The sequence below is a fragment of the Rattus norvegicus genome, chromosome 4 (assembly GCF_036323735.1).
Source record: "Rattus norvegicus strain BN/NHsdMcwi chromosome 4, GRCr8, whole genome shotgun sequence".
In the NCBI taxonomy this organism is placed as follows: domain Eukaryota; kingdom Metazoa; phylum Chordata; class Mammalia; order Rodentia; family Muridae; genus Rattus; species Rattus norvegicus.
Genome location: NC_086022.1, coordinates 181,928,929 through 182,001,017, shown reverse-complemented (window position 1 = coordinate 182,001,017; position 72,089 = coordinate 181,928,929). Strand labels below are relative to the sequence as shown.

General features: G+C 44.7%; 1 protein-coding gene and 1 long non-coding RNA gene across 2 annotated transcripts in view; both read left to right on the top strand.

Moving 5' to 3' along the window:
• The first annotated feature begins 47,553 nt into the window (after nucleotides 1-47,553).
• On the top strand, nucleotides 47,554-58,920 carry LOC108350879 (uncharacterized). The gene is made up of 5 exons (XR_001837833.3): nucleotides 47,554-50,315; nucleotides 52,594-52,658; nucleotides 55,931-56,033; nucleotides 58,480-58,633; nucleotides 58,709-58,920. It is a non-coding gene; the product is annotated as an uncharacterized LOC108350879 (long non-coding RNA).
• Nucleotides 58,921-70,563: 11,643 nt separating this feature from the next.
• The window catches only part of Pthlh (parathyroid hormone-like hormone), an 11,055-nt gene continuing 9,529 nt past the window's right edge, over nucleotides 70,564-72,089 (top strand). Inside the window, 2 exon segments of the mRNA NM_012636.1 lie at nucleotides 70,564-70,612; nucleotides 70,807-70,932. Coding sequence (NP_036768.1) covers nucleotides 70,832-70,932 — 101 coding nt within the window. The 5' untranslated portion in view covers nucleotides 70,564-70,612; nucleotides 70,807-70,831.

The following is a 72,089-nucleotide window of genomic DNA, read 5'->3' as shown; positions in this document are numbered from 1 at the left end:
GGTGTGTAGGTGTATGTGGGGGCTCTTAGCTGAGCAGAAGTTGGGGGAATAAGCTACTGCCCCCAAGATTTCTGCTTCAGTTCCTGCCCTGGTTTCCCTCAACGATGGATTTTGAGCTTAAGTACAATACAAACCCTTTCCTCCCTTATTTGCTGCTGGTCAGTGTTTTAACCACACACAGAAAAAGCAAACAGGAATAGCTGCCATTTGTAAATGGCTGATAGATAAATAAATGAATAAATGAATAAATAAATCACAAGACTGTAATTCTGTGCAATGTTTCTACTAGCAAACCAAGCCCAGACTCCTCTAGGCTGGATCTGACCATGTACGAGTTCGAGAGAGCCTGGTAGCACAAACAGTATTCACTGACCTTCGCTTGATTTATCTATCTAACCCGATTTGAGCCCTGGCAAAAAGAGGTTAAATAAAAATGTTTATGAGAGACAGACATATACATCGAGCAGTGGTGGCAATCAATCATCCTGTTCTCTGTTGCTAAGAATGCCCCAGAGGCCAGCTCAGTTAATGATAGATAGGAGGTTCTACTCTTGGCTCCATAGGAAGGCATATGTGGGATGGTGGGATGCACTCATTTTTCAAATTCAACAAATATTGACCGAATACCAGTTATGTGCTGGGGCTGTCAAGTTTCATAGATGCTGGGGAGTTAGCAGTGAGCAGAGCACATAGAGCCCAGCTTGAGAAGGAAAATAGAATAAGCAATGTGTTCTGAAAGCCAAAGTCCTTATGCCTAATCATCTCGAAGGGACTCCTAGCTATCTGTACTTCGTAGATTTACATCAAGACCAGAGAGACAGCCACCCTGTCCTGATCTGCTTCAGGTAATGATCAGTGAAACCCTGTGTTAAGGAGCTTGACCTTACAGAGGAGGCAGGATTGAACTGGAATGACACCCAGGTAGAGAGCTGCATGTCGGCAGGGCCTTTAAGCCCTCTGACCCAAGGACATGGATCGGTGAGCAGGATAGCCTCTTATCCACTTATGTTCCAGGATCTGGAAGAGAGCTGTCCCCTTGAACAGGAATCTCAGAACGCGTGGTTTTTCTCTCACCAGTCTTAGGGAATACTACACCTAGAAACGCATGATCCTTCTTGATGTTTTTGCTCCCGTGTGGGTGTCTCGAATCGTGTTTTAAGCTGAATTCTGGGTGTAGCACTTTTCTACCATCTTTGTTAATACAACACGCCCAAATTGCCACACAGAGCTACTGACATCAAAACATTGGGTGGCCTTTTAAAAGATTCCCATGCTCTGGAATTCAAGAGTCACTGCCTCTTCTTCATTTCCCATGAGTGGCCAACAAAGGCAAGTTATCAAACTTTAACCTGGGAAAAACACTCTACTAGGTCATTTGAACGTGACATTCTGGTTCTTTGTCCATCCATCTCCCATTGTTTTGTTTGATTCTGAGTCTGTTTGGTCTTCTCTGGGCCTACCCTGGTTGCTAAGTGAATCAGGCTGAAAGGTAGGATGCTCAGTGATGGAGCTTTGGAACGCTGTGGTTTTCCAGGCGTCTGCTTTCTTCAGCACATTTCCAAATGCTCTCCAAGGACAGAGGCAATCTTGCCTTCTGACTGACTGCCCATGCCTGAGTGACTGAACTGCCGTTGTTGGACAATGGAGGATTCTGTGGACATAGAGACACAACTTCCTTTTTTGCCCTTCCTTTCCTTGGGCAACAAGGATAAACATTCAACCAAAACCTGAATTTCTTTTTTTCTTCTCTATTTTTCTTTTATTAAAGATGGATTTTTTTCATACACAATATTCTGGTTATGGTTTCCCCTCCTCCGAGCCCCTCCCCACTTCTGCTTCCATTCCAACGTGCACCCTTTCTACGTCTCCTTAGGAAACAGACAACTAAGGAATACTAATATAACGATATAAAAAAACAAACGAAGCAGAACAAAACAAAACAAACAAACAAACAAGAAAATGGGCCAAAGAAAAAGGATAAGAAATGCATATAGACACAGAGACACACATTCATACAAACAGGAAACCATAAAACCACAAAACTGGGAGCCATAATGTACGAAAAGGACCCATAAGGTTAAAAGAATTACATGTCCTGACAAAACATTGTGAGACATAGACTCTTCAAAGATACCATTGGTCTTGTGTTGGCCACCCACTGCTGGGCATAGGGCCTGCCCTTAACGTAAGTTTGTATCTCAAGTGAGATTCCATTGGATAGAACTAATTTTTTATTTATGAGTGGCAAAAATCCAATTTCTAATTCCATGAAATTTAGAATACTGGGTAGGACCTCCCAATGGTGTTATACACAAAAGATAATTTTGTAATAGAAATAGATATAAGCACATACCCATTTGCAGCAACAGTATAAATACACACACACACACACACACACACACACCATATGCAGCAACAGTGTAAACACATGCCTACCTGCAGCAACAGTGTAAACACACACCCATTTCAGCAACAGTGTGAACACACACCCATTTCAGCAACAGTGTAAACACACACCCATTTCAGCAACAGTGTGAACACACACCCTAATGCAGCAACAGTGTGAACACACACCCATTTCAGCAACAGTGTGAACACACCCATTTCAGCAACAGTGTGAACACACACCCATATGCAGCAACAGGGTAAGCACATACATATGCAGTAATGGTGTAAACAAGTAACCCATATGCAGCAACAGTATGAACACACACCCATTTGCAGCAATGGTGTGAACACACACCCTAATGCAGCAACAGTGTGAACACACACCCATTTGCAGCAATGGTGTGAATACACACCCTAATGCAGCAACAGTGTGAACACACACCCATTTCAGCAACAGTGTGAACACACACCCATATGCAGCAACAGGGTAAGCACATACATATGCAGCAACAGGGTAAGCACATATATATGCAGTAATGGTGTAAACAAGTAACCCATATGCATCAACAGTGTGAACACACACCCTAATGCAGCAAAGTGTAAACACACACCCATTTCAGCAACAGTGTAAACACACACCCATTTCAGCAACAGTGTGAACACACACCCATTTCAGCAACAGTGTGAACACACACCCTAATGCAGCAACAGTGTGAACACACACCCTAATGCAGCAACAGGGTAAGCACATACATATGCAGTAATGGTGTAAACAAGTAACCCATATGCATCAACAGTGTGAACACACACCCATTTGCAGCAATGGTGTGAACACACACCATATGCAGCAACAGTGTGAACACACAACCATTTCAGCAACAGTGTGAACACATACCCTAATGCAGCAACAGTGTGAACACACACCCTAATGCAGCAACAGTGTGAACACACACCCTAATGCAGCAACAGTGTGAACACACACCCTAATGCAGCAACAGTGTGAACGCACACCCATTTCAGCAACAGTGTGAACACACACCCATTTCAGCAACAGTGTGAACACACACCCATTTCAGCAACAGTGTGAACACACACCCATATGCAGCAACAGGGTAAGCACATACATATGCAGTAATGGTGTAAACAAGTAACCCATATGCAGCAACAGTGTGAATACTAGTCAGTAAATGTACAAATTTCAGATGATACTTTGTTTAATCATGCCTTTCGATGAATTTATAACTTGTCTGCATGTGTGTACATGTTCATGTGTTCATGTGTGTACATGTATGTGTAGAGGCCAGAGGTCAATGTTGAATGTCTTACTCAGTAGTTCTCTACCTTATTTTTGTAGTCATGAACAAGAGGTGAACCAAGAGCTCATTTACTGGCTAGATGGGCTAGCCATCAAGTCCCAGGAATCCCCTTGCTTGTCATTGGGATTGCAGGTACATATTGCCACACCTGGATTTTTTTTATGTTGGGGATGAAAATCTGAGTTGGATCCTCATGATTGCACAGCAAACACTACCAGCTGAGTTGTCTCACTATATTTTATTTTATTGGCATTTACTCATTGTACACAGTTCTGGATTTCATAAGGACATTTTCATAAAAGAATATAACGCATTTTGACCACAGTGAATAAAAAGGGATATCTGTAAACATTCTGGAAATAACAACACATACATGTAGACGACACTGTAGGCATTCTCAGTACATCTCCAGACTTAAAGATTCCTCAGAATAACACTGGATAAGTGGGTCAGAGGCTTGGATCAGCTCATAAGTTGAAAAGTTCAGAGTGGAAAAGAAACACTGCACTTGACTTGGGTTGTGTCTGAGCCAGGACAGGCATCCAAATGCAGCAGATCTCACTGTATCTGTACCTCACAGCCACATGAACCTGGGCATGCATTTCATCTCCCCGGGGTGATTATGTCTCTCCCATGAGACTTCTTCATCATCTCTAAGTGGTGATGATCTGACCCAATGATGATCGTGGGTTCTCAAGGCAGACTGTCGATGTGAAGACAAAAAGGGCAAAGCCCTGAGACCCAAGCTTCTCTCTGTCCTCTGTGTCTCCTGCACCTAGTACAACACCACGGCATTCATACATGCTTGTCTTCCAAGGCCTGAAGTGGCAGACATCACCAAAAGACTCAAGCCATATGGGTATGACATTTGTCTACCACCAGCTGTGCTGGATTTAAACTGATGACCTTCTCATAGAGCCCTAATGTCTGCTTTCCAATTCACCAAGTCATTTCCCAAACAGAAGTTCTGCCAGTCACTGCCTCCTGATATGACTCAGTGCTGCTCTCAAGAGTGCTGGCCTTCCTATTGATTCTGATTGTACAAAGAACTTTGGAGAACAAACTCACAGCGGAGATGAGCTAATAAAGTGCCATTTTGGTAGAGGAGATGATACCAGCAACATTCTGAGTCCATAAATAGCACCCTTATATAATCCGGTATTCTCAGTGAGGACCCATGAGTTTGAATCTATTTAACTCCTATTTTTTATGTCATCTGGAAAGATTTAGCTATAACTGTATGTAGCTGCAGGCCAAATAACTATTTTTCTCAGTCCAGGTTTATACTGCGCTACCACAGAGGGTGACTATATCTTTTTCAAGTATGAGTCCCATGCTAAATAAGAGTGGGCCAGGCAGCCCTGGAGCAGGTAGCATCCCAGAGATCATTCCTCAGGGAGCCACAGCTGCTCAGCCCTCACCCCCAAGGGCAGTCAGAACATGGAGATCAAAGGGAGTTCAGAGAGAATGAAAGCACACTCCTAATTCAATACAGGAAAATTGCCATGACTGGAGTGCTTAGTTCAATCTTCTAAGAAAACAACAACAGAGGGCAGGAAAAAAAGACCAAAATTTTTTTTTACTAAGATCAGGTTCTGGCATCATGAATTGGCTTGCCAAGGAGGAAGGCATACCCGGTGGGGAAGGCAGCTTGTTCTCCCAGATTAATCAGAGAGTTCTGAGCCGACTCCGAGGTCCAAGTGTCCCATTGCCAAGATACAACATAAGCCACTTAATTCCTCCCCACAATCTAGAATCGCTAGCTGCATCCAAGCCAAATACTTTTGATAAAACCCAAGGAGACATGAAACTCATCAAGGGGGAGGAGGCAGTTACACCAGCATGGATGATCAGAGCTCAGGGTAGACAGGGACCCCACCTCGTGAAGAACCTAACGTGGCCATCCTGGGGTAAAGCAATTATCTTTGCCTCTTGTCGGGTTCCAAATCTGTCACTTGGGGATGGACAGCGAGGCAAGGGGCAATCTTTACTGCAAGAATGGAGAACTATGGGCAAAGTCTCTCTGTGGGTATAAAAGAGACAGAAAACAAAAGGGACAATCACACTTTCCATTGTTACAGTTCCTTCGCAAAGGGGGCAGGGACTTCTGATTTGGAAGCCTCTGAGGCGAAATACCTTCCCATAGTGGTGGATGCTGAGCACCCCACCCCAGTGAGTCACTCTTTGGGGTTGAGAGTTCCCAGGAGGCACAAGCATGGCCTGGGAGAGTAGCAAATGAGTATCCAGGATCATGTCAGGTTGCTTAGTGAAGGATCAAAGCATTAAGCCTTGAGGAAGAAGCATGAAGCCTGTGAGGTCTACTAACCAGGGTCCTTCTGCGGGGTTCTTGAGAGGACTCTTCCTGGAAGAGCTGCTTCCTGCCCAGGGCAGCATGAGGGTAGCAGGTCACAAAGAGACAAAGAGGACTTAAAGATCTGGACAGGAAGATACCAAGTCCACCGTTTATTCCCAAGCAGGGATCCCAGAGCCAGTCCTGGGCTTAGACCTCAGATTAGCAGTTGTCAGGGCTTTCAGGATGACCCTGATGGGTTTGATCCCAGATACGGCAATTCGGTAGCTCATCTGAAAGCATTCCATGATGAACAACGGCAGTCACAGCCTGCAGGAGGCTGAAGCAAGGGAGTCTTGAGTTCGAGGCCATATAGCACTACACAGCAAGACCTTGCTAACAAATACATAATTTAAAAATTATAATAATATTAGCCAAAAAGATAAAAACTGCACTGCTAGACCTTCCTTTAACATATCACTTCAGACCAAGAAGAAACATGTCATGATTACTTCAAGACAGCTTCATAGCATGTACAAAGTCCTGGTTACTTACCACATACACTAACAGAATTAAAGAATGTAAAGTAGAAGTGGGGTGAAGACCTTTGAAAGGCTGCACAAATATATTTCTACTTTCACAGACACTTACCTCTTGATCCAAACTATAAAACAAAACTAAGTTAGTAAGAAGTTAACACGTACTGTCTGGGGCAAAATAATTCATCTGTATTTATTCAACCTGTCTTTGTCTTTTGTTTGCCTTTTCTGCTGGGGAAGAGTCCACAATTTTCCAGTGAACACATTCACCATATTTGTCAGGGTGCTTTTCTCCCCACAGCAAGGAGGCTTTAACCACATGGCTACATTTCTCTTATGTCCATGGAGGATTGTGCATGTCAGCTCTCCCTATGAACAATCACCCTCCGACCCTCCTCTACTAAAGAGTTAACAGAGAGAAGAGTGATGCAGTGTGTGTCCAGTGCAAGGCAAATGCCTATGATGTCATTCATACACACACACACACACACACACACACACACACACAAGCATATATATATATATATATATATATATATATATATATATATATAATGTAATTTTAGATGAGAGTCTCACTGTGTAGCTTAGGCTGGCCTAGAACTCACCATGGAGTTTAGGCTGGCCCTGAAATTGTGATCTATCTTCCCACCTCGCCACTCAACTGCTGGGTTCACTGACCCAGTTGCTTATTTGTACTAACACTAAATAGAGTAGGAGGGGCACATTCTGAGAATTTTGCTACCCGTGTTTATTGTTAGTTGGAATAACAGGGAAGATGAGGTGAAGTTCAGAGAGGAGTTGGAGCTGCTCTCAGCCACTGATGCTTCATCCTCAAAACTTCTGGGCTCTACACAGATGAGGCACAATAGGCTTAAAAGTATGGTGCAATAAGCCCATTGCTCAATCCTATCTGGGAACCCTCAGCCAGGGCTCCTGAGGCTAAATCATCAATCTCTGTGTCGATATCACTCTGCTCCCTGGTAACTAAAAAAAATATATATATATATACTAGCCAATGTTACCACCCAGATACATCACACAAAGGCATCCTTTCTGCTAGTTTGCATAAAGCAAACCTCTTCTGGAACACAGCAATCACTCTATCTCTCGGGACTCATACTTAAATAAGGCCAGCACCATTCAATGAGCTTAGAGAGGACCGGGGGCTTAGTGGGTATGGGGAACAAGTACATTCTTCAGAGGCTATTGAGGCTGTCTACGTGTGTGCTGTGCTCCAGCACTTTGATGAACTAGGGGTTCCTCTGTCCCCACAGTGGCTGATGCAATCCAGGATGTTTTCAGCACACAACACAGCAGCCCACGTTTGCAAAACAGCTCAACAGTCTTCTTTCCAGCAGCCTCGAATGTTTATGTTCCTGTCGCTACCACAAGGTTGTCAACCTCCCTGGCGCTTTCCTCATTTGAACAGTTTTCTCCCCTGCTCAAAACATCAGTGATTCAGTAGAGGTTTCCATGCAGCCTGCTTGTTTTAGGTTACCTCCAAGAATCTGATAATTTGCCTATCAATTTTGGATCCATTCCACCTCTGTGTCAGTTATTGATTCAACAGACCTATCTTTCAAGCCCTTCATATGCTGGACGCTATAGTAAATGCTACTGCAGCAACCATTTGAGAGACTCAGAGGCACTCATTTCAAACCTGGAGTCATCACAGATTCTCAAAATACAATGCTCTCCTGAAATGCTCACCCCTCCTTGCTGCTTCTGGTAAGGAATTCTACTCTTCTGTGTTCCTTTCCATGGAACCTCCTTCCTATGGGAACTCTTCTCTGATCTCAGAGTCAGAATTCAGGACTCCTTTTTCTGTACCTCATAACACTCATTTTATATCCAAGGGCCTGGAAAAAGAAGACACCTAAAGTAGGTATATAGGGCAAGGGATCCAGTTTCATAATCAAAGATAGAAACACATTGGGAGGGTATAGTCTAAGTCTAGTAGTGAAGAAGCAAGATGAATTGCCATGTTTTAGAGTCAATGGGAACCAGGGTGGCTCTTAGTTTTCACAGACTAGGCAAAGAGGATTTGTTTATTGGGAGTGATAGTCAATACATTTTGATTGATAACACAGGGAAAGACAGAATCTGGTGACAGTAAGGCTAGTCTAACCACAGGGCCTACAGCATTGCCAGAGGAAAGATAGGTTGGTAGACAAGATGCCCACACTAGTGAATGTCATAGTGGTAGGAGTTGAGTGTTTCAGGAAAACTTGCTTGGAAATCCATTGGCTTAAATCTACATATATTCATGCTTGATAGATCCAAAATAGGGGGTTAGCAAAGCAAACGCAAACACAATGTAAGAGGTGGCCCAACTTGAACCAAAAGGAAAGAAACCAGCCCATGTAATAGCAGAAAACATTTACGAACCTGCTTGGTTTTTCCTAGGTTCTCTTCCAAGTCTTGATTATATATAGAAATCTGGTTGTATTTTCTGGATCCCCCTTTTCAACTCATAGACATTGTCTCAGGCTGCCTCTTTTTCCTAACATCAAGTGTGTTACTTCTTTATCGTTTGCTCATTGAATCTTGTGGATGCTTAGAATAATTCTGCTTTCTCCTCCCTTAAACAGCCCCATAATTAACACCTTCATGTATACAAATTTTCCTTTCTCTGAATTATTTCCTTAGGACAAATGCCATCTGCGTGGGACCGGAAAGATAAACAAATAGGAATGTTTTATGGCTCCTGAAGCACCTTGCCAAATTATTCCAGAAAATGTGCCAGTTCATGCTTGCCACTGGTGATGCCTGACTATCCCAAGTTCTTCCAGTGAGACTCTGATAGGCATCAATCATTTCTCCACAACGTACCTGCCTTCTTCACAAGGCACCAAGCAACTTCGCCTAAGGTCTCCATGCATCTGCCCAATAGTGTATTTCTTGGGATTTTACTTTTAATTTACAAGAATAACTTCAGTTCAGCAAAACCATTTTTGTCTTTAATTATACATAAAATTATCATTTCTGAGACTTCAAATGTCTTGCTGAACGAAAACCCCATGTATATGAACTCTCAATGGTAAAAGAAAAAATTGTTTTTGATCAAAGTTCATCTTAGAAATTTTGATTTATTTGCAACCCAAAGTAAGTTAGCAACTTTTTTGGAAACATTTAGAATAATATTTTGTTCTACACACACACACACACACACACACACACACACACACACACACACACATTGTTAGTTGCTTTTTAATATAAATAATTTTAATTGTTCACAAATTTAAGATAGTTTATCCTATTTGTTAAGTACAACTATCACAATGACAATTCTGTGTCCCATTAGAACCACATTATTCTAGTAAATTAAACCTATAAACGCAATGGATTGTGCGTTTTCTTAACTTTTCCAATAATCTAAATAAAGTTGTGAGATTTAACTTAAAACCACAAACCTAAATTACTTAAATAATTGTGTATTTTACATCAGAATGCCAAGGCTGATCTATTACTGCAGGAAGCAAAATATTTTTAGACTCAGCAAGACTAATGTATATATCAAATTCTTGTTATTAAAGTATTAATACTAAGTGTTTGGTTCTCTCAAACATCTACAACCGGGGCTAAGTCTGCCCTCTAGGCTGCCTGACATGAGTCTTCCCACCAGAGATTTGACCTGGATATTTCCTGAATTCTCATTGATAACTTTGAGATTATAAAGGGCGCCATGATGATAGTCCCTAGCAGAGATCGCATAACCTAGATAAAGTAATAGCTTCATGGTGCCTCTACACAGATATTCCAAATGATCTTCATCTCTGTTTATACCAACAAGGTCTGCAAGTCTTGGCCAGGTTGTCCATTTAGTTGTCCTGAGGACTTGCCTGGCTTTTCAGCCAACCAAGCAGACATCATTCTTATGGATACTCAAGTGACGTCCAACGGAAACCCAGACATCCCTTCTGCTTTTGCTTGGCTACCAAGTCACAACTTGGAGTCTGTTTGACTGACACATTGAGAGACACGTTATATACTCACCTGCAGTATTTTCAGAGCCAGGTTTTCATCTTCTCACTAAACTCATAACTCCCTCTCCATTCAAAGCCCTCTAGACTCCCATTCCCGCCTTCATTAACAAGTGCTACATGAGTTTATATCTCACTTGCCATATTTTTTAATTTGGTAACTAGATTTTTATTAAAATAATATTTTGTAGCCAAACCTATATGGAAGCACATGCATGTCAAAAGGCTTGGAGATTTCCCGAGCACTCAGATCAATACTTGCCATTATTCTAGTCTTTAGTGGCATCCAAGACATCCATGTTTTGGCAACTGCAGGAAGATTTAATGACTACACAGTCATAACAATGATTATGATACAATGAGTATTTTCTTTCATGTTACTGATATTCACTGAGCTCATACTGTGAATGAGACTCAGGCCACCGATGTCCACTGAGCAATCCCCATGAACAGAGCCTCTGCAAATATTTTGCAAGCACTGTTTCGTTTTCTGTAATTGCAGAACTCATGGAGCAGTGGGTCTCACACTCAGCAACCTTGGCATCAGAGAGGAAAGGAGAATGTGCAAGAAAAGAAAGAAACGTGTTGAGCACCAGAGCAGCATGTGGCTCCAAGGACACTCGAGATGAGTGTATGAAGTATCTATCAAAAGGCTTGGGGCATTTTTCTTCCCCATGTTTTTTGACCAACTGGCATTACGTCATCAGAGCTTTTCCCATGGGAGCCCACGTACTTCTCTGCAAGGTCAAGCTTCTGCCTCTATAGCAATAAACGAGGACCTCCTAGTTTCTAATGTTTCTAGTTACAAGCAGTCCTCCCATGATGCTTCTAAGCTTGGGGTTCATTTCTGTACCATGGCACCCCTTCGGTGATGGCAGAATGGATGTCAAATCAAAGAGGGGTTGAGGGAGGACTTGCAAGCCCATCCAAAGCCAGGCTAACTTGGTGCAGCAGTAAAGTCAGAGTCTCCGCCTCACATACATCTCAGCTCTGTCTTCCTCGACCATTTTATGTTTCTATTAAGAACTAGTAAGAGAGGCCACCCTGTGTGTGATAGGCAAATGACTCAAGGCTTTTGCACACACAGAGATCGTCATTATCTTTACAAACCCTTTCAGGGAAAGAACAAAGGTTGGAGCTGGCAAAGGAAGAAAACGTGGAAGTGGGACCCGGAAGGATCGGGGCACAGTCATCGCTGGTCATTCTGCATTTGGAGCGAAGCAGCTGAAGTGACACAAAGCTCCTCAAATAAGCTCTCCGGCTGAAAATGTGGCTCACAGATGGGTTTTAATAACATGCCTGAGCCATCTGGTAGCTTCCTATTTTAGCTAATTATTCTTGGTAAGTAAGTGCTAAGCCTTTAAAATCATTGTTCAATTTTGTTTTGCTTTGTTTCTACCACCCTGCCTCTATATTTTGATTTCCTGGGGTAAATCCCTGCCCCTGTTACTTCTCTGGGGAAAGCCTATCATGCCTTCTATTCTTAGCAGAAAAGCCCCTCAGCAAACCTCAAGACTGCTTCCATTAGCTCTCTGGTGCTCTCTGTTTTCCACCAGTGCACTACCCAAAACAACAGAGCTAATTAAGTGCATTCCCCAGTTATCCAGGGCTGCTGTGGTCTTGGGCAGCTCAAAGCTCAAACTGGCTGTCCTGTCTTACACTGAAATGTCTCACCATTTGCTCTGTGCTAGCTCATTGTGTAGCATCTTATTTGAATGGAAATGGAGGGCTCTGTTATCCTTGAATAAACTCGAATATCACGAAAGATGTACCAAGTCACCATGTGCCACTGTATGTACTTCAGAACATGGTCACATTTAAAACATGATGATTAAGGAAATGAGTTTAGAAACATAAGGGGCAGCAGCAGGAAAGAAAGACCCTAGTCAGTTGCTAGCAGTGGAGAAGAGCAAAGACATGAGTCCAGGTAGAAATGGGGAAAGTGCATAGGAAGCAGCCCAGACCCAAGTCACATGGCTGGAAGATGAGGACAGCCTCACCCACAAGAGCCTCTAACTCAAGAGTGCTTTACTCTCTCCATTCTCATCCCCAGATCCCAGATCCAGACAGACAGCACCTAGAGTCACATGGCCTCCTTGGTAGGTAGGGATGGGGATTAGAGGACATTGTTTCTAGATGAATTCTCTAGAAGATATTAAAGTATAACTAACCTGATTCAAATCTCATCTCCCCTAAGGAGCTGTGAAACTTTGTACATAGCCACCTCAGTTTCCTCAGCAGTAGAAGTATTCTTTTTATCCCACGACCCCCTTTCAAAAACAGAGGAAAAGCATATGGCTGTGTTTGGAATAGTTAATTTTTAAAATGATTATGGATTTAACCATTTATGAAACCAAGATTTCTTTCAATGGAAAATCAATCCCCTGGGCTGGGAGTATAGCTCAGCGATAGAAATGCTGTTTAGCTTGCCTAAGGCTCTGGATTTGATCCCCTGCACAAGACAGAAATAGAGGGGAGAGGGGAAGGGAAAAAGAGATACCTAAGAATGAACGAGAACTCAGCTCCCATCTAACTAATATCTCAAATGAGCAGTGGTGAGAAGAGGGTAATGAAGAGGCTCCTTTGTCCAGTGACTGTTACTTTGTTTCTTCTAGGGGTCTTGGAGAGGCTCCTTTCCCCAGTGACTGTTACATTGTTTCTTCTAGGGGTCTTGGGTCTGTTGAAACCATTGGTTTTCTGGTGTCCTCTGAAGAACTATCATGCTGGGACCACCGGCAAAGAGCAAGTGAAAAGTGTATCTCTACTGGTCAATACCCAGTTAGTGACTGGCCATGGCTGCCTCTCATAGCTAGGCCTGATCTTCATGAATATCTTCTTGTTTAGCCTAAAACTGATACCTATAACAAAGCAACAACAACAACAACAAAAACCAACCAACCAAACAAACAAACCTAAAACTTCCTCTTGGTCGCCTTCCCCTCTGGTCCTTCCAACTACCTCCTTGGTCTTTAAACTCTGTCTTGAACCCTTGATGCTGGCCCCACCAACCATTGGTCCAATCACCAGAGCTAAGTGGATAGGCTTCTGTCCACTTTTTCTTGGCCTCTTCTGCAGAACTCTGAGCTTTCCCCACTCCTGGCTGAAAATATCTTACAGATCTCTTTAGAGGCATGGAGCTGGGTTGCAAGACTCTCTGGAGTCTACAGATTCTCCCTCTCTAGAGACACTCTAGATTTAAAGACAGTTGTCTGGCTGTTGACTCCAAGGTTCTAGCCCAGTTGTCAAGAGTTGAATACAGACTCCACATTCCTGCGGCCACAATCTCCAACCTCTTTGATACAAATACATGCCAAAGGCAAAACAGAGAGCAATACAAATGAGCAAAGCATACTGATGTACTTAAGGTCATTTATCACATTCTGACATTGTTTCTCTTTCCACAAAGCCAGTGTCCTGGTGGTAAGGAGGCCTCAGAACACTATACTATCAATACCATATTTTTGTGATGGTAATTGAATGGGATTTTAAGGGCTGGGCTAGGAATATAATTGTCATAAATAACATCATTTCTATGGGAAAATGACTTGACAGTTTCTAATATTTGACTTCCAAAAGACACTTTGGAACACAGCTGGTTTGTAGGTCGAGCATGGACAGTATTACACTCTATGACCAGAAGTTTCCCTGGGATGTGCGCAGTGAAACTTGAGGAGGGTGATTATCTTGGACTAGAAAAATTAATATTTCTAGTTTCTCTGATTTTTTGTAACTCACTTCCTTAGCCCTTTAGCACAAATGCAATGGATCAGAGGAGCCGAAGATGAGCTATAAACTGGAGGCTGTGGTGAGTTAAATCACTGGCTTTGTTCTGCAGATGTTGAACACAAAATCTGAAAGGTGGAGTTAATTCTGACTTAGACGGACCTAATGAGCATCTGTTTTGATTTTCCCAACCATTGATCTGATTTTCTTTTAACTTGATACTGGTCGGTTTGCACAAGTCCATGTGATAATTGCAAATGGCCAAAGGTGGAATCCTTCCACAGCCCCCACCAGACAGTTTTCCTCTGAACATGTCAAGATTCTTCAAAGACGCTGAGCAACTTTATATAGTGCAGAATTCATGATCCACCCATGTACTTAACATCTTTCTTCTAGAAATCTATCTACACATATAACTAAATTAAACTTAAGTTGGGTATTGTTTTTTTGTTTTGTTTTGTTTTGTTTTTGTAAAAAGAAAGACTCTTCTTTAAGAAGAACAAAAAGAATTATGGAAATTCCATGCTACGGGCTTAATTATGTCATTTCAAAACTTGTATGTTGAAGGCCTAATTCTCGGTGTCTCTGAGTGGGACATTTAGAGATAGGATCTTTAAGAGGCAATTAACTGAAAATGAGGTCGTTAGGAGAGCCAGCTTCAGTGGCTGCTGTCCTTGCAAGAAGAACAAGTTTGGACACAGATACAGTGTGAGAGAGAGAGGACCACACAGACACAGAGAAAACAGCCACCTGCAGACAAAGGAGAGGCACAGGGAAAAACCATCCTCAATGGCTCCTTCATCCTCAGCTCCCAGCCTTTGAGATCACAAGGAATAAGTTTCCACAGACCTGCCCTGCTGTAGTTGTTTATTGAGGCCCCCACAACAAAGTAATACTCTCTCAGTCTAAATGTAGCTGGGGATGTAAAGTTTACATTGCATTATCTGATACATTGAATATTTTACATCGCCAAGACTATGGCTTTTCTTTTTCCCTCTTATTTTTAATTAAAAATATTAAATGGTGTATATATGGTGGTTTGAATAAAAATGGCCCCCATAGACTCATGTGTTTTAATGCTTGGCCTTTAAGAAGTGGCACTGTAAGAAGTGTAGCCTTGTTGGAGTAGGTGTGGCCTTGCTGGGTGAAGTGTGTCACTGTGGAGGTGAGCTTTGAAGTCTTCTATGCTCAAGCTCCACTCAATGTGGCTCACAGTCAGTCTCCTGCTGCCTTCAGATCAAGAGGTAGAACTCTTAGCTCCTTCTCCAGCACCACGTCTACCTTCAGGCTGCCATGCTTCCTGTCATGACAAAACCTCTGAACTATAAGCCAGCCTCAGTGAAACATCTTCCTTTATAAGAGTTGCTGTGGTCATGGTGTCTCTGCAGCAGTAAAGCCCTAACTAAGCCACTATATTTTGATCATGTTTTCCCATCTCCCAACTCCTTCCAGATCCTCTCCACTTCCCTACCCATCTTCATGTTCTCTCTCTCCCTCCTCCATGCACTCATAAACAACAACAACAACAACAGCAAAGATACTGAAAATAAAAACAAACAAATGTAAAACTGATGAAACACACAGAGGGGGAGTGGGAGGAGAAGGAAGGGGAGAGAGAGAGAGAGAGAGAGAGAGAGAGCGCACAAGCATAAAGAAATAAGTTTAAAAAATGATTTTTAGTTTGAAGAGGAAAAGTTAGGAGTTACGGGGAGGTATTCACAACGATTTCATGTATAAGAATGCGAAACATATATTCTGGTTGCTTCAGAAAAGAGGAAGCACAGAAGTTGGTGGTGGAGAAATTTCAGCACAATGTACAGAAGGACTTTTGGTGGCTGATTTTTCTAAAAGCAAAGAGTCTCCTTATGAGCTCAGGAAACCCAGGTAGAGGTATGCAGGCAAAGCCTGGACTAGACCTCCTCTGGGAGAAAAGATTCTCTTCTCAACTCAAAGCCCCACATTTGGACTGAACCTCTTTTAGAGAAGAGAGCAGCGTTTTGGCCTTCCTCCTTCAGGGATCTTGGAGAAAAATCCTTAAATTTTATGCACACTTAATCGTGTAAACAGGGAGATTGGAGCCTCCTATAGCCAGGCCATTCTGCCTTCTATGTCACAGTTCTACAGCCCAGAGCAGCTTCACAGACATTCCCCCTCAGTGGAAAAAAGTGAAAAGACTATGATTTGGGAATTGGGGGTTTTAAGGAAGGAAAAACAAGGAACTCAAGACATCACAACCCAAGAGGAAGAAAATATAGTTCTCTATACTTGGGTGTATGCAGCTGAAAGGAGAAAACAAGGGAGGTTTTATCACCAGCATGCTCCCATGATGCCTTAGCATCAATGGCTTCCCCCAGCTTGCCACCAAATGCTCTGGGAGAAAGTTGAGGCACACCCATTGCAAAGTGAAACTTGTAGCTGAATTCATCAGAGACAGGCAGGATGGACGGGGTGTAACCCTGGAAGCCTGGCTTCCGGCATCTGTGAAGGTCCTGCCTAGGGTGTGGCCCATTCACCCTAGTTTGCTGGGGATTTTCCCAATTCCAGCTCTGAAAGCTCCATATTTTGAGAACCACCTCAGACTTGCATAAACTGGAACACTTGGTCCTCTTATCCCTGCATCCTGTAGTCAGACATCTTGTAGAGGGCTCCTGAATTCTGTGGACTCGTACATGTACCTGCCACTCAGAGTTGCTAGAACTCTGGCTATCGAGCAGGAAGCGCCTAGTATAGTCACTTCATGAATGAGTGGTTCTTGTTATCTGTGGGCTATTTCACCAACACTGGGACCTTAAATAGCCTGTCATTCTAGTGTGTACTTAAATCTAACTACTCAGAACAACATCTCTTATCATGGTCTTACTAGCCATATAAAAATCTGTGCTGTGGGGAGACAGCTCAAGCATAAAGTCTCCACATAGCAAATGCAAGGCTGTTTCAAGCCTTTGGACTATAAAGGAAAGAGTGTTCTCGGTCATCTAAATCAGAGACTTCAGTCAACGTGTAATAGCACATATATTGTTCAAACTCACTGACCAGAGAACCACGCTCTTCAGAAATCTAAAATGTGCTTTCTCTTCCTAAAGCAGTCCTGAGTAGGTCACCAGGAGGATACGGAGAAAGGACCAGAGACAGATGAAAACTGAAACCATGAATCAGCACAGTGGTGGAAGTCTGAAGGAAGACCCCAGGACGGACCAACTCTTGCCTCCAACATGCTGTTATTCAAAGTCTGTAGTGTCAGGTAGCACCAAGCATGAATGTCCCTCTACAACTGCCAAGGGTTCTAATCACATGTGGGGTGAAAGATTGAGTAGACAAGACCCTATGTGGCTAGGATCACGAAGGCTACCTCATCTGCTCCAAAGTATACCACCAGAACCGCTGGAATCTGTCCCTTTTTCCACTTACTCAAAATGGTGATCTGAGCATTCCCTCCACGGGGAAAGGATGGGCTGCATTTAATGATTCCAAGCAGAGGCAGTTAGACCATTCACTAGCATGAGGCGAAGGGGCCAAACAAGCGTATGAGGATGAGATCCTCTGAGGCACATTGTGGGGAACTGGTGTTGAACAGTAGAGGCAGCGGGGCTATGACCTCAAACATCCCACCGCTCGCCGCTCGCCGCTCACCGCCGCTCACCGCCGCTCGCCGCTCACCGCCGCTCGCCTCTCACCGGAGGACAGGAAGATGACACACCGCTGGGTTTTAAAGCATTGTCTGTTCCTTGGGATTACCCAGAGGTGAGAGTTCACACAGATTGCTCTTTCATGGAATTGTTTGGTGTAGTCACCCAAGAGATTGGCTTAGACAGAGTAAAGCTTTAGTCAGCTGGATCCTGACTAACGACAACCGCTAATTAACATTTTTTTCCTTTTTGTTTAGCTTTGATGAGAACTAAGTGAATCACAAGAAAGTCATTTGAAATCAGGGAGTTCTCTTGGTAACCTCCCAGTTCTGCAACACGAGCAGGTAGGATGAGCAGCGCTCTCTGACACGTCCGAGATTTATGATTGAATGTAGACTCTGAACATACACGTGGCTCCTGATTCTTAGGCATGAAGTAGTGTGAGGTGTCTAGAACAATTTCCCCCAAAAGGTTTCCAGTTAGCACTCGATTAAAAAGCATTCTAAAATTGGGGAATTTCTTAGATTTGGGGATGCTAGCCACCCAGACTGTGAGCCTTTCTCTCTCCAGGGTGCCCAGATTTAAATAGCAAATCTTCTGTCCACTGGGCAGAAGCCCTTCTGTGATTTCAAAACAGTGTTGGCAATCAAATCCTGTTTTTAGACTATCTTATACAGCACCCTGCTGTAGACAAAAGTGACCAGCATCTCAATTCTATCAACATGATAGAAATGATAATATGAATAAATACAAGCACGCTGTGTAAACAATGACACGCCATGACCAGTTTCCTAACGTTCAGCTACCCTACAATCAGCCACTGAAGTGGCTCCCATCACTTACAGAGGCTCTGACATGTATGGAGTTTCCTATTCAGTTCTTCCCCAAGACTCTCGACATAGACTTGGATTTTACCTAAGCAGCTTAAATATTCACTTTTTACAAAGTTCTGTCAAAAATGATTTTTGTCCTACACAGATTCTGTAGACCAGGCTGACCCAAGAGCTCATTCTACAGTCTAAGGTGGGCTTGAACCCACCAATCCTGCCTCAGCTTCAAAATTCTCCATCTGAGAATGAGCCATTGTGCCCAGTTTACATGTTCTTCTTAACAATAACACACACACACACACACACACACACACACACACAGAGAGAGAGAGAGAGAGAGAGAGAGAGAGAGAGAGAGAGAGCCTAGAAAGATGGCTCAGTGATTAACCTGCTCTTCCAGAGGATCCCAGTACCCACATCCATGGCTCAAATTTTCCCTGTAACTCCAATGATGCCTTCTTCTGGTCTCCTCAGATACCTGCATATAGATAGGAGGAGAGAGAGAGAGAGAGAGAGAGACAGAGAGACAGAGAGAGAGAGAGAGACAGAGAGACAGAGAGACAGAGAGACAGAGAGACAGAGAGACAGAGAGACAGAGAACCAGAGAGGGAGGGAGGGAGGGAGGGAGGGAGGGAGGGAGAGAGAGAGACAGAGAAAGACAGAGAGAGAGACAGAGAACCAGAGAGGGAGGGAGGGAGGGAGGGAGAGAGAGAGAGAGACAGAGAGAGACAGAGAAAGAGACAGAGAGAGAGAGAGAGAGAGAGAGAGAGAGAGAGAGAGAGAGAGACTTAAAAGCCAATATGCTTTTAAGATGGCATTCAACTGTGAATATTTAGACTGGGTTCCAGAATGTAAGGAAATAATAGCAGTAAGAGCTGTTCTTCATGAAGTTTGCCGTTTGCCAGGCTCTACATATCAACACAGTAAGATTCACAGCCACTTGTGCCTGTTTCCCTGTAACTGGGGTGCTAGACTAAGTGATCCACTAAAGGTCACAATGCCACTAAGTGCCAGCACCAGACCTGAGCTCAGCAAGCTAGATCTAAACTCTGCTTCCAGACATCAACCTTGACATTACCCTTTGCCTCCTGCGAAAGCCCACCATAGTTAATAAGCCAGGAAGCCTTTCATTAAGAAGGACAGGGCTAAGCCAAGGCTGTGCAGTTTGTAAATGACAGAAGGTTGGGAGCCCGCACCTGCCCCTGCCTCAAACGCTCTGCCTAGCCCACCTGGGCAGACACCAACCATAGTTTACTGCACTATCTTTGTTTCTAGGGAGGAAAGATGTTCCTAATTCATGGTGTATCATTTTTGTAAGGTTTCAAACCCAGGGCAGATGTCTGAGGTGTTTAACGTATCAAAGTGAACCTGGCTGCCAAGTTCTCCCAGCATCCTTCAGTCTCTACCTGTTACAGGGCCCTCCTGGCTGGCATACCCTACCCCTGCCCCTGAACCCTTCAGCATAGGAGGCTGGGTTGCTCTTCCCTATGTAATACAACCATCTTGGTTGCCCTCTCTCTATGAACCTTTGGGGCTCCTGGATGCTGTACCTGGTTCCTCTCTCTCTCTCCCCTCTCAATTCCCCTCCCCCTCTTCCTACATGGTACAAATCAGTCCCGTCATCCCCACCCTGGACCCTCCCAGATGTCCCTGTCCCTGCCTCTGACTATGCTTATCCACAGATCTATAATAAACTTTCTCCTCCACCAACCCCAGGAACAGTCAGACTCCATCTTTTTCTTTTTATTTCTTTTTTTCATTCCATTTTATGATCTTTTGTTCTAGAAAACAGAGGAATACAAACTCCACGGCCTCAGTGGAGAGTTTCAGAGCCAGGAAACAAGGTCCTGAGTCCATGAGAACGAGTAAAGAGCCCTTTCCTTGTACAGATTATCTGAGCTATAAAGGATCTGTTTACAATTACACAAATATTGCCTGTTTTGTTCCAGCAGGCCTCTAAAACATCACAAGCAAGCCACAAAAACCCAGAGGGTGGCCCCTTCCAACACCAGCGTGAAACAACTTGTTGGCTTCAAGACTGCCTGGGCTACTCAGCCTTTCATCAATAGCACCAGAGAGAGGGGCGACTGGTTCACACATTCCTCTGGGTCACCTGTCACCTGGACCCAAGAGGCTGACTATTGGGAAATCATAAGAGCTTCCATACATGAACGCCGTTCCAACATTTAATTAGGCAGACACTTTGGTTTCCTGTGTTTTCAGAAGAAGCATCACAGAGAAGCTGATTTCCTATGCAAGCTTCTTTCACTCGAGTTTTCAGTGTACATGGAGCATAAATAGTTTTTGCAAAACAAAGGAGAGATGCTTGTTGAATATCCGAAAACACTGCATGAGTATCCGAAGCTGTATCATGTGATTTCTAAAACAGACCCATTCAATTGTGAGTTAACCATGCTAGAAATATAACTAAATAGCTGGTCATAGATATTTTGGTGCTGATGCCCCGGGGGAAAGCACATTGAACTAGAGAGGCCAGGAGGGTAGATACCAATGTTGCAGAATGTTGAAGGGAACTTCCAGGCGTTCTGAAGACAAAGGCTGAGTGGAGACAGTTTTGGTCCTAGGTCCACTGTTACTTGGAAATTCGAGCTCTGGTGTCCCTTCCTATAGTCAGGAAGGCTGCTTATTGCCTCTCATGCTTCCTCCCAGTCTCAAAGTGAGGTCATATATGAGCCCAGGGAGGTCAGCCCAGCCTCACATAGACTCATCCCTCAGTGCTACTGGAGGCTAGTGGGGTCACACAGCTGGACCTTCTCTGAGTCCTGTTCCAGGGTAAGAAGTTACAGCCCTGAGTGGGGAGGCTGGATGGTGGCCGAACACTGCCTGCATGACCACTAGCTGTGCTGGACCACACCCACGGCCTTGTCCCTGAGGTCATATCCACAGATGGTGACCAAGAATGTTACGTCTTCTGCTTTGCAGGGTAGGAAAATGGGTAATAGAGAATTTGGGCCCAATGAAAGTCAACTCTCCTCACCAGTGGAAAGTGTGAGAAAACTGAACAGATTTCCCGAAGATGGGGGAGTTGAGAGGAAGCCGGACAACCTGCTGAGGACCAGTGCTCTCTTTCGGATGCTCAGAGTGACATTCTGTCAAACACAGCTTCCTGCCTGCCCTCTGTGACAGGGAATAGTCTTCCCATTATCTCTCTCTCACACAGTTCCTAATCACGGTCTCCATCTCTTGTCTCTTATCTCCAACCTGTTTGCCTTCATTCCTCACCTGACACTATAGTGAGGTGGTTAAGGTCACAAACTCTGAATCAGATCATCCGTGTGTTTATCTGCTGGGTAACCTTGGCAACCACTTACTTTTCTTACCTCTGACCCCTGTATTTACTTTAAATCATGAAGATCGTCCTTCTGCTCCCAACACATACATTGCAATTATTCTCTATGTCCTTAAAGAAAATGTCCCGACTTGTGTCAGGAGCCCCTGTCACTGTGTCCAGATCAGAGACAGTGGTCAGTCGATGTTGATTCACTGAGTTACCTGACAACAGCCAGCTATGGAAAGAGGGACAGTGGCTGGCTCACATGGGTCCTGCTCTGGAGACTTCTGGACTCAGTTAAGCTACCCTGAAGGTTGTCTCAGAGCCTGACACTGCCTCTGATTTGAAGGGAGATGAGTAGCTTGGCTATTAATTTCAAATGTTGAAGGGCGCCCTTGCTCTGGGGTGCTTCACAATCAGGACACCATCTGCCACAACAATAAAAACGCTTGGCAGTGGATCTGCTGTGGTTGTCAATATGGATGGCTGGTACTCAGCACACTTCCTACTTTATAGAGCTGATTTGAGAGCATAGAAGCCTTCTGGGAACTCTGCCCTGCATAGCTGCCCTTTACAGCGAGAACAGCTGTGCTGGGTTTGCCGCTCAGAGGCTGCGAAGGGAGAATTAAAGAGTCCTCATGGCCAGGCTCTCTCAGAGTCCTCTGGAGCCACACTTCCCAATTTTTTACTTTGCCCATCACTGTCAAATTTTTAAAGTGTCACCGTGTCCCTTTTTCAGTCAACACACCAGCCATAGATCCCATCTTGTCAACACATGCCTGACTGGAAGGAACATAGTTCCTCTTATTTTGTCTCTTCACTCTAACTCACTCCTCTATGAGCTCTGTAGACGTTTACATTAACTCCTTTGGGGTCCCTATTTCTCCTGGGTTTCATGTGTTGATAACCCCCTACTGTAAAGAGATTTGACTACAGCCCTCATTCTCAGTGTGACCTTGGTTCTTGACTCCCTGAGACCTTACTAGCCTGAGCCGTTCAGGTTGAGGCCACAGTAGGTGTCGCCCACTAGAGCAACAACCTTTCTGTGGCTTTCTTACTGAGGGTGAACATGGGATTCTCTGTGCAGCTCCTGTGACTCTGCCTGCTTAGACTCAAAGCACAGCCATTGCAGTTCCAAGGCCACATGCCATACTCCAGAGCGCTCAACAAAGGTCCTCTGGAAGGTGAGCCTGCATAGGTCAAAGAGGCTAGGAAGAAAGAATCTTGCTCTGCTGCCCTCCGCCGCAATGCCCACATTCCCGGGGGAAGGTGGTGGGGGTGTGTGTGACAATATGGAGTACCCTGATAGCCATCAAATTCTCAACAGTTTGAGTAATTCCTAAGTCCTTTCTGTTCCCCTAAAGCTTTGGTCAGACTGATTTTTTTTCTCTCTCCCCTGAGGTCTGACACATCCTCAGGCAGATTGACACAGAGAGAAGGGAGCAGGGTGCAAGACAGGCAATCACTATGTAGCAATAGACAGCTAAGGGGGAAATGGTTACATAAACAGGAAGCCAGAGGATACATTGTCTTTATCACTTCATGCATTTCCCCCACAAAGCTACAGGTCAGTGTGCCAGAACTGGGTAGGGTGCTGAAGGCTGTAGAGATGTTTTTATATTTCTTTTGGGTCTATAAGAATGAAAAGCTATCCTAAATACGGGAAGTCTGTTAGAGGCAGAAAAACGAACAGGATATGTAGAGTAGATTTTCCAGTTGGCAACACGTGGTATACGTTTGAAAGCTGGAAATGAGGCCAGGTCCTGGGGAAGTTTGCAGGGGATGTTGTCTCAGGAAACAAAACAGTGAGCTCAAGTGTCCTTTTTACCGTCCTTTTCCTCTATTTTGTCCCTCAGTTCTCAAATATAACTATGAGGATGCCACCTCAAAATAATGTTAAATAAAATCTAGAATTTAAGTTGACACTGTGGTCCTGACACTTCAAAGAAAATTGCCATGAGTTAAGGGGAAGATGCTGGGCTACACAATGCTGGGCTAGGACACTGTAGGCATACAAAACAGAGCGGGGTGGGGAAAGGGAGGGAGGGAGGGAGGAGGGGAAGGGAGGGGAAGGAAGGGGAAGGGACCGCTTAAATGTTCTTACTAAGGCATGACGACTGCAGGATTTTCCTTTAAGTTTTTAGCTTCAGAAGATGCTGGAAAGAGCCCAGATGCCCTCAACAGAGGAATGGATAGAGAAAAATGTGGTACATCTACACAATGGAGTACTACTCAGCTATCAAAAACAATGACTTCATGAAATTCTTAGGCAAATGGATGGAACTAGAATGCATATCATCCTGAGTGAGGTAACCCAGTGACAAAAATGCACATGGTGTGCACTCACTGATAAGTGGATATCAGCCCCAAAGCTCGGAATACCCAAGATACAATCCACAGACCACATGAAGCTCAAGAAGAAGGATGACCAAAGTGTGGATGCTTCAGTCCTTCTTAAAAGTGGGAAAATATTCATAGGAGGGGATATAGAGACAAAGTTTGGAGCAGAGACTGAAGAAATGGCTATTCAGAGCCTGTTCTACCTGGGGATCCAGCATATATATATATATGTGTGTGTGTGTGTGTGTGTGTGTGTGTGTGTGTGTGTGTGTGTGTGTGTACAGCCACCAAAACTAGACAACATTGATGAAGCCAAGAAGTTCATGCTGACAAGAGCCTGATATATAGCTGTCTACTGAGAGGCTCAGCTAGAACATGACAAATACAGAGGTGGACACTTAGAGCCAACCATTGAACTGAGAATGGGGTCCCATTTGGAGGAGTTAGAGAAAGGATTGAAGGAGCTAAAGGGGCTTGCAACCCCATAAGAACAAAATATCAACCAACCAGAGCTCCCAGGAGTCCCTACCCAAAGCCACCACCCAAAGAATACACATGGACAGACCCATGACTCCAGCTGCATATGTAACATAGGATGGCCTTGTTGGGCACCAATGGGAGGAGCAGCCCTTGGTCCTGCCAAGGCTAGAACCCCAGTGTAGGGGAATGTCAGATGGGGGAGGCAGGAAGGGGGGATGGTTGGGGAGGGGGAACACCCTTATAGAAGAAGGAGAATGGGGATGGGATAGGGGGGTTATGGACGGGAAAGTGGGAAAGGGAATAACATTTGAAATGTAAATAAAAAATATCCAATAAAAAAGAAGACATTTTACCCTAAGGGAAAAAAAGATTTTAGCTTCAGACTAAGTAGCAACAACCCTAAGAAATGTTTATCTTTTCTTATGCTGCTCTATGACTGAAAAAGCTGTAGTTTAGCAACTTACTGAAGCTTAGTAAATGGCAGGGCCAACTCTCGAATTTCTAGATGCATATGCATTTCCACTACTGTCTATCCACTGTACATGGTACCGAGTTACATAAGGGCATTTTATCCACTAGTAGGTCATGCACTGGGCACATCCTCCCACCCTACCCCCACAGCCTACCCCTCTCCTTTGTCAACCTCCTCCTTTGTCCCCTTGACAGTTTAGTTCTAGTCACAGAAGAATAAGTGGTTTTATATATCTACATAAAACACTAGAAGCACAAACAAGAAGTGTGTAATATTTATCTTTCTGAGAAAATGTTCTCCAGATGTGTCCATTTTTTTGCAAATGATATAGCTTGATTGTTTCACGACTGGGTAGAATTTCATTGTGCCTGTGTGCCTCTGTGCATGTGCTCCTGTGTGCATGCCTGTGTGCATATGAGCATGTGTGCTTGTGTGCCTGCGTGCATGCATGACATTCTGTCTTTATCCATCCCTGTTGGATACCAGGTTGTTAGCGTAACTCAGATATTGTGAACAGTGCTGCAATATACATGGGCGCACAAGGATCTCTGACACACCAACTGGAGGCCTTTGGGTGAAGGCCAGAGGTCAGCTGGGCAGCATGGTCAAACAGCTCTCAGCTTTTAGAAAGTTCCATATTGGCTTCCACAGTGGCTAGTTTCCTTCTACACCGTCAGTGAGGATTCCCTTCCCCTCAAACTCACTATAACTGGCATGGCATGAAATGTCAGTGTAGGTCTAAGTTTGCTTTTCTCTGAGGAATCACAATGCTGAAGTTAATTAGACACTTGTACTTGCTATTTTGTTAATTATATTTGCATTTAATCAGCCCATTTACTGATGGGGTCATTCGGGAATCCTCTTGTGCATTTTAGATCGTCATTCTCTGTTCGATGTGTAGCCAGTGATCAGTCTTCCCACCCTGTGGCCATCTCGTCACTGGCTGCTTCTTGGCCTTGCAGAAGCTTCATAACGTTGAGGACCCATTTGCCAATTGCACATGTTATTTCCTGAGTTACTCGGGTCTCATTCAGGAAGTCCTGGCTTTGAGGGGCTGCCCTGTTCTTTCCCTAGTTTAAGATGTCAGGTCTTACAGAGGGGCTCTTTCCACTCTTTTATGGTCTTGGGTCTTACATTAAGGTCTTGATCCATTTGGAGTTGGTTTTTGTACAATGTAAGAAGAAGCCCAGATTTAGTTTCATTGTTCTGCATATGTCTATATGCTTTCCAGGACTGTAGCTGTGCGAGTTCACAGCTGGGTCCTTGATTCCAGTCTATTAATCTACATTCCGTTTTTGTTCCTGTGGTGAAACAGGCTTTTAAATGAGACTTGAAAGTCTGTTTTAACCCCGCTGGGTCTCCCCACACAAGCAAGGCCTGAAGGCTGTAAACCGAGCCAGCGAATACACTGCTGCCTGTTATCTTCAGTTATATTCCAAGCAAATGAAGACAAGTTTGAGGTGATTTTTACATTTCTTTTAATGTAGAATAGGAGGGATTTTTATCACACTGGTATTATTTGATAAAAAAAAAAACTCTATCTGGAAAGAAATTTGGCAAGAAAGCATTGTTTTTCTGTTGTCAAAACGCCACAGGTGTTATGTAGATCTGCCACCCACCATTTGAGAGGCTGAAGCAGGAGGGTTGTGAATTCAAGGCGATCCTGAGCTACTCAGTGAGACTTTTTCTGAAAAATAAAATATAATCATAATAAAAATTCTTCTCTGTGACTATCTGGATGTCCCGTTCACTGGGGAGCATCTCCCGGTGTCTCCAGAGTCAAGGGAACTTTAGAGATGCTCATCTCTAATCCCAATGCACGTGACCAATACATACCAATACCATATATTATATGACAAGAGCAGAGCAGAAGCAGTTAAGTAAAAAACGAGATGCCAACATGTTGGACAACTTTTTCAGTCTAGAGCAGCAGTCGTGGAGCCTGGGAGTCTTTACCCAATGTGGGGAAAAGATTAGCACGAAAATATATAAGATTATTCTCATGTTAAAATGCTCGCACAGGATAAAGTCTGGAAACTGACTAAAAGTGTATGGTTCTGTGAGAAGGGGAAGACCGGGTTTTCAACAACTTCCCAGAGATCGAGTTGATGAAGTTACTGTGTTGTCTTGAGTCATATTCAAGAAAAGACTCTGTACCACCTTTCACATAAGTTAGAAACCAAGAGGTCAGAAAGAGAAAGAGAGAGAGAGAGAGAGAGAGAGAGAGAGAGAGAGAGAGAGAGATGAAGTTATCAAAACTTCTATCCTGACCATTGAGAAGTTTAGAGCAGTGGCATTTCTAACTATTATCCCCACCGGAGTCTCTATCAGTGCTTAGGTCTGGGTTTTTATTCTTCTCTTAACGGTTTGCAGAGTTAGTCACACTCATGACTTCTATAACAAGCTGTTCGAATCCTTTGGGGAAGCAGAAGAATTAGAAGCGAATAACAATAAATATTATAAAATGGTAAGTAAGCCATACATTCTTAAGGCTCTGACATTAGCTGAAGAATTAAGCAGCTGCCATTAGAATGACTAATTGAATGATAATCGGGGGCTCACCTACACTTCCAACCCTCACAGCCCTGTCCTGCCCTAAAAGGATGGTTGTCCTTCCAACAGGCCCCACTACATCACTTGCCTGTGATGCTCTCTTTATTTTTAAATCTCTAACAACACTGTCTCCCTCAGCTCAGGATATGCTGCAGTGTTAGTGACCAGTTCATCACCACAACACGACACCCCCATTCCCTTCCATGCACCACACCCTCGTCCCCCACAAGTTCTTTTTCTTTCAGGATGTGACCCGGACTTTAATCCTTCTTGCTCCCTTTTAATGCTTTGTATTTTTAGATGTTGTGTCACTTAAAGCCAGAGGCAGATCACATGGCTATTGGCTCCATAAGTGACTCCACTCATAAAACCAAGTTGCTCACTTTAACCATGAACCTAGCCGGTACAATAGCCGATGTGAATCTGTACAGAAGATTTTCGCTGAAGGTTTACCGATGTTCCTTTTTATGTGGGGCTCCTTAAAAAGAAATGTTAGCTAAATGAAACACCTTCATGCGTAGGAAGAGACAACTTTAGGTAGAATATTGAAAGCCCCATTGTCTGAATTGACCTTGAACTTACAGGGCTCCAACCTCAACTTCCACCCTCCCAGTCAGTCTCTTACCATTGGTATGAACTGATATTGACCAGAGAGTGGAAAAGTCAATAGCTTCTTTAAGCCAGTTTCATATCAAGTGGAAGTTGGCGCAGTAAGACCCAAACAATATTTCTGCCGTCCTACTCTTTCCTACTGTGTAATTTAAAGATCTTTCACGGGCTTGAAAGATTAAATGTTATTTTTACTGAGCAAAGGAAATAACTAACTTGACACCTGGCAATTAAGCCTTTGCAAAGTCAAGGGTTGGCCTGTTTTATTTAATTTATACCAAACAGAGAGACAAAGGGCCTGAAAAGAGTTGGGAGAATATACTCCACAATGTTAAGAACAGTCATAATCTTCTAAGTAGCAAGAAACATTCTCCAAACTGCCTTCCTCAAGGGGATGAGTGGAAAGGAGGCTCCTACACCTGCCTTGTGTTTCAGGGATTGAGTCCCGGATACTGTTAAGCAGATCGTCTTAAGAGTCATTTCAAAGGAACTAATAATACTAAAAGGAAGTGTTCAGAGGATGCCTCTCATGTCCTTGCTTCCGGGTGGCTGACTAATAATGGAAACACCATTGGAGATGTCCCCGAAAAAGAAGCACTGGTGAGTGAGGTCATTAGCAGTGTGCACCCGTGGTTGATTCAAGCCATGTTGAGAAAGCATGGGGCAGGCAGCTCTCAGCACCCGTGATGTAACACGGTGGCCAACAGCTATTGAATCATGAGATTCAGCTCAAGGAAGACTCTAAACCATATCGACTTTTCCTTCCTCTCTTCTGTATGTTTACAAGGGTAAACGATGACATGGTTTGGAAGTAGGGCCCCTGATCTAATGCCTGGCAGTATGCTACCTGCCCTTGTCCATCCTTCCATCTGCTGCCCGCCCAGCTGTGCAGTCCACTCTACAGGCAGTTATGACATACAACTGTGCCAGGAGCAATGTGTGGCCCCGGTGAATCACTCCTGCCTCTCTGTGTACTCTTCTTCAGTGTGACTTTTCCATTCCTTCCATTGGGAGCTGGTTTATTTCCCACTGAATCAGGACTGACCTTGGTTCTAGCTTTGACTTTTAAAGTGTCATGAGGTGATACTGCACAGCCTCTGGTGTAGCCTCAAGAGACCCAGCAGCTTCTCTCTCTTGCTGCTTGGAGATTGCCATGCCAAGACGCCTGGGCGAGCCATGTTGAAGATGAGAAGCTGTATGGCAGAAAACCAAGATCCTCCAGCCAACAGCTTCAGCCAAGTACTCAACAAGCACACAGGGCTAAATGAGACCAGCCCAGTCCCCAGCCCCAGTGCCAGCTGACCTCAAATACAGAAGTGAGCTCAGCCTATGGAGCTGAGGCAGCACTCAGCTCTCAGAGGTGAGGCTCACAAGCGGTGTTGACCCACAGACTCCTGAGCATGCAAAAGGTGGGTTTGCAACTTTTAAGCTTGGAGTAGACTTGTCCATTAAGAAGAGAGAAGGAATCCACTATGAAATGTTAGAGTCCACATAAAGAAATCACCAAAGGAAGAAATAAAAGAAGAAAAGCACCATCGAGGATTCACAGACCTTAGTAAGGGACTCAAACACAAGCAACTGTCTGTAAAACAGAGTGATAAGCCTGATAGCATTTTAATACAATATTTTATTAATTCTTCAAATGATATACAGTGCATTCCTTAGACATGGCCCCAATATGTAACACTTGTTGGCCTATAACTCAGAGATCTGCCTGCCTCTGCTTCTCAAGTATTGAGATTAAAGGTTCAAAACACTGTGCCTAGCTTTACACAATGCGTTTTGATCATATAGACTCTCCCCTCCTCCCCCTAACTCCTCCAAAATCTACTCCCTCATCCTCATTCCCTTCCAGCTCTCTGACTTTTTTCCCCTAAAATAACCCACTGAATCCACATACTTCTGAATGTGAGGCCATCTACAGGAACCTGCTTGACCTACTAGAAGGTATCCCCTTAAAGAAAAGTGACTCTTCTTTTCCCAGAAGCCACCAACTGTCAACAACCTCCAATCAGGGTGGAAACTTGTGAGTCCATCTTCAGTCTCCATGCTGGGATGTTGACAGCTTGATCTTGTGCAGGCAACTACTGTTCCCTGCAAGTTTATGAATCCTGTCATGTCAAGAAGACACTCTCTCATTTTGGTCCTTCCCAACCTCTGGTTCTTAACAATCTGTCTGCCCCTCTTCAACGATGACCCCTGAGTCTTGGGGAGTTTGGGGTTATACAGATGTCCCATTTGTGAGTGGGCATTCTAGTGTTGCATATTCTCTTCAGTTTGGCCAGTTGTCAGTTTATTCACTAACCTCCATCCACGGCAGAGTGGGACTTCTCTAATAAGGACTGAAAGCAGCTAATATATGTAGACATAGTCCTCTAGCTAAACAAGAATGGCAGGTTCTGTGAGCTCCCCAACCATGGGTTCTTGCTTGGTGACATTTTCTAAGTGAAATATTACAAGGAGATATCTAAAGTTATTGCAGGTACAGCAGCAGTCATTCCCTCCCCACGAAACAATCTAGTTCTTCAAGGGGCAATCACAACAGCCCATACATGACACTCTATATTTACATCCAAGGTCACCTTCAGCAAACAAATATACCACATCCATACAATGGGGGTACTTTTCTTAACATTTAAAAGGCTTTAATTTCCAATTTCATTTTATACCTAAAGGCAAAATCCAGGCTGTGGTGGGGTTTGATTAACCAGGAAATGGGGTATTGAATATTGAATGGATTAAATATAATGTATAAATATATATATAATAATATAATTATTATATAATATAAATATATATATAATAAATATAATGTATAAATATAAATATATATGTATAATATATATATGTATACATATATATATATAAATGTATAAATATAATTAAATATAAGTAAAAGATATGTTTCCACTTGTGTGAGATGCCTTAGTTGATGGTTTCCAGGGGGCTGTAACAGAAGTAGGTATGGGACCTGCTCGTGGATATCTTTTAAGAGGAATGAAATATTCTGTAATAAGACAGTGATCATGAGAGTGTGCTCTCTAAACATCTTTTAAAAAACTGCATTTCCAGTAAGTTTTGTAGTATGTGAATTGCCAATATAGCTTTAAATTTTTCTAAGCTATTGCCATTCACTCCCCCTGACCTGGTGGCTGACTGGAGGGCGGGAAGCAGCTAACAGCATGATGAACACTGAGAGCACCCCTTCAGACCAATCCTGAAGAGGAACAGGCTTAGGGAAAAGGGAAGGCACAGGGTATTCAAATCTGACGCAGTGACATCAACAAACACTGCAAGTTGAACTCCAGGCCTCTGCAGGATGCAGGTGGCAACAGCTAATGTTAGCCTAAGTTCTGCAGAGGAGATTGGCTCACAGGATAGATGAGAATCTAAGAATAACTTAAGAGAAATTTACAGCTGCATTGAGAGGACTCGTGTACTACAAAACGTACTGGAAAATGCAGCTTGGTGTTTTTGTTGTTGCTTTTTTTAGATATTTAGAGAGCATACTCTCATGATTGTTGTCTAATTACAGAGTATTTCATTCCTCTTAAAAGAGACCCACTAGCAGTCACCACATGTTCCTGGAGAGTACATTTAGTACATAGAGGTGAAGAAGCAGAGACCCTTGGTAGGTCATTCGGTGTATTTGCACACACACACACACACACACACACACACACACACACACACACAGTCATGTGTATGCAAGTGTGTGTGCTTGCATGTGGAGATCAGAAGACAACCTCAGCTATTACATCTATTTTGACCCTACTCACCCCATTACCCTTTCTGGGTTCCCCCTTCCAACTGACTTTCTTCTTCCCTTCCCAACAGTGCTCCTGCTTTTACGTCTTCTGTGAGTTTGTGAGAGTGACCCAGTGAGTCTCACTGGGATTATTTACAGGGATATGGATACCTCACCATTGGCTACCACTGAAGAAAATGCCTCTTCTTCCCCATCAACCACAACTATATAGAGACCTTCAAGGAGGGGTAGGGACCCACGAGCCTCTCCCTCTCTCGTGACAGAGTACAGTCAGGCCCAGTCTTGTGGCACACATCTTTGTCCTTGGTTACAGGCAGAGAAGTCCAAGTGAAACTACAGTGTAAGCGCTCTCCCCAGAAGCTAGCTCGCATCATTCCAGGAGATGCCACATAGCTGCTAGGGGAGAATGGTTATCACCAGTCTTACTCGGTGGGGACACCGAATGCTACAATACAAATTGGCAAGGCAATTACAGACAGGCACAATAGTGTCGAGACTGTAAGGTGTAACCAACCACTTTGTGATGGGATTTGATACACACGGTTGCGTCTCTGCCCATAGGTTATGGCTTCTCTCAGCTTTGGACAAAGGAGCTTCTTCTCACAGTGGTCAGTAATGAGAAATGAGACTCAGGATGGGTCAAAGTATTGGAAGGAATGACTATGAATGCCTAGCCACTGAGGAGATGTCTACGCCACCTCTTCTAACACTCGGGGAATATTGAGGAAGGAGGGGCAGAAAGAATGTAAAAGTGTGGGGCGGGGGTAGGGGAGGCGGGGGTAGCAATGTTGAACACTGAGTTCCAGGTGTGACATATCGGTCACACGTTTGAACTCACAGCAGTTGTGACCTCACCTCTCTTGTTTGTTGTGGTTTGGTTTGGTTTTGATTGTCTCCAATGGCAGAGTCTCTTGCTTGCCTGGATGTTGCCAAGGAGGCTAGACTGAGTGCCTAGCAGTTCCAGGGAGCTGCCCGTCTTTGTTTCTCTACTGCTAAAGGTTCAAGTGCACACCACCAAGCCCAGTCTTTTAAGAACAGTTTGATTCTGGGGATTGAGTTCAGATATTTGTGCTTTGACCATGGCTACTTCACCAGCTGAGCTGTCTCCCTAGCCCGCCATGCTTTCTTCTGAGGCTTTGGCTGAGGCTGGAAAGATGGGCGTGGGGTAGCTTTATGTTTTGCTCTGTGCCGAGCTTAAAGACCCTACACATACATTCTTCCTCCAAAGAAAGCTACCACACAGAGCACAAGCTAAGCATGTAAAACTTACCTGGGGATTTGAACAGATGATCCTGGGAACCCATCACTCAGCGTACAGCATTTCTTTCCAGAGATCCTCATTAGCTGCATCTTTCCGAGTCATTCGCCAGGTCAGCCAATGTCAGCGCTCTCTCTCTCTCGCTCAATCTCTTTCCACTGCTCTCCATGCAGGGCCCAGACAGTGTCTCTGCCCTTTCTCCTTCAAAGCAACTGAGCACATCCTGGTCTTCCCCGGGCACCAGTGTAGCCAGGACCCCGAGGCTCAACCTTGGTCTTCCGTGTACTCACAAGACAGAGCTCCACATAGGATGCTGTTAAGGGAACCTCATCATGGTAGTTCTGAAGTGGGTTTTTGGAAGGGAGTGTGGAAAGAGAAGTGCTAGGGAGAGGAAGCACAGGACGCTGTCTGTCAGGCTGGTCATCAAGGAAGCAGATGACGGGGAGGTATGGCACGGGCTCCTGGCCAAGAACAGGGAGAGAGGGGTGCAGGGAAGTGGACTGTGCTTCAGATTGTTGGTCTCATCCACTTTATTTGCCCTACTTTTCTTTTCTTTTCTTTTCTTTTTTTTTGGTTCTTTTTTTTTTTTTCAGAGCTGGGGACCGAACCCAGGGCCTTGCGCTTCCTAGGCAAGCGCTCTACCACTGAGCTAAATCCCCAGCCCCCTGCCCTAGTTTTCTAATGGCAAAATTATCAGTTCCAAGAAGAGCGATGAGGGGGTTTCTTCCCTTTCGAAACTGAACTCAGCAACCATCACAAACTGTAAAAATCAAAAGGCATCTTTCCATTTCTAATCCCCATCACATGCCCGAAAGGAAACATGCAACCATTTCTCTTTTAAATAATTCTTTCCACTCCCAGTGGCAGGTTAATACTGGGTAAGGTGTTGAGAAAAGATGTATCCAGAGAGATTCTGGCTCATTTTTAAGAGCAATATATATATATAATTCAGGAATAAACTGAATTCGACATCAGAAATGGCTTCTTATAGAATAGAGGAAAATAATTTCTGTTATGGAAATTATCCTTCTAAAAATAATATACTGAGGCAAGAATTAATAAAAACAGCTAAATTCTCCATGTTTGACCCAGAGGAATAAAAATTATTCCATTATGAACCAGTGTATCTCGGGGGAAGTTTTGTAATGTTTTGAAATCTTACCAAACGACTCTGTGATGCAAATGAAAATAGTAATTTTAGCTTGTGATAAAAATAATATTTCAACAATGGAAAATTTGGCTAATAATTAATTATACTAATTACAACCGTGAAAGTGTGACACTTTGAAAAACACATTTTTCGAAGTTGGTATTGGAAAAAAAAATCACTATAAAAGTTCACATTTTACATTGGCCTGGTTGGTACAGGCCCAATCCCAGCACATTAGGAGGTTGAGGCAGGAGGATCACAACGTCAAGAACTTCCTTGGCAAGTGTAGATTGAAGTCCAGCCTGGACAACCTAGACTTGACTCAAAGCACAGAGATTAAAGTGTAGTTCAACAGTAGAGAACGGCCTTCGCATGCCAGCCCTGAGCCTAAACTCCAGGACTTCCGCAGGGAAGGTCCTCCTTCCCAAGAAGACATAGTACAAGCAGACAGACAAGGGGTGTGGTGTCAACACATGCTCACAACGCTCTGATTCTAAGAAAGATTGTTTTACTTATTTTATGTGTACAGGCATTTTATCTGCGAGTATGTCTGTGTATGCAGTGCCCATGGAGGCCAGAAGAGGGCCTCAGCTCTCCTATGGCTGCAGTTACAGATAGTTCTGAGCTGCCAGGTGGGTGCTGGGAACCAAACCCAGGTGTTCTGGATGAGTAGCCAGGGCTCTGAACTGTCGCTTCCTCTCTTTCACCCCAAATCTTAAGAAAGTTTTGGTTGTCAAAAAAAAAATTTCAGTATATAATTAGAAATTCAAATATGCTCAGAACAGCCATAGCCTTTATATATTTCCTATCTACCTCTTATTGGCTATTACCATTGCAACATGGCAGCATGGTAACCTAGCCATTATAGGCATCCTAATAATTCTGAGAATCTTCTGCTCTCTCTCTCTCTCCTCATTAGAAGACCGCCACACACACTGACAGAAATACAGAGGCTCACAGTGCAGCCCTGACTAGTCTGTAACTCAGTGTGCAGAGCAGGATGTCCTAGAATTCACAGAGATCTGCCTGCTTCTACCTCCCCAGTGCTGGTATTAAAGGTGTGCACCACCACTCTTGCCAAAAAAAAGGGCTCCATTTCTTTAAAACGTCTTGCCTCTTCATTTTAAAGTAACTGAAAGTTCACCCTAAGAGACTTCGCTCTGTGGGTTAAACTTAGCACGGCTCTCCACAAACATTTTCTGAACATCAGGTTCTACTTTGGCCTGTGGTACAGGCACCGAAGATCAGGGGAGGAGAGTGGGCAAAACTCCTCATGGAGTTGGAAAACATGACAAGGGGCTTTAGTGGAAGGAGATGTCGTTGTGTTGGAGTGTGTGTCCTCTTAGTATCTCTGTCAAGAGAGAGGCTTGCAAGGGAGCTCTGAGAGAAGAATGTGGATGCACACACGGAATGCGAAGACAAACTGTCTCACACTAAGAATCTGCCTCAAGCCCAGAATCGCCACCAACCGCAGACACCAGCCGACAGGATGATTCACCTGGGAGGGTCAGGTCTCTGCATCCGGATTTCCCTTGACTCAAAGACGAACTGCTCATCTCCCACTGCCCTCCCATCTTTTCTGCCTCTCACACCCTCCACTCACCTCCTCCTTCCAATAACATGTGTAGAAGTTGAGAGATATGTAGAAGTTAAAGTCTGACATACCTGAAGAGAAGAGGTTGAAGTCACGCTAGTCCACACAAACCCACAGATAGAGCCAGTTTTGAGGGACATTTTGAGTGAACTGATACACCAGATTCCTTGTGGAGTTCCCTGCCTCATTCCCTGACCTTCAGTCTGACCTCCCTGGTTGCAGTTGGATGAACCAAGTGGGTTTCACCATACTGAAAAAGATATAGGTATGGATGTGGGGTACTGGAGATACCGCTCAGCTGTATTGATCTCTAGTTCCCTTGCCAAGCACCATCTCGGTGTCTTGCGCCTAAGCAATGGAGGGAAGCTCCCCTGAGTTTGTTCAAAATGTTTGATTAGCACTCATCCTTAGGTTCATGATCTGCTGGGAAAAGGAACCACATAAAACAGTAGATTTAGTCTGTACAAATTTAATAACGTGTCATATTTCAAGATAATATTAAAACGAAAATATAGTCGCCATTACAGCTCACTCTTTTTACTGGAAATATAAACCAAACAGACCAAAAGCCCCAAGCTGAAGTGGGAGGGATTGAAGAATCCCGTAAGTGCAGTTTAACGTGCATTTCATGGGTTTACACATTTATTTTACCAATCTCCATCCTGCTGACTGACAGACCAGCTCTGAATATAGCCCAGAACAGGCTGAGCCCTGCATACCAGGGAATGGTGCTGCCATCCCCACATTCTTGGAAGGTGGGGTGTGAGGTAGCTTGAGGAAAGATGCCCTAATTTGGGGTGCAGAGTGAGAACAAAGTTAAACTCTCTGAGTGAGAAAATACCGAAAACACAAAACGGAGGCCGCGAAGAAATCTGGCAAGTGCCTTACTGTGCCTGTTCTTGTAAACATCGAGGTTTATAGGCAGAGCATTATAGACTTAACAGCCCCTTGCCTCCCCTTTCTCTTCAGTGCGTTCATCTCAGTGAGCACCTGTTACCTCATCTCTTTCTCTCTATTCCAACTCTTCAGGACCGAGAGGGTAACGATGGTATAGGCCAGTGAGTGATCGGCTGTTTTCAACCCCAAGTTAGGAATGAGAAAATTACAGAAAAGAGCCGTGATTCACACACTCCTCTTCCAACCTCCCACCCCACCCACAAAGGAAATACAGACCCATCTGCGGAGGGAACTCACAAGTAACCTTCCCCCTCACCCACTCTAGACATCCCTCTGACCCTCTGTGCATGTCTGTTTTCCTTCCTCCACCCAACAGAGCGAAGGCCTCCTCCTTCTACCCATCCAACACCATTACTCTCCTCAGAGATGAGTCATTTTAAATGAACGTCTGGGCCTCCAAAGCCCCAGTTTGTAAGAGATTTACCTAGGGGAGATAGAAAGGGTGGGCATGAAAGAGAGAGAGAAAAAAATAAAAGGAGATTGATAAATATTCAATGATTGATTTAAAAAAATGGTGGTCAATTTACTATATAGATATACATATGCATACACCTTACACATACATATATGCAAACGTAAACTTACCTATGTATGCATATCACTTTTATATGTGCATATGCATGTATATACAAATTTAGGTTTCTTTAGACTTAAGAGTGTGGAGTTATGGACAAACACTCTGAATCACTCCCCTGGGTAATGACAGTACAGCTGGTTCAATATTCTCATTGAGAGATCCTATCCAAGATACACAGAGAGAGACCAGGAAACTGTCCTTGGAAGCGTCTCACACAATTAGCGGGCAGACAAACAAGGACAGCGCATGTTCATCACATCTGTGTAAAAAGAAGGGAAAATTAATCTCACTGTGGTCTGAGATTATGAAGTATTTGTTTCCTAACTAATTGCCAGTATAATAATCCCTGATTACGAAGCCTTGGTGTGTTTATCCATCTCTATTCAGTCCAGTGTCATTAACAGGGAAGCTTTTGCCTTTGTGAGGATGGATGAGACACTTCCTGCTTCCCAAAGAAAGGAAAGTTTGCCTTTAGTCTCTGAGACTGAAGCAAATGGGAAACAAGCACTCTGATTACAGACTTGTGTCTCCAAACTTATTCTCGACTTAAAAGAAGAATCATGAGATTTAACCAGAGTCCACTACCACCCTGCTGGGTGGCCCTATGAGACACCTGGGTGTCTAGGCTGGCACTCAGCTTAAACTATGAGCCAGTCTACTTAAAGCAAAGCGCTTACACCCAGGGTTGCTGACACAGCTCAGCGACTGAGTGCATACCTGGCAGGCAATCTCTGAGTTTGACTGCTAGCACCAAATAGGCATAGGGCAATGCAAAAAAAAAAAAAAAACAAAAAACTCCTGTGGGAAAGCTAATACCTTTTCCTTGAGTCCACACACCTGAAAACTCTCACCTGCTTACAAGCACATCAAGAAGCCCAGACGCTCTTTCAGGGTACCTGACCACCGACAAAACAGCTTCATCCTGTTGTAGAGAAAATCAAGGAGAATAATATACAGGGGTCTACTTGTCCCATTGCACAGGGGGCAGGTAGCCAGCCATCTTTGCTGAGTGGTGTCCTGAAAGCAATCCCATTCAAACACAAATCTGAGGTATGTCTGGTAATCCTGCTGGAGCTTTATTCTACCCCTCAGTATCCTTCAGCATGCTTCTCAATCAGAGAAACAGAGAGAGAAAAGAGGGGCTGCTGGAGAGAGAAGAAGGGGCAATTCCATTTTTTGTGCTCAGAATTATTTTCAAGCATTTCCTGAGTCCGGAATGTGAGTACAGGAGCTTATACAGCCTGTTCTCCGAGGACAATGCTTTTCTTGGTGATCTCTTTTCCTAGATTAAAAATAAATTCAGGTGGTGAGTATGACTGGCTTGGTAAACTGCTCGCCTTGCCAACGTGAACACCTGAGTTTGATTCCCAAGAACCCAATTTCAAAACATATGTATAACATGAGCACAGGGAGCAGTAGGGCAGTCATATGTCTGGGGCTCATAGGCCAACCAGCCCGGCTATTTTGTCAAATTCCAGGACAATGAAAAACCCTACCTCGAAACACAAGATGGACACCTCCTGAGAAATAGAGCTTAAGGTTGTCCTTTGACCTCCACATGTGCAAGTACACAGAGAGAGTAATAACGCCCCAAGAAGACAAGTCATTTCATGTAAGTTGTCTTAGCATGGCCCTCTATGCTCTCTTGCATTTTTCAAAGCTTGATGGAAGTTTTGGGCTTGACCATTGGGTCAGGTAGACTTGTAGAACGAGTAGAGCGTTGGGTTGTTGAGAGGTCACGGTTGAAGACCGTCATCTTGCACCCAATCAGTTTTCGGCCTTTCTTTGTCTCCTTATTTCAGAAGAAAGGATATCACACTTGTGCCGTTAGCAAACCCCGGAAAGCTACAGTTGGTTCCCAAGATTTCATTGTTAACATAGACGTGATTTATCTGCATTCCTTTCTGACCTACTAAGCTTCAAACATCCACAATGTCTTTGTTCATCTACTTTCTTGACAGTTATTCGGCACTCTCCTTCCTCTGAAGTCTAGGCCTAATATTCTCTATTCTTTGCTGTAGTATAGAAAGATAATGTCTGTGCATGACTGTCCCTTTCTAAGACCTTGGGGACATGATAGTTACATTCACTGACCTGGCATTTCTCAGCATTCAACATTGGCTATGTCCTGGTCTCCACCCATTTCTTGACTACGTGGTGAAGTATCTATCTTCTCGTTTTTTATGTTTTATGAATCCAATAGTAATTTAGTCAATGGTTGTTAATTGTGATATTCAACTTAAAATACTTTCGGGTTCATGTTTGTGACTTTAAGGCCTTCTTCAATAATAATTTAAAAATAAGGATGTAGTAAGACCATTAAAAACATTCACCAGAGTCACTGTGGGCCCCAAATACCTTTCGGATAGTGGTCATCCATCATGGCCCTCAATATTGGATCTACAAGAGATGGCTTCATTTTTTTCTACAACTAAACTTGATTTTAAAAGTCCTCAAGTTTCTGCCAAAGCTGGGCCCTGTCAGTGTGGCCCGGCTGCTCTCTCTGGAGTTGAGTCTAATCTCCAGAGTCAAGTGGTACCAAAGCCTGAGGGTGTCATCTTGAGGAAGTTCACCTATCCACGGTGACATCTCTCCAGCTGGCTATTATATTCCTGCTCGTTGGTCCCCTGTCTACATAGCTGACTATTCTATTGTCCCTTCTTCCTAACTACAAGAACCACCTGTGTCTGTGTTGCTCTGTCACCTGCTTGTCTGTTCACCGGTCTGGTGTTAGGCTGTGCTTTTCTCTCTTTCGACCTCTCTTACAAAGGGGCAGGCTGTAGGGAACCAGGGATGGTTATAAATTGACCCACATCTTACCTGCTCCCTGAGTCACAGTCACTATAGAGCTTTGGAACTTGAGAACAGTCATGAGTTCGTCACAGGTCCATCCACCTGGACCGAGGCACACATTTAGTCAGCCTGGAATTCGGAACCTGAGAGAGAAGTATGAGCCTCTCTTGCTCAGGACCACATCACTCCACTCAAGCCCTTGCAACGTTCCCTCCTCAGTGAAGGGGTTCTGTGCTGAGCGTAGCTGCACATTCATGAATCACTGGCGGCCCCTGTGAGCATCTGTGACAGGTGGGTGGAAAGCCCCTGCAGGGAGCGTGTTTTGAAACAAGCTTTCTTCTGAAACCACTTCATTTGCTCGGCGTGAAGTGTTCCTTGGCCTCCTGAACACCAAGGACCTAGACTTTCCAAAGCGAGGACACAGTCCTCATTCTTCCCTTTTACGTCTGCCGTGTCTCCTGGAGCACTTGCTGCAGTGCAGGGAGAAGCAGAATTCTCTAGAGCCGTTGTGTCTTGAATATCCAGGAGGTACTCAAGGCTGGATAAATACATGAAATGTGGCTGATCCGGTCTGAAACACGAAAGAGAGCTGTGTAGGAGATTTCAAGAACTTTAAAAAAAAGCAAACAAAAAATGTGAACCATCTCTTTAATCATTTTTTTTAGGTTAATACATGTTGAAATGATAGCTTTTTGTATGCAATGGGCTAAACAACATAATTTTAAAATTAATGTTACAAGTCTCTGGCCTTTTTTTACTTTTTAAAATGTAACTACTGGGAATATTTTAATTGTATACATGACTCACACCATATTTATATTGAAAGTACTACTCTTGCAGAGTAAGAACCAAAAATAAAGAGGTCAGTGTTTTAAAATCATTATCACACGCATCTGTCCCTTGTCCTGCCCAAATATGCTGTTTGACAAACACTCTAAAATTCAGCAGTTAAGAAGTGGGAGGTTCCCACATCTGCACAGCACACTGTGTGAAGGGAGATGAGAAACGATGAGAATGTTTTCATCAAACACTTCATAACATGACAGGGCAAACAGGCGAATAGTGGGATATGTGTGGCAACCTCAAGGTGGGAGCATTCTTTTGTTCATGAGTAAAAATGGGGAAAGCGGAGACAAGGGGCAAATTTGTCAGAGGAGACGTTGACTGAGGCACGCAGACTGTGGGGGAGGACATCTGATGGAAAAAGTCGCACTGAAGAGACACTGTGAGTAAGAGGCAGAGAAAGGCTCAGGGGCTGAGGGCAAGGTGGGCAAAGAGAAGAGTCTGGAAGCATCGGCCAGAACAGATAATGAGAAGCCTCCATTATTTGTTTAATGAAAAGCGAGGGAATGGGCTTGTCATCTACAAAGAAATCCACTAAACTCGTGAAGCATGAAACACAAAACACTGACATCTGATACTAAGACAGACTGGGAGGACAAGATGTTAGTGCTGACAGGTACCTTGTGAAGAGTTGGGTCTTTAACTACACAAGGCTTTAGGAGGCACAGATTCCATGACATCCATCTTATATAGCTGCTGTCCACTGAAAAGAAAACCAAAAATACACTGAAACCCATCTTAAGTAAGAGGTCCCTGTGGTCTTCTCAAGGCAAAGCTCTCTGTTCAGCCCATCAACAGCTGCTCAAGAAAAGTTTTGGTTCTTAGAGGAGTTGGCACTCAGTCCACCTCAAGGATTCCACAGATTGAATGCAATTAGCTCTTGGGTCTTTGTTGTTGTTGTTGTTGTCATTTTGTTTTGTTTTTAGACTCATGTGGGGTTGCTGAGAAAGTGCCATGAGGCAAGCTGGTATGTGTTCTTTTATGGTCTATGGTTCTCATTCCTCCCAAGTACTAGCTTCTGTCCCACAGTGGGAACAACACAAAAGTAAGCATTGGCCGGACTCTATCCCATGGGGCAGGAAGAGCTGGCTCAAATGTCTACTAGAGAAAAGAGAATCTGCAAACATTATTGAATTATCCACATCTTTGGCATTGTTGCTAGGACCTTTTATAGACTAATTATCTAACTAGTTAGATAATTCTGAACTTTTAAAATCCTCCTTGAAGATGAGGTCCTTTCTGAAAGTGTTCTTTGCTGGGGGTGCATGTATTCATTCTCTGGTGATGCCAAGAAGCTCCAAGATGCAATGGGCTCAGGTTGTGTGATGCGAGATTCAGAAATAGGGGGTGGGCAGCGAAATTGAGCAACTGTTTCTTCCCAGGGCTGTAAAGACGCCTCAGTAAGTAAAAGTACTTTCTGTGCAAAGATGAGGACCTTAGGTGAGATCCCCAGCACCTACATAAAAGCCAGATGCTTGCTTATGCATGTCAACCCCCAGGGCTTGGAAGGAAGGAAGGAAAGAAGGAAGGGAGAGAGGAAGGAAGGAAGGAAGGAAGGAAGGAAGGAAGGAAGGAAGGGTGGGAGGAAGGAAGGGTGGGAGGAAGGAAGAGCGGGAGGAAAGAAGAAGGAAGGAAGGGCGGGAGGAAGGAAGGAGGAAGGAAGGGTGGGAGGAAGGAAGAACAGGAGGAAAGAAGAAGGAAGGAAGGAGGAAGGAAGGAAGGAAGGAAGGGTGGGAGGAAGGAGGAAGGAAGGAAGGAAGGGTGGGAGGAAGGAGGAAGGAAGGAAGAAGGAAGGGTGGGAGGAAGGAAGAAGGAAGGAAGAAGGAAGGGTGGGAGGAAGGAAGGAAGGAAGGAAGGAGGAGGAAGGAAGAAGGAAGGGTGGGAGGAAGGAAGGAAGGAGGAAGGAAGAAGGAAGGGTGGGAGGAAGGAAGAAGGAAGGAAGAAGGAAGGGTGGGAGGAAGGAAGGAAGAAGGAAGGAAGAAGGAAGGGTGGGAGGAAGGAAGGAAGGAAGGAGGAGGAAGGAAGAAGGAAGGGTGGGAGGAAGGAAGGAAGGAGGAAGGAGGAAGGAAGAAGGAAGAGTGGGATGAAGAGCGGGAGGAAGGGAAGGAGGGAAAGAGGGAGGGAGAGCATGGTAACTGAGCTAACTGGCAACCAACTTAGCCTAAAAGCAGTAAATTCCAGATTTGGTGAGGGACTCTGTCTCAAGACAGGTAAACAGTGATAGCACAGGATCCCTCATGTCCTCCCCTGTCCTTTGTGCATCTGCATAGGTTTGGGTATCCATGCACACATGTAAACACAACCACACAAAAGGTTTTGTTTCTTTCCCCTTGAGGGTCCCCTTCATCTTTCTAAGACTAAGAGGTGATGTCAACAGTGCACTCACGACAGTACACTAGAATGAACAAGCCATCTCTTCTGGGTGTATAATAAATGAGGAAATTATGTGATAGCTGGCTCAACCTCTGGGAGGACTTTTTTCCCAGTAAGTAAGTCTTAAGACCCTGTAATGTGAGTCAGGAGATTCATGAGGATAACCCTAAATCCAGGAAAGCCTGAGACTTGCACCTGGAGTGTCCAAACCTGCCTGGAAGGAGCTTCGACACCTATCTTTGCCCAAATGAAGCTGTGCAGGAGGGTGGAGGGTTTCGACCTCATAGCTCTTATTATTTCCAAGAACAAAGCTGAGAAGCTAATGTCAGAGATCAATGCATGTCCACAGGAGCTGTGCTTTCAAACCTGGTTCAACAAAAGTCCCAAAAGCAGATCCAGCAATGGCAGGTGGGTGGGCAGCCAGCATACACACTCTGTCTGCCTTTGCCCCGTGGCTCTAGAGGGAGAGAGGCACACACCATTCTGAGAGCAAACAAACACCTTCTGGTAGTTTTGGAGGGAACGTGTCAGCGAGAATAAACTTGTTTAACCTGACCGAGACTTAAGAACGTTTACAGTTGTGAGGAGTGACTAAGTCTGGTAAATGCTTCGTTGTTGGGTTTTTTGTTGTTGTTGTTGTTGTTGTTGTTGTTGTTGTTGTTGTTGTTGTTGCTGCTGCTGCTGTTGTTTTTACATTGTACTATAAAGATTCTGACTGGGAACTGTGTGGCCATCGCAATTTAGCAAAATGGTCAGGTCTGGACAATGATGTATGCTGCCTTATAAGTCAGGAAGGGATGCCTGGGCATGGACAGCTCAGCAGCCTTCTGGACAGACAGCGTAGCTGACTTCAAGAGGAAACAGCTTTGGTTTTGTCTTTTGTCCTTCAAGGAAAACAATCCATCAATCAAGGGAAATTTACTTTAGAACTCTGATTTACACCAAAATTGGTCTCCACTGCGTTTTGCACAGCCAAAAAGCTTTGGGTGTGGGGGTGGGGGGCTTTTAGAGTTTCTATTTTGTTTTTGAAAACCTAGTGCCTTGTTTAATTTAGAAGAAAACAATTAGAATCCTCCTTCTAATGAATGTGTGTCAATTTAAATAAAAATAAAAGTGGGGAAGAAACCCATTGTTTTCTACTTTACCAAATCTGCATCCAGGACCACAGGGTTTTCTTGCCGCTTCAAACAATTTATAATTAATATATGCCCAGCCTTAAATACCAACCAAGCCCCAACCCCGGATAGAAGATTCTTGGAAGCCATCCCGTACTACTGTTGTGGAATCTCCCGTCACTTCTGTAGGCATACGGTTTGCATATCTTCAGAATTAAAAACACCTCGAGCTTTGTAATCTCTGTGGAGGATTGTTTTGTTAGGACATACCACATGGGTTCCATAAACCCGATCAAATCTTTGCCTTCAGGCAGACAGCTGCAGTGGTTGGCCTCCAGGTGCTTCCAAGCTGCCCCTCCCGGGGAGGGGGCGGAGAGGGGGAGGAAGTCCCAGGAAGTCTGCAGGTGCAAGGGCGCTCGAGAGGAAATTAAGGACGGCTTGCCCTTTTATGTTGTGTATTCAAATAGGCAGTTGTGTGTCTGTGCTGAGGTAATTCTGACCTTCAGTACACAGAATGTGAACTCAGCTACTTCTTGGTACTGAGGAGTTCCGCTCTCTCCTTCCAAGACAGCCATCCACCCTGAAGAGGTTGACTGAGGTGTTCAGAAAGCAGTTTCTGGACAGAAACAATACATAACTGATACCAGAGAGAATAAACACAGAGAGAGCACTGCTTTATCTATCTGGGCATTCTAAAGGACAGAGTGGACATCTTGATGGTTATTTGAAATAGATCTTTAGGTGCCCAGAGCTACCAATAGTCAGAGGCTTCTCTTGAGGTCTGCAGTTTTTTATCCTGGAGATTATTTCTAGCCTCTGTTTGTTCAGAGTTCTTAATTAATAATGGAGCGGACAGGACACCCTTACCCTTTAATCACGCACTCCTGCCCTCCTTACCACCAATAATTGTTGAAAATGGGGTTATCTCTCCAGATGCTGGCCTATCGGAACTATCTAGCAAACCAGTGGACAATGTATTTGGTTATCTAAATAGGATACACTTAGCTTAATGGACATGACCCATGTTTTACAGATATTTTGGTCCCATATTTCTGTATCATGGTCACTAAATGTGAGTTGTTCCAGGGCTATCCTCACTCTAGAAGAGCCCGCATAATGTTATTCAACAAAGAGAATCAAGTCTGTTGTGAGATAGCAATCGGTTAGAAGCTGGTTCCAGAGCCATCCTCTTCCAGCTTTCCAGTCAGGCTGAAGAATGGCCAAGAAGAAAGAGCCCCTTTGCGGTTGGTGACTGGTTCATGAGGCGGGAGCTCAGAGCTGAAATGTAAGCCATCCTTTGCAGGAATGCACAACTCACACAAAGGGCAAACAGTGCCAAATATAACAGAAGACTAAGTTCAAAGTCTCTTAACACCTCAGACCCAGCGCAGACGGTGCACATGAGCCTACATGGACAAAGTCACCAACTTTCTAGAAGGGACTATACTGTGCTAGTCTGAGGTATCCCTGCTCAAGCCACCACATGTGCTTAACTCCACCTCAAAGAAGCCTCCAGTTATCCTCCCTTGCTTTCCATTACTTTTTAGAGATTAATTTTTATTTTTAATTACATGTGTATGTACGTGTATGTGTGCACGTGAGTGTAGTTCCAGTGATGGCCAGAAGAGGGTGTTATATCCCCTGTAGCTGGAGTTACAGGTAACTGAGCCACCCAGTGTGGGTGTTAGAAATCAAACCCAGGTCCTCTAACCACTGAGCCCTCTCACCAGCCCCTTCGTTTTCTTTCCCGAGATAACTTGCTATTGAGTGAACCTTTCCTGGAGAGAGATGCAAATATCTATCCACTCCAGGCAGGGTAACAACACAGAGACCAAAGAAGAGATTCCATCCAAGGATAGCTTAGTGGGCCAATGAGTTTAATTGGTGCTCCTTACAGGACCTGGGTGAGGAGTTACTTACAGGAGCATGGATAACTTATGAGCAGTTACATTACTGAAGAAAAAGTTACCTCAATCCCAGAAAACTAACTACATATATATATATATATATATATATATATATATATATATATATATATATATTCTCTCCATCCATCCATCCTGGGGGGGGTGCTCCTCATAGCTTGAGAGCCCATGGTCAAATCCTAAGACATCTCCACAACCCTCCCTCCTCCTTCTATGTTCTTTCCAGAACAAATGAAGCCTAAATGTGGTTAGCTACATTACAATATGTCTGTCAGTGGGCTTTGCATCCAAGTATACTGTGGACAGGAGTAGACAAGGGAACAGTGCTCAGGGTACTGTGCTCAGGGCCTGAACCCTAGAACCAACTGCCTTGTTTTAGATCCCCAACTGTACCTCACTGAGCTGGGTGCCATCCACCCCACTACTTAACTGCTCTGGGCCTAATCTTCCTTGCCCGTTCACCGGGAACACCAACAACGTGCACTAGGAAAGTTGGCTGCAACGATCGGACGAGCATTTACGTGGTTTATAAAGGGTGTCGAGAGCTCAATTACCTGCTGTCATCGGCATAGTCTCAGGACCACTGTGGAAGCAGGAGCAGGACACTTGGGGGGCAGTACCCTATGCAGAGAGGAAAATGATCCTTAAAAGAAAAAAAGAGTGAATAGAACAGAGTGGGGCATGCGTTACCTCCTCTATGATGTCATCGCAGCCTGGCAGGGTCCAGGAGATCATGTGGAAGATGTCTTTCCTCACCTATTCACAACCCACCCTCACCCTCCTCTTGTCTCCCTCACAGACACCTCCTACTAAGAGGACTCACTGTTCATGTCTCAGACTTCCTCACAGGTGGGTAGGATGGTGAGTTCTAGCCAAGAAAAAAAAAAGAAAAAACTAAACTAAAAGTCTCCCAGAAAGCTCACAGGAGTCTCTGCTCAGATAAAAAGATGAGTCCTTCACTCTTCATGTTGCCTTGAGTGAGAAGATGATGCCTGAGGCCCTGTTGGCTTTATGCAAACGCGGAGTTACAGGTAAGAGGAAGAAAGCAGGCATACGAGGAGGTAAAGATAAAGCAGAGACAAACATAGTTCCTGATGGCTCTGCCGTTGAACCGGTGCCAGCAAACCGCTAAGTCAGGCTTCTAGTTATGCAAGGCAAAAAAAAAAGCCCCCATTGTTCAATCTACCATCGATCAAACTTTGGTTACTGTTGTTGCCTGCTCAGAAGTGCTTCCATCAGATATGGCTTCTCCTTCGCGGGCATCGCATAGATGATTGTGAAGAACGCACATCCCGTTTGCTGCATTTCCCAGCCCCGCTGATAATGAGTCCCACCCACCCTTGGGGTACACAAACTCGGATGCTTATCAGGATCACTTGGAGGTCCTTTAAAACATGAAGATGGTTGAGAAGAATGTGCAGAAATGTTGTTTCAGATAAGGGGAAGCACAAGCTCATGGAAAGCAAAGCCAACATCCACATAGCCTGCAAAGAACCTAAAACGTGTGCTGGCTGCAAAATGCACCTTTCTAGACAGCGTTCTCCATCTATGGATCTTAGACTACACGTTCCAGCCAGTTGAAAAAGAAACACACATTTTAGAACCCTGTTTCTTAACTCGGGGTCTACAGAGCTCTTCCCACTGGTATCAAATCCTGGGGTCCCCACTCTGGATTTCTTTACTGACTGCAATTCTTTTCTTTACCATAGTCAGTGGTTATCTACATACCCCAGGGAGTTCTAGACACTGGGCTGTGAAATAAGTCAGGCCCATAATTATTTATTTGATCTATAAGATATGCAGAAGATTATTTTAATCAAGGACGGAACAACTCGATAATTAAACATAATTCATCTAAGCTCTCGCTACACACTGTGGTCCAGTCTAGCCTTATCTGTATTGTTTGAGGACTTACCAGAAATGCTAAATTTAAGCCCTTATTCCAGAATTACATCAGAATCCCATTTTAATAAGAATCTCCAGGCCTTCTGTATACATATTGAGACTTGGAAAATGCTTCTGTGAGTGTCTGTTATCAAATTAACGGTACACTGGGAGCCCTAAGGCCTGGGCCTCAAGTTCAGAGATCAGCCTTGTCTGTGAGCCGGATCAGACATTAGGCACCATGACTCATCAAGCACAAGGCACTAAGGCCCTTCAAGCATCAAGCACCATAAACATATACTTTTTAATAACACACACACACACACACACACACACACACACACACCCCAAGGACTCTTGTTCCAGAGACTTGTCTCTATTCTCTGGAACCCATGTTTCTTTTTCAAAGAATTTTTTTAAAATTTATGTGTACACGTGCATGCCTCTGTGTACGCACAAACCACATGTGTGTGTGCCCAATGGAGGCCAGAAGAGGTGGCTAGGAGGCCTGAAATTGGAGTTACAGGCAGTTATGAGACGCCCCAGTGGATGCTTCGAACTTCACTCAGGTTCTCTGGAAGACTGCTGAGCCATCTCTCTCCAACCTCAGGAAGACACAGTTTTAATCAACACCTTTGGAGTGGTGTAGGCTGACCACAGACCACGGGGTTACAGAACTTTTGAGGGGGGAAAATTCTTGAGGATGCCAATTAATTAGTCTGGCTGCTGATTGATGTGTATCGCTGGTGAATCTTCGAGTAACTGTGCCTCTTCAGAAAGCACAGCAGAGAGTAAAGCTCTGACTCCTACCTCCTGCCAGAAATTATGCTGGCTGCAAAATACTACCTACAGACAGCCTGCAGCCTGACAAGGGCCAAGCCTACCAGCAAGCCAGACTCGGGAGACAACACATACAGAGAAACTCCTTTTCGGGCTAGGTAGGGAAAGAATCGTGCTTTGAAACCACACACCTTCTGACAACTGAGAATTAAATAGAGAAAACCCTTACCATTTTGGAGGAGGGTCTAAATGGTGACCTGGTACAAACCACCACAAAAGGACCACATAAAAAGGCCGCGTTCTCCTCCGGTTGGCCAGCATTATGATTCTCCAAGCACAAGTTTGCCATGAAGAATCTGTGGAACTCATGCACACAGGTTGCTGTTTATCTTCAAGTGCCTCCGGGCCCTGAGAAGTGGGCATTGTTTGATACAATGTTTCATCCAGAGGGTTGTTTCATCCTGAGGCACATGATCTGCTTAGTTCTCCTACCTAAGTTGTCCAACTGCTAAGAGACAGGATGCTAACTGCTAACATCCAGTTAACGTGTTTCCCACGGTGTCTGGAACCCAAATGGACAAGCAGAAGCACATGCTTGCTTGATTGAATAAGGGCAATAAACACATTATACTGTCTTCCTGAGTAGTAACGTCATGCTGACTGATCCCCGACATGGCAAGGGCTTGACCATCACCAGGAGATTTTTGAAACACCACGTCAGTTGTCCATCAGTAAGAGACTGAATGAAAGAGCAACAACAAGAAGCAAGTCATGTCACAGCATGGGGCGGTTTTCGAAGACTTAATGGGAATTATATCATTGGATTCCCATGGCAACCTTAAAGAGCAAGGTGTGAAAAGTTTGTCTTCTGATTTTTTTGGGGGGGGGGATTACTGTGGCAAGATGTACCAGACTGATAAAATTCTAAGGGCACAAAACAGTATTGTTAGTTGAGGGCTCCAAGCTGCACAGGAAACTTCTAGCAAAACATCCATCTCCAATAGACCAAACTACATACCTGGGGAACAACTCCCTGCTTCCACTGTCTCCCAGCCCTTGAAGCTTCTCTGCTTCTGTGAATCGGCGTGTTTTAAATGCCTTGTTCAAGTGAATCAGGCAGCATTGGACTTCTTGGATCTGGCTTATTTGGATTGACATAATGTCCTCCAGGTCCCCTTACGTCAAACACAATACCATTCTTTCTTTAGGAAAAGACTCAAAAGTATTCTAGTTTAAAGTCCATGCCATATTTTTAAATTATTTTTATTCTTTAACCTTTTTTTTACAGTCCAGTCATTACCCATGTCTCATTCTGCTCTCTGCCAGTTCTTCCTCCTATTCTTCCTCCTCAGTCACCAAGAGGATATCCCACCCCACACACACCTCCACCTCCCACGAGGCCTCCCTACTCCCTGGGGCCTCAAGTCTCTCAAGTGTTAGGTGCCGTCTTCTCAAACTGGGACTAGACCAGGCAGTCCTCTGCTGTATATGTGCCAGGGGCACCTCAGACAAGCTCATGTATGCTGCTTGGTTGGTAGCTCAGCGTATGAGAGATCTCAGGGATCCTGGTTAGTTGAGATGGCTGCCCTTCCTATGGGGATGCCCTCCTTCTCTTCAGCCTCTCCCAGTCTTTCCCTAATTCAACCACAGAGGATGCCACATTTTTTATCTGACCTTCAATTGCCAGGGAGCCTCCAGCTTGCTTCCATCCCTGGCTATTGGGAATAACGCTGCACATGGGTGTTGGTGTCTCCCGGAGATCCCTATACAGAATCTTTCTGATATACAGACCTGGGGCAGGATGGCTAGAGCTGGATCAAAAGGCAGTGTTCGTAGTATTTGATGGAATCTGCATACTCATGTTATCTTTTTTTTTCCTTAGTGACTGAAACTTCCCGTTTTACATCCCAACCTCTCAAAATCTCCACCAATATTTGTTACCTTTTACTCTTCGTGCCAGTCACGGGTGTGAAGAAACAGCTCACTGTGATTTCATTTCGCATTTTACCAATATTTAGTGATGCCGCACATCTTCGACAAATACGCTGATTACGTGTTTGTTTTCTCTGAGCAAGTTTCTGTTCAGGTCCTTTGACTGCTTCTAAAGTTGTGTGTGCTTTGGTGCATTGAGTTGGAAGAGTTTTAAGACAGTTCGGCTGCCTCTCTCTGGGCTGCTGTCTCACTCTGTCTTTTTTCTTATGTGCGGAGGGTTTCCATGTGGTACAGCCCCCGTCTCTGTTTTCTGACTTATTGTTTTTGCTTTCTAGCTGACAGGCAAGAAATCATTGCCAAGCAGTGTCATGACGTTTTTCTATTCTGCCCCAGGTTTGCCACTTAAGCCTTTAATCCCCTCTACCTCAGGTTGGTATGCATGATTTTGGGCCAATTATTTCAGGCTTCCTGATACCATCTGTGGAAGACGTTATCTTTTCCCATTGTGTACTCTTAGCACCTTGTTCAAGGTCAGATGACTGAACGCATCAATTTGCTTCTGGATTCCATTCTGTTCTGCTAACCTGAGTGTCCACTTAGTCCCAGAGGCGTGCAGTTTTGGTTACGCAGCTTAGTTATATATTCTGCCATGCAGTTTTGGTTATCACAGCTTTTTAACATATTTTCTGGCATTGATGGCTCTGGCATGGCTTTTCTTAAAACCATGACGACTGTTCCAAACCTTTTGCAGTTTCATATAACTTAGGATCCATTTTTTCTGTTTCTATGAAAATAAATACCTTTGGGACCAAAATAGGGACTAGTGAATCTGTAAGTTGATTTTGGGTAATTCATTTAATAATCTTGTCTTCCAGTCCACAAACATGGAGGATCTTCCTACTTACCTGTTTCCTCACTGACCTTTTAAAGTCTCAGTCTTTAACCTCCTCGGTTTAGGTGTTTCTGAGTAGTTTAACTCTTTGATGTTAATATAAATTGTGTTTTCCTCATTCGTTTTTGGGTAGTTTAGTATGAGTGTGTATCACGTTGCTAATTCAGTAAGTTAGTTTTATGCCCTACAACTTTGCTGAATCATGTGTTAGCTTCAAGGAGGATGGGGAGGGTGATTTGGAAAGTTTGCTCCATGTCAGAGAATGTCCTCTACAGAAGATCTGGCTTCTTCCCTTCTCACACAGAGCCTGTAGTTTCCTGTCCGATTGTTCCAAATGATGCTTCCAGTATCACGATGATTAGCAGTGTGGTAAGTGTGGGCATCTCGGCCTTGTCCCTGATTCTGTGGAAAAACTTTCAGGTCTTCTGTGTTTAATATTACATTAGACATAGGGTTTTCTTAGCCATCGTCATATTGAGATAAATTTCTTCCATACTCTGCTAAGGGTTTTTATTCTCAAAAAGGTTTTCAATTCAGTTTGCAGTTGATGAAGAGGAGGGTCAAAGAGCCTTTAAACATGGCATGTCTGTTTGGTCCAAAGACTAGAGAAAGATTTTTTAAGATGATTTTTTTCTGTGGAATGGACCTTGCTGGGATACTCATCTATTGAGAACAATGTCTACTTCCCCTAACCCACATGACCATATATAGGGCATAACCTTAAGAGCTGTAGCAGCTGTCTGACTCCCAAAGGCCAATTGACTCTCAACACATCAAAATAAAACCAAAGATCTATTGGCTCCTTTCAGTGCCCCATTCTGTGGGTCAGGTTCTCAGGGTGCTCTTGTTTGAGTGTCCAAAGAGAAAGATGGGAGCTGGATATGGTAAGGATGCATGTTACCAAGCCCAGCAAGCTGAATCCAACTCATGGGCTACAACAGAATAGAAGCTGAGAACTCTGGCCTCCACTGTGTAGATGTGTGCCCCTCACATAAACCAAATAAATAAATATAGTCACTTCTAAAGGAGATGAAAAACACAGGTGACTTGCCTTGCTATTGTAATTGAAATGCCTGACAATTGCATTTTAAGTAATGAAAGGATTATTTGGGCTAACAGCTTGAGGGTAGAGTTTGTCACAGTGGGAAAGTCAGGACAGCGGCATCTACAAGCAGCCGCTCACAACAGATCTACAGCCAGGCAGCGGGGAGGCAGATGACAACGTCCAGTGCTAAAATCTGCTGTTGTGTTATTCAGTTCAAGATGAAGCTCATGGATTGGTTCTAACCACAGTTAAGATTGATCTTCCTACTTCAGATAACCTAATCTAGATAGTTCCTTCAGAGGTATGCCCTGGAGGCTTGTCTCCTAGGAGATTCTAGATTTTGTCACATTGACAAGATTAACCACCACAGAAAGATGGTGAAGACTAGCCATCTGTAACACCACGAAACTGCACATAAGCAAGATGAATAGAAGGGAAATGGTAATTTAATACAGACTGTGCCGATGGAAAATTATAGAGGGCAAGGTACAGAGCCCTGAACCAGTGTGGTGCTCTGTCAATCACACTGCCCTATTAGTCACTCCAGTGAAATAGAGATTCAGCTCTTCTAGAGTTAAGTCTACCCCTAACCTAAATCCATTCCCATCAGAGGGGATGGAGCTTCACTCCGTCCTTATTGAATGAAATAAGCGCTATGGTTTGATGGCCAAAAGGGAAAAAGTACAAGAGGGTGCTATGGCAACGTTGATGTGATTATTGAAAACCAGCAAGTTTCAGCAAGTTTTCCAGCCTTTCTTCTAAATCCCAAACCTTCCAATTCTCTTAGAGGGTGGAAGAGAGGAGGTGGAGACAGCCTTAAAAGACAGAACCTAAACCCACAACAGATCAGATGACTGGCTTAAGAGACAGTGCAGAAAGGTGTTCATCCACAGTTTCCCAAGCTCTGAGGCAGATAATGAAGTATGTGGTCCTGAGTTTGGGTGCCCAGAACTCACATAAAACTAGATGTGGTAGGGCACATTTATAATCCTAGTATTTCTACAGCTGGGAGGAAGTCAGGGCAGCAACTCAAGGGAGAAACCTGAGGGCAGGATCTGAAGAACAGGTCGTGGAAGAACACTGCTCACCAGCTTTCTCTCCATGCCTTGCTTTCTTATATCCCCATGTCCCCCTCACCCAGGAGTGGCACTGCCCACATTGGGCAGGGCTCTCCCACATCAGTTGCCAATCAAGAAAATGCTCAACAGATATGCCTGCAGTCCAATCGAATAGAGAGACAACTTCCTAATTGCAGTCTCCTCATCCGGGGCGACTCTCGTTTGTGTCAAATTGACAATAAAACAGCCAAAGGCACTTAATATTTCAAAACAAAAATTCAGCCTTAGGTTGCTCTCTGTGTGTCTGATAACTGACCTTGACTCTGCTTCCATAAGATATTCTTAGATCCCTCTTCCTTGGTCGTGTTCAATTGAAAGATGGCCGCTGGTGACATCTGGCATGTGTGACGCAGCAGTGTCTATAGCAGGAAGGGAAGAACGGACAATCTTCCAGGACCTCCCAGTGGTCCCTTACCACTCGAGACTATTGGTAGAATTAGATGAGCACTGCTTACTGCTATGCGTATGTTGAAGCAATCACTGACAATGAGATCCAAAGGGTATGGCTGGTTTAAATTGTTTAAGAGGCTCCCCAGGGACTGAAGTCAGGGGTGGAGCCTGCTCCCCCTGGAGAGTTCTATCTCTTACTTGGATGGATATCTGGACAGAGCACAGTCTTATTGAGGAGGAGGAAGGGTGTGTGAGAAAGGGCACTAGATGACCAGCAGTTCCTTCTAAGGAGTCTCCCTAAAATGCTATTTTTTCCTTCATGGGGGGATGTTCTAACTGACACTAGTTGGAAAACAGAGTAGCATTTTCTCCTTCAGGAATCTGCTTTGGTGCGTCTCCTGTCCCTGGGAGATCTGGGGCCAATTCAAGTAGCAAGAAGCTATTCCAAGTGCTTTTTAACTGGAGAAATGGCAGCCCAAGAGTCAACTCCTTTTCACTGACATTTAATTTGGAAGGAACAGAAATAGGAAGTTTGATTATTTTATATAAACCTAATGACTCTCAAACACGCAAACCTGTGAACTCTCTCTCTCTCTCTCTCTAAAGGAAGAGAAAAAATTCCCTTTTCATGTTTATGCATCCTGTGCAGTTCTGTGCTATAATTAGATGATGACTTGAGCTATGAACCTCATTAAAATTTCTTCCAGGCCTGATATAAACTTTTAGGATGGCAAGAACTGAGGCTCCAAGCTAGAAGTGGACCATGTCCTGGCAACATTCATTGGCAATGGGTTTTCTTCAAAGTTTCTGGCCTTTCGGATGCCATCCTCATCTACAGAGATCCCTGGCTCTGGGATTCCTTCCTCTTCTGCAGAGGTTTCTAGCCTTTGGGATGACTTCTACACTGTAGTCAAAATCAGAAAGATCAGTATCAGCTGGTATCCAGTATCAGTAACCCTCAACTGTGATTCTGATATGCTTTAATGTCATGGGAGGGGCAGAAGTGAAAGAAAAACAAAGACCCAAGTCAGACAAGAATAATCTAGAGCAAGTCCAGCCTTAACAAGAGCTTCTCTGCTTCCGTCTAGATGGAGGGACACACCTAAGCATAGACAGACCTAAAGACCCCACAGTATCAAGAATTTGGTCATGTTCAGAAATCATGTGCACAGAGTTTGGGAGTGGATTTTGGTAAGCTCCCTGTTCTCTCCTTTAATCTCCCCTGTAAAAGCCTTTTGAGTGATTTCCCTCCTCCTGTGTTAACGTATATTTATAGAATGTTCTAATTAGTGCCGTTTCATATCCCTTCAGTGCCCCTCCCCATCCCTGCACTTTGACTCCAGCCTCAGAGTCAGATGTTGTGCCTGAAAAGTCCTTTAGTTACCATGGTTACTCAGAGGGTCAAACTGACCCTCCCCAAAACCGAATATTGCTGACGATTGGATACCACAGGAATTGCAATAGCCTCAGCTGCAATAGCTGTCCAAACAAAGATGTTTAGAAACCAGCAGTCATTGTGAAAGATAACACCCTGTCACAAATCAATTTGCTATCCCTCGTTGAACGTTATTCAGCCTGGTGTTCACACTGGCTATCAGGTAGCTTGGTATTTCCTGACCTGATTTACACGTGCTAATATTGACTTGTCCCACAAAGGAAGGAAAAATACTGGAAGAGTGAGGAGAGAAACAAAAGTCCTGGGTTTTAGGGTTCTTTCCATTGTCTAGTTATCCAAGTACAATTCTAAATGCAGCGGGAAGGCAGGAACAAGTCTGTGCTACTTGTGTCTACGCAGAACAGTGGTTGAGTTGTAGTCTGTGAACAGAGTTAAACATTGCAGCAAAACTTCAACAGCCTGAGAGACATTTCTCCTCAGATTATTTTGTTTGGTCACTATCATGGCTCTAGGAAGTGAGTGTAAATTCCATCCCCATTTATAAGCGAATAAATTTAATGTGAGGGGTTGTGTCTCACTTTTAGGTTAATACAAGTAGCTGGTAAAAGAAAGAAATCCAAGGTCCCAACTCTCTCGGTTGCTTTTCTGTTGCGATGATAAAATCCCATAGCCAAAAGTAACTTAGGAAAGACAAAAGGTTATTTGGGCATATGGTTCCAGGGCGATAGAGCCCTCATGTCCAGCATGGCACCGTGGCAGGGCTGAGAAACCAGCTGATCACATTTTATCCACACACAGGAAACAGAGAAAGAGCAGGAAGTTAGGCCAAACTATAAATCCTCAAAGCTGCCCCACTTCCCAGTGACATGCTTCCTCCAATAAGGCTCCTTCTCAAACAGTGCCACTACTCAGAAACACGTGTTCACATCCACAAGCCTCTGAGGAACATTTCTCGTTCAAACCACCACACCTCTGCCCACAGTGCTTAAAAAGACAGACCTTGTCATCTAAAAAGTTGGAAGCCAGCTGGTTACAATTCAAATGCTGCTTCCTGTATACGAACCTGTGGCTTGGCTTTTCCTGTCACTTCTCTTTGGCTCAGGATAAAATGGCACAAGACTTGGGACATTTTGATGAAGAAGGAATGTGTCCGATGAGATCTTTGAAGTAGAGTACCCTGCTCACTTGGCTGAGGGAGAAGAGGGAGGGCTCTCCTGACAGGCTAAACTCTTCCACTCACCTTCACCTGTCTCTTTTTATCCACCCCTGTGGTCCTCGCTGAACTGCTTGAGATCCTGCCTCTCCCTGAAGAGTGTGGCCCCCTTAAACAAAAGGCTGCTGTCCCCTTTCAAAGCAACCCCTGGTGCACACTGCTCCGTTGCGTCCAATTTTTAAGATGAAAGCACCCACTACTCTTGGCCCTCGGCCAAAAACCATTGCCAATATTTCTTCTTCCAGTGCGTCTATTAGAACTTGAGATAGGCCCCATTCAAACACTCCCTGTGCCAAGAACTCTGGGCCAAGATCTTGGATGACTGAGCAGGACAGCAACTGTGATTTTCAAGCCCTAGTCAATGACATGTTTCTTTTTTTTTTTTTTTTTGGTTCTTTTTTTCGGAGCTGGGGACCGAACCCAGGGCCTTGCGCTTCCTAGGTAAGCGCTCTACCACTGAGCTAAATCCCCAGCCCCAATGACATGTTTCTAACGGTAATACGGGAGCGTGTGAGGTTTCAACCGACTGGCTTTGCAGTGACCTTTCTTAGCAGGATTGATAGGGTCTCGCGAATCCAGAGATGTCTGAGTCTTCAAACAAATGGTAATAGAGAATTATAAACCGTAGGGATTTCAGCTCAGGTTTATTTTAGGTCTCCGGTATATGTCTTCATTTCTCTGAGCCAACGTGCTTCTATACCAAGTGGAAGGGTGTAGCTCAGAGCTGTTGTAAGGAGAACATAGGGTTTAAACCACAGCTATGGTAGGTTCTGTGAGGGGAAATTGTGGTTTAGAAAATTTACTGAAACTGCACTTGTGAGCATTATTATATAGTTGAGTGTGGCAGAGAAAGGAGTGAAACTCTGACTCAGATATGATTCCACTCTGCCCAGCTCATCCACCATGACAAAAGAACCTGTTTATTTACTGCAGGGAAAAAAATTCAACGTGTGTGAGGCTGCAGTTAATGCTTTAGCTGTGGTGGTTTTGCCTGAAAGACAATAGACTTTTTTTCCCCTCATTTACAGGAATTAAGATTACTGTGGTGCAGAACAATGACTCTCCTCCACTCTGGTCATGGCGTGTGATGACCAAACCCAGGCTTATTGTGCCATGATTTAGGAAGTAAGATGAATGCACAAAAGAAACTGGCCTTTGATGGTAAAAGTGGTTTATTTCTGGGTAAGTCAATTTCATTACACAGAGAATACTTTTTAAGAAGCCGTATTTAACCTGACATTTCTATTTTATCAATAGTTCTCAAGTTTATTGACAGAAGATATTAACAAGGACACAGGAATCGTGAAGGGCAAAAAAATATGCCTTATCAAAGAAGTGCATGTACGCTCACCAGGACACGTGTTTGGAGAAGTTGGTACCACCTAACTTTCATTTGCTCTTTAACCCTTCGGGTTGTTTGCTGGCCAAGTGCCTGGGCCACTGCTGCTTGAATAAAGTTCTTTGCCTTCTTGGGGACATTTCTGCGTTTATTTCAGTGGGGAACGATAGACAATAAAGTAATGTGGCTGAAACATTATTACGCCAGTATTCAAAGATTTACACTTTTAATATTAGCCAAGTATATTAGAAAATGCAAACATAGAAATACACAGCTGTAAAGGGGCTGTCGTTAGAACCCCAGGACTGAGCAGTGCCCAGACCCAAGACACTCGAGCGACATTTGTTTTAGTTACTATTTGAATGACTAAGTGAATCAACAGACTATGTTCTCTACAAAGAGCCAGACTCTGTCAATATCGACCCTCACCCCAGCCCCTACCCCACATCCCCCCAAAGCCCACCCCAACCCCCATACCCACCCCCACGCCTTACCCCCCACCCCCACTTACCATGCTTCCCTTTCACATCTGCTTCTTCCTAAAAGGGATCTTATGATGTCGCCAGTTGTAGAGAATGTAGCCAAGCCACAAAGAAAAAAATGTCACTTCAGTGTATGGCCTTTTCTTTCCTCTTTAACACAGACCTCGGGTAGGCCAATAGCTTCAGGATATCAACTTCTCAGAAAATAATGTGGTTTTTTTTCCACGTATTATCAACTTTTTCAAGAATTTACTATATATTTATATCCTCAATAGGGAGTAGGTGATGGGCAAATATAAGTGTGTTTTTGAAAGAGCTGTGAAGTCTATTCTTGTTAAGTCCATCTGTAGGACCAGGGTCTCCCTCAAAAGTACACATCTTCTTTAAAGTCCTGAGTGTAGAACTTGGCATCAAATAAATTCTAAGACCTTCAAAGTCAAGTTGACTCTCAAGTCAACACAGCGTGGTAATAGCTGTGTAACCAGCAGAAAAGAGGTTCTTCTTGTTTCGCTCTGTAAAATTACAGTGCTCTGTGAGACGTCTTCCAGCAGCAGAGTTCAACATCATCAAAGAATGGGTCTTCTTGACCACTTTCAACTGAAGGCTTAACTTTCAGGAACCCACAGCGATGGGAGAGAGAGGGAGGAGGGGAAGAGGATGGGGGAGGAAGAGGGGACCAGGTGGGGGGACCAATTGGTTACCCAAGCAAATGATCCAAGGCAACACCAACAAACCCCACATTGTCCTTAACAGGCCATGTAAAGCCAGGCATGGTGACACACACCTACCACCCCAGTACTTGGGAGACATGAACAGAAGGATCACAATTTCCCAACAGCCTAAACTACACAAGGAGATTCTGTATTTAGGAGAAAATAATGGTGTCAGATAGATGTGAACTCAAATTTTCACTACTAGTTACTTACCTAACTGGAGAAAGTAAAGAAACAGCCCGTTCTGAGTGAAGAAATGCTATTTTGAAGACATTATTGTGCCAGGTACATATGTCTGGAATATTTTACATCCATGACTACTACAATGTTAATAGGGAAAATTATAAAAATCCTGTATTAGGCTAAAAATACAGATGTCAGGAGACTGGAACATCATCTATAGAGGAAGCTATCATTTGTTTGCTAATTCATTTGTTTTGAATTGAGACAGGGTTCCACTCTGTGGTCCAGGCTGGCCTCCATCTCACTCCTGAACCTGCTGTTCCAGCCTCCCTGTTGTTGCTATTCCAGATACTTCCTAATCACACCTGTCTGTAGGATCTTCCAATAAAACCAAATATTGAAAAATGGTTATATGTTGCTTACACGGAGAACGACCTTAGGAGTCTAGATAGGGGAAGAAGATGCTTCATGAGCTACAGTCACACTGATATATCTGACCATACCGGCAAGCACTCGAGTCCTACATCATCCCGTCATCACGTCATCACGTCCACGTCATCCCGTCATCACGTCATCACATCACGTCATCACGTCCACGTCATCACGTCATCACATCATGTCATCACGTTCACGTCATCACGCCATTGCATCTGTCACCATGTCACCATGTCATTGCGTCACTACATCACATGTCACAATCATTGCCGCATCCTCGCTGCGCCACAAGTGAGAAGGAAATCCAGAGATTGTTTTCAATCAGCATCCTTTACTGCTTAACTCTTTGTCTTCGGAGTCTGACATTATTGTGTTTTTTTGAAAACCACTTTCATTGCGTAATGATCAGTGTGATGAAGGGGATGGATGCCTCCCTACTGCCAAAACAATTCCTTCTTTTACTTTCTCCTTCCATGCCTCGCCTCTCTTCCTCCATCTCACCTTCCTTTTCGTTTGCTCTTTTCTCTTTTCCTTGTTACCTTGTTTTCAAGAAGTCTGAGCTGGAGTGGCTTCTCTGCTATTACTCGTTATTGGCTCCTCAGAACCTAGTTGTGACGCACCACCACCACCTGGTCTGGTCCCGGAATGCTTGGATTAGATCTGATGAAGTGTTTCTCATCTCCTCGTGCAGAAAATTGCGGCGTTCACAAGAACAATTATGATCCACGGTTCTGACTGGCCTTTTATAGACGCTCGGCTATGAGAGGATAGGTTCACAACCAAACCATCAAAACCTGGTGGTCATCACAAGCTCTCCCCATCGCGGGAGGAGGAGGCTGGACCTCCAATGGCTGTGAACGAACTGTCTAAGAACCAAACGTGTCTCTCAGAAATAGGAACCAGATGTAAGCAATTGAGAATCCAGGGCACTATTCTGCCTCCAGTTTATTTTTAGCAGAAATGTGACTGAAGTCTTTCAGTGCCATAATTAACTTTCAAGGATTGCCATTAATCTCGTTGTATAAGACAGGACAAAAAAAACATTTTTTTTTTGCATATAAGGTCTGAATGGAAAATCGTGATGTTTTAAAGAGTTGAGTCACGGGAGATGTTTTACGGTTTTCGTTCTCTCAGTGCGACCCAAATAACAACTCGGTTCTCAGATGCAATCTGTCTTTAGATAGTAGTGGCTGTTTATATACTTAGGATGTATCGACCTCCTCACCACTTGGCAGTAATACAGTCTAATATAATATTTGCTGTTCATGTTTTGGGTGTGTAACAAGAGGACCTACGGTGTTGTTAGCTAAAATCAACCCTAAGTGTTAGAGCTTGGACCTGAACACGGTCTGCCCATGCCAGAGGGACACAAGAACCTTCTTTCAGCCTCCAGATGAAATCATAAATTATGTCCACAGCCCCAACGACAGCCTTTGAGACACTTCGCACTCCTTAGCAGACAGGCAGCCTCTCAACTGTCTCGAAGGCCGGGGAGAGCTCCTTGGTCCTTTCCGCACAAGTCCGCCATCCTCTCCTGGTCCAGAGGCTCTTTGGTTTTACCACACAGGGGTTGGAATGAGATGAGGGAAAGGCTGTGATGCCCAGCCTGTGTGTTAGAGACCAAAAAGCACATCCCAGTGTACTTGACAGTGAAACTCTTTTTGAGACATGGGGTTTTTGGAACTCTGTCAACCACACTGGAGTTCTCTCTCTGTGTAAGGCCATCACAGGCTTTCAAAGATCAATTTAACCACCACCAGCATGTATACTTTTACCGATTACAAAAACAGCTTTACAACAAGAAGAAGAAAAGTTTTTAAAATCCTTTCTACAAAAGCCAGTTTCCTCTTTTAACCATGAAGCAGTCCTTGGTGGGCCCTTGTTAATTATTAGCTCAGCAGGATAAATGATGGAAGCAATGTGTGACAGAATTCTGCTAAGTCTGGTTGAAATTTTTAAAAATAAATATTTCCACCTAATAGCTGTTTGGTTGGCTTTTCTTTCTTCTGATGCTAAGGATTAAACCTTTAAATGCACCAGGCCAACACTCTAACCTCCCAGTTACATCCCCATCCTCATATACTCTGAGACATCACCAGTTCACATAAACACTCCCCAATTGTCAGTCTCTAGGGAGAGAAACACAAATGAGATGAAAGAGGAATGAAATGTCAAGCATGTGTGTGTGCATGTGTGTGCATGTGTGTGTGTGTGCATATGTGTGCATGCATGCAAGACTGGCAGCTTCTTTCTCACTTTCTAATGTATTTACTAAGCCAGACCCTCTCAGTTGGTCCCAGAGATCGCTAAGACAGACAGTCTATCTAGACAGCTTACTCAGGTAACCCTGGTTCGGTCTTTCAAATGCTTCAAGGGGCCACTGTACCCAGCAGGCATTTACATAGGCACTGAAGATGTGGGCTCTGGTCTTTATGCTTTTTGTTTGTGTTCCAAGGCCATGGAGACATTCCAACCCATCCCAATCCCTTGCCATACGTTTTAAAAAAAAAAAGAAACATGATTCTGAACGCCTCCCGGGAGCAATCAGAGAGTGTGACCTATGAATTTTGGACAACGTGTAAAGTAACTTTAGATGTGCTCTCAGCTCTCAAAAGTGAGCTGGGAGAGAACACAGAACAGTGAATCAAGTCGATTCCACAAATGTCCCCGGGAGAGCGGACAATGAACTAGCACAGAGGGCACACAGGGAACATGAGCAGAACTCGGGACAGTGGGCACGTCCATCTAAATGTTTGCTTTAGTCCATGGGAAAAACAGTCGAGTGGTCACTTTCTTCCAAGCGGAGGACACAACAAGCTGCTAATGGCATGGAGTCAAGCTCTCTGATCAGTGTGGGTTTAATTTAGTAGATAAAAGCATAGATACTAAATTTTAATTTAATAGATGAAAGTCCCCAAAACCAAATTGACAACTTGTTAGGAGGAACCGTTTTTAGAAAGAAATAAACCAGAGTCTTAGAGCACGGCTCAGTGACACATGCTCCTTGCATGAATGAGGCCTGGCGTCCCCAGCTGCCAAAAGTATCAGAAGCGAAGGACTTAAAGCGAACACAATGGAAAACTGACTCAATAGCATCACAGGAGAAAGGAAAATGGAAACTTAACAAGGCAGGGTATAGAGGCAGGGTATAGAAGCAAGACTAGGAGCTGGGAAGATAGCTCTGTTACTAAAGTGCTTGCTGTGTAGGTGTAAAGACACAAGTTCAGATCCCCATCACTTACAGAAAAAGTCAGCCATAGCAGAACACCTGCAGTCCCAGAGAGACAGACAGATCCCTAGACTGGTAGCCAGCCTGGCTTAATCTGCAAGTCCTAGGCCTCAGTGAAAGGCCCTATTCCAAAACCACGATGGATAGCCTCTGAGGAACAACACCTAAAGATGACCACTAGCTTCCGAATGCATTGCCCACACATGTACACATATGCATACACATGTACACAGGCTCACACGTCTGCACACACACCGGCATATGTGCGTGCACACACATTAAAAAGAACACCCTAAATTGTATGAACATAAGCTATAAGGTAATGAAGGCTAGTATATACCATTCCATCTTCTTTCTCATTGGGAGGAAGTGCCAAGGAATTCGAAAGGAAGTCTTGGCTCCACCTTTGCAAAGTGGTATTTCCTGTGCACACATGTACACAGAAAACAGAACGCATGTGGGAGAGATGTCTCGGCAGGTAAAGCATTTGCTGTGTGAAGATGAGGACCCCAGCCCGAATCCTTAGAACACAGGGAGAGCCGGACCCATTGACACACTCCTGTGATCCTAGGGCTCTTGTGACAAGATTAGAAGGCAGGCAGAAGAATGCCCAGAAGCTCCAAGGCCAGCTAGTGCAGTGTGTGCCTGACAGAGGCAACCCTGTGCCCAGTGATGGTGAAGGTGGAGACCAACAATGAGGTTGTGTTCTGACCATACATACGCACTGTGGCTTGCACAGACAAAAGTGTATGTGTGCACATCACAAATGCCCACGGAGACTTCTGAAATAAAAATCAAAGGCAGTTCCTCACACTTCCTGGTATATCTAGGAGATGGGACTCAGGTCCCTAGGTTTGGCAGCAGCTGCCTTTCTCCAAGAGCTAACTCACTGGCCCTATATCATGCTTAGAAAGGGGAGAAGCACTAAACTATGTGTTCCATGCACATGTCTTGTGTGGAAGGTCTCTCGTGAACTAGATGTTCATATCTATCTTCCATAGATAAATGCAGAGTATGAAGATAATAACCAGTACTTGCAGTACTGTGTAGGGGTCTTTCAATATACGATTTATTATTCAGATGGGAATGAATCTTCAACAACAATATGGAAAAAGAGAAGACAAAAAAGTGAAATGTGGCAATTATTAAAAGTCAATAAATTCCTTGCTTTACCGTGTATAAGACGGGTTTGACTTAAAAGTCTTTTGGAACACAGTGTCAAGTGAACCTAAAATAATGTCTTCCCTCTACTGCTAAGAGAAAGGACCAGAACCTTGCAGGCTCAGATGATTAAAGAATGATCCTCTGGTCAGTAAGTTCTACAGCATCCATTATCCCCAGGAAATGATCAGACTGAAATCCAAATGCTGTCTAACCAACTCTGGGACTCAGTTTCCACCTCTCTAAAATGGATCGCTGTAGACACATCTCGTTGCTTCCCACCTAGGACATAGGTCTCATTTTCCAGCTGAGGGTGGGTCAGAGAAGAGAGAGAGAGGGTAGCCAAGGTTGTCTAAAAATTGTCAAGTGCTGCCTGAAAGGTGGGGGTTCGAGGGCGACAGTCAGCTTCAGGAAGGAGCTGGGCAGATACTCTACAATTTGGACAGGAAAGTTTGACCATGCGCCCGAGGAATAGCGTCTGAGTGAGAAATCTCGCTGAAGCTGCCCATACGCATGCATGCATACATGCAGTCAACGCAGGTGCTGGCAATGTCCCAGGCCGTGCTCTGGGGCTAAGGGCTGGTTGGGATCGCCTGCACGCACGTCAAGTCGTCCTAACCACCATGGACAGCTCACTGCTGCCCCAGCCAGCTTTGCGCGGCTCGCAAACTCCAAAGGAGCCACCCGCAAGGGTGGATTCCACGCCCGAAAAGAGTGTTCCTCATTCTGCACCCTTTTCCGATCAGCGACTGGCAAGTAGCATACGTGTGGGGCAGGCTGCGGGACTAACTAACCAAATCCTTGCCGGAAATGTGATCTTTTCTAGAGCCACAGGGTTTTAAGCATCATATGGAGACCTCTGAGGGAACCTCCAACCACTCCTCCTGCGCGGCCCCTCACTCTGCCTTGGCTGCACAGTGTGTGTTAAACGACATAAAGCAGGTGGCCTTGGACCTCTGGAGGTGGTGAGCTTTAAGGAGCTGGGGAGGCTATCAGGAAGGAGTACTCCTTGGGCTGGGAGAAGGGGAGCAATCCACCCACACTTTTCTCAGCCCCAGTCTATCAAGAATTCATTCTCACTGTTTCCCTGGGGTTTATTACACTTCTAACTTGCTCATCTGAGGAGGCTTGGAGAATATCCTAAGCCCCTGCCCCTGGGTCACATTGTTCCCTGAGTCTTCTCTGGGAGGAACAGAGGGTCACCCATGCACTAGGCTAGTGACTTTGTAAGAGCTGCGCCATCACCAGGCACCCAACATTCTCCTATCCTTCGAAAGATGCAGTGGAGGAAGAATGTCTCAATTCTGCTCTGGGCAAATCTTTGTCCATGGGGAGTCTAGAAGCTTAGGAGACATGGCCAAGAAAGCCCAAGAACCTTGGGTAAATGAAGACAAGAGGACCCAGGCCCCTAGAGCTTCCTTTTAGCTTAAGACTCATGAAAGCCAAACTTGCCCCCTCCCTGGAAATTGGGTTGTAAGCACCCAGCCACTCTATTGCTGTAGTGACACTCCCTACCCTAGATGCTTTCCCAAGTACACTTGGCCTCTTCTTGCTGTATCTGGCCCATAAAGCCAAAACAACTCAAAAGGGAGGCTGTGCTCCATCATGGAAAAGCAGGCAAGTTCCAGAGTCCTACTCCGAGCTGCTCAAAACAAAACAGATGCAAAGCCTCACCTACCTTCCCGTGTCCAGAAGTCTTCCTGCCTGAGAAGGCAGGTATCTAGTACAGGAGCTGCCCCCAAGGAGGGACTGCAAGGTGACTGGTTTTACCAGGGGACTGGGGCAGACTGGGGAATAAAGAAGCAAATAGTCCGGGGTCCCAGCCTCACCTGGGGCTGAGGTCTTCTAGGCGGCACACCAGGTTCACGTGGAACTGGACCACCACCGCTAGAACTTTCTGCAGCATGGTAAGAGATGTGATCGTGTGACTGTCCTTTGAGCAGGGGGTGTCTTTGAATTCTATGTGTGGTCACATGCAAGTCCAGAGCTGTCTGCTCCAGGGAGCCAAGAACTTGACTCAGCAAAAGGCTTCTAGGGAGCAGCAGCCCAAATGATGTTCTCTACCTCCCTCCCTCTCTTCCTCCTTCCCTCCCTCCCCTCAGACATTTCCTGCTAGCCATAGGTGTGAGGGTACACAAGTGTGGGACCCTGAGAACCCATTTCCCTAAGACCTTTGCATCTTGCACCATCTTGGGGTGAAAAAGCGTCTCCTAGATGGGCTTCTAGGTCACGTTTGGAGAAAGCAGAGCATGTCCCAGGTTTTAATGGATGAGGAAAAGTGTGGGATTCGCTTTTCTGACCACAGGAGGATGTCAGCAGCCTGGCACACACACTCTTCAGCCTCTCCCTGGAAGTGGAGTTCCAGGTACTAGCAGAGTTTTATCCTCACCTCCCTACAAGCAGATCACTTCAGGAAGCAGGCGACTTCCTCCTCTATGGCTATCCAAGCCTCATATCTCCTTTCCTTTTGGCAGCCTTGAGGGCCCCAGCCTTCTCCCCGTGTCCGAGTGGACGAGTCATCGAAGCTGTGATTCCCACAGACCCAAGCGTGGATGCTACTCGAAGGAGTAACTTTTCATCAACAGCCAAGCGGCCAGAGGAGAGAAAGGATGTATACATTTGTCTGGTTTTATGGGATTGTGGAGACCTGACTTGGAGCTACTGGCAGACAGACGTGAGAATTGGTACCTAAAGTTAAGCATGACTCAAGCACACAGATCAAATGTTTGCTTCTTTGCTTATTGCTTGACCCAGAAGGAAGACAGAGGGAGTACGGAATACAAGGACAACTTCAAGGTTTCCATTAGCTTCTCTCCAAGAGTAAACACCCAGGTAATACCTAGAAACTGGTGAGCACCATGAACTAAGGGTGTAGGGGGTGAGGGGGCTCCTTGAAAGCTGGATTTAGAAAACTGTCACTTACAGAGCAGGAGCCTAGACACTGCTCTTGAGTTCAGCGTTCCCATGAGTGTGGGCTGGTGCAGGGAGACCTTCAGAACCTCCCGTTTGCCAAGGTGCACAAGCCTTGCAAAGGAAGCCTAAGCAAACCTGTCACCTGATCAAGCACGTGACCCACTCATAAGCCTGGGGGTTGGGTTCCCACTCTGTTTCCTTGCCAACTTGTGACCTCTGAAGGATCAGAACTTAGATTATGATGTCATAAAACACCCTCCGCAGCCAAGGCAAAGAATCAGGTGCCGGGTAGATAAACACTAAAAGTAATTTCTATATCAAGAAAGGAAGAGTGGTCCACATGGAGCCTGCTTCCTAATAACGGAAAAGACCACTTACACAAAGCTTTTCATTCATTAAAGGCTTGATTTTACAAAACAAATATTTCTGAATGAGACTGGCAGGATGTCCCTTCTTTGGCCAGAATGTGGAGGAGCTTGTAACTCAAGGAAAAGGGAAAGCAGCACAGCATGAGGAAGTGTTTCATCCTGGGGCAATAAAGCTCATTCCTCATTGTCTATATTTTCTCTATAGTTTCTCTGCGATTTGAGGAGAGGAAATTCTTTTAAAATGGATGATGTTTTCCCATCAACCTCAGAAAAGATGGTGGGTGATTGGGTAGAGAAAGGAAGGAGGGAGAAGGGGGTCAGTTTTATCTAATTAGAAAAAAAAACAACATAAATCAAAGTACTGTATAGATTCCTGTCATTAATGCATAGTGGGTCTATTTTTTGTTCCAACCTTTTATTGGGGGAGTATTTTCTTTTTAAGTCAGAGGAATTTGAGACTTGGCAAAAAGTACCTTTGGGTTTTGTTTTGTTTTTTTTTTCTTGGTAGTGAAGCAAATATCATTTTAATGTTAAACAATCTCGCAGGAAACAGCAGGATGGTTCCTTTGTGAGTCCCTTCTTTTCCTCTCGTGGGGCTCCCCACTTCAGATCAATTAGGGCTCCAGCATCTTTGGGGAAGGGTTATCACAGAGTGTCACAGGCTCAAACGTTGTCTTTTCATGCCATCCAAGCAAGTCTAACAGTTACAAATCCTTAACTTCTTAAAGGACGTTATGGGAATTCCCGGGTTTCTTTTTAAGGTGGGAAGAAGCCAAGTTTTTTTTTTTTTTTCACAAGTATGAAGTTTAAAAGAATCAAGGAATGAGACAAGAGCTTCTGATGAGAGGGGACCCCGCCTTAACTGCTAGCCAGCAGCAAGGCTTCAGGGTGGAGAGGGGTGAGAAGTCCTAGCTGTACCCACCCCAGAAGTCTGTAGAGCATCAGGGAAGGCAGCCCGGGCCTGACAAAGGTCTCTGAGTGACAAACAGATGAAAATTTCCAGCAGGATTGTCCAGAAGACAAATTTCTTTGAGTGGTTCCTGGGTTCGTTTCAGCAGGATCTAGGACCTCGGGGAACCAGTTTACACACACACACACACACACACACACACACACACACACACACACTGGTAAGAACCAGTAGCCCACAACATTCTCCCCCTCTCCCCACCCACCCACCCAGCAGCGCTGAGAAGCTGAAACGACTGGAATAAGGTTACTCAGTGAATCTATAGCAGGACATAGAGTAGGTTATCAGAGGAAGAGTGGCTAAGAAGGATTCTGTGTGCTCCAGGTTCTCTGAGATCACAAAGTGGGTCTTCATCCTTGTTCACACACCCTTTCTAGGATCTGCTCCAGATGTGATGTCCCCAGCTGTTCTCAAACAGTTAAGACCAAAAATCGCCTTTGCTCTCCTGGGTGCTAGGGTTAGTCCCCTCCCCAGGGGAAGGCCATGCCAGGCAGGAAGGCTGGCTTGCAACAGTGCGAGCTTGCAAACGAGCTTGGGACTCTTGGGATTCGCAGGCCACCCGGAGTTCCTCCTTGCCGCCGGTGGGGACCAGGGCTCCTGGACCTGGGCTCCTGGACTCAGGCGGCAGCAGGCTGGTTCAGGAGGAGGAGAGCGTCAGATCGGCCCACGCGGGCCGGGACTGGGGTGGGGCTCCGTGGCTCCCAGCTCCCCTGTGCTCCCCGCCCCCGCCGGCCCGCTCACCCCAGTCTGCTCCGCCGGCGCGCGTTCCTCGGGCGCCACCTCTTTGCGACTCGCTCACTTCTCAGCAGGTTGGCCACAGAGCGTGTGAACCTTCCAAGGCTGGGCTCACAGCTCCTCTCCAACCTGCGCCGCCCCAGCTGGGCCGCTCCGCCCCGCCGCCGGAACCCGCCCTCGCGGCCACCTGGCCCTCGCATCCACGACACGCGCGCCTGCAACTTGTTCAAGGGCGTTGTGGAATCAACTTTCCGGAAGCAACCAGCCCACCGGAGGAGGTAGACCGACAGCTATGTATATATACGCTCTCTGCCGCAAGTGGCTTTGCACCCAGAGGCCTGGTGCGCAGGACAGCTGACTCCTGCGGGACACTCGCGTTTGAAGAGGGGTTCGCCCTGCCCCGCGACCCAGAGCGCTGCCGCCAAGACTAATTAGACATTGCTATGGGAGCCACAGCAACGCGTCACGCATCCCCGACGCCTATGTAAAACGTTCGGTCTTCGCTCTTTCAGAGGAAACTCTCTGATTGCTTTTTCCCTTCTCGGGTCCCTTTTTTTTTTTTTTTTTTTTTTTTTTTTTTTTTGCCTGTGCGGTTTGAGAGAGGCACAGTTGGAGGCGCTGATTCCTACAAAAGTAAGTGCTCAGGGGCTCGGAAACACTTTTTTGCTTTCTTTTTCTTGTTTTCTTTTTTCCTTATAACTTGTGAGATGCCCTCGACATTGGAGTGGCTTGTTGGGAAGCCACGGGGTTCCAAAAGAGGGAGAGGGGCAGTGAGAGGAAGAGATAGATGGAGAGCCAGGACTGACCCTCGGGTTCCACTCTTGCAGGTCCCCAGAGCCAGCGAGCGGCACGATGCTGCGGAGGCTGGTTCAGCAGTGGAGCGTCCTGGTGTTCCTGCTCAGCTACTCCGTGCCCTCCCGCGGGCGCTCGGTGGAGGGGCTTGGTCGCAGGCTGTAAGTACCGGATCTTCCTCCCGGGTGAGGGATGGAGGAGACCAGCACCAGAGGTGGCCGAACTGAGGCGGGCAATGCGGAAGCCAAGAACTCAGAGCCTTCCCTGATGCTCTCAACCTGAGTTAGACACAGTCACGGGGTACCTGCTAGCAACGGGCTGAGCCCAGGAGAGCCGGCTAGAGAGCTGGTGAGACCCTAAAAGGGACAATCAAGAAACAAGTTTGGTGTGCCTTTCTGTAAGAGGGACTCTTTTTCAGAATCTCTGCCGGCAAGATATCTGCCTGTAGGGAACCACCAAAGTTACTTTATCCACCAGGAGGTTCTGAAACTCATCAGGAAAACTGAGAGATTCAGGAGCTGTCTGCGCTTGTGTGTGTGTGTGTGTGTGTGTGTGTGTGTGTGTGTGTGTGTGTGTGTGTGTGTGTGTACGCGCGCGCGCGCGCGTGAATATGTCTAAATGAAGTGGGTGGCAGTTTGCGTGTGAGAAGCAAAAACTTTGTGCCTAGTTTCATTATGAATGACATAATTTTAAGCATATAAAACAGGACCGTGTTACATAACAAAGCATATTATATAATTTAGTAGTAACATCTTTTTAGTGGCAAATGTCCAACTTTAGTATCGATACCATTCAGGAAGGCGGTGTGCTTGCCTCCAAAATGGACTTTAGGTGTGGAAACTTTCTTTTTCCTGGAATTATTGCTAACGGTTCTTTAATCCGGAGTCGAAATATTTGCATTGTGGACTGAAAGCTTGTAGTTAGGCATTCTCAGCTGGCATTTCGGTCTCTGGTTTTTGTTTTCTTTAAGAAGAGTGATTTTGACTTTGAGATAAGCATACATCCAAGTACGCCAGCAAAATACCTCAGCAGTAGGCATGCTTGAATCTGACTGTCTTGATAGGCTACTGGGCACAGTTCATCGATGTGGATGTAATACCATCTAGGGCTGCATTCTCTTAACACAGACTCTGTTCGGGATGGGAAAATCATAAAGTTTAAGAACTGAGCCGTTTGGCTCTGGAGAAGGCATTAGGAGGACTTGCTCACCTCACAATAGAAGCAGCAATCTCTACCTAATATTTACAGTCAGGTTCCTGGCGCTTCTTGTAAACTCCCGAGGGTATACAAAAAGGCAACTGTTCAGCGCCTGCTTCTG